This window comes from Lupinus angustifolius, chromosome LG18 (genome assembly GCF_001865875.1).
Source record: "Lupinus angustifolius cultivar Tanjil chromosome LG18, LupAngTanjil_v1.0, whole genome shotgun sequence".
In the NCBI taxonomy this organism is placed as follows: Eukaryota; Viridiplantae; Streptophyta; class Magnoliopsida; order Fabales; family Fabaceae; genus Lupinus; species Lupinus angustifolius.
The window spans coordinates 6129455-6184090 of record NC_032026.1 but is presented as its reverse complement, the minus strand read 5'-3'; the positions used below and the strand labels follow the sequence as shown (position 1 = coordinate 6184090).

Sequence of the window (54636 nt, the reverse complement as noted above, 5' to 3'; positions counted from 1 at the left end):
GAAAATATAATTAATAACAATATTAATAAAATCTTATAATTCGAAATCGTAAAATTCGCGGTGTTACAAACTCCACCTTCTCCAAGATATTAGGATCTTCATTTTCACTTGATGACTTTGTATGAGGTTTTAGCATTTCAGCTTCATTAAAAGTAACATCTCTACTAATAATGCACTTTCTTTTCTCTGGCCACCATAATTTATATCCTTCCACACCATCAGGAAATCCAAGAAAAATGCATTTCAATGCTCTTGCATCAAGTTTTCCTTCTTTGTTATGAGCATATATAGGACAACAAATATCCTAAAATTTTCATAATTTGCCGGAATACCCGACCACATCTCTTCTGGAGTTTTAAAACCAATGGTCGTTGATGGACATCTGTAGATCAAGTAACAAGCTATACTGATAGCTTCCGCCCAAAATTCTTTTGGCAATCCAACATTTGATAACATACATCTTGTCTTTTCAAGTAAGGTTATGTTCATTGGTTTTGCAAGTCTATTTTGTTGTGGAGTGTGCCGCACGGTATAATGTCTCACAATACTGTGATCCTTGCAAAAATTTCTGAATTCTTTGCTGTAGAATTCTAGACCATTGTCATATCTCAGTCTCTTGATCTTTCTCCCGGTTTGCTTTTCGATCAAGGTTTTCCACTGTTTGAACTTGACAAATGCTTCACTTTTGTGTTTCAAAATGAAGATCCACACCTTCCTTGAATAGTCATCAATGAATGTTAACATGTATCTGCTACCACCATGAGAAAGTACTTGGGAAGGATCCCACAAGTCAGAATGTACATAATCCAACGTGCCTCTTGTTCGATGAACTTTTTATTCGACATTGCTTCCCAAAAATGCAATGTTCACAGAAGTCTACCTTCCCGACTTGTTGACCACATAGCAATCCTTGCTTGGCCAACTCGGCTAGACCTCTTTCACTGACATGACCCATTCTTAAATGCCATAGTTTGGTGGCATCATAATCACTTGTTGATGAGACAGCAGCAACACCCGTGATTGTGTTTCCTTGTAGCATGTAGATACTATTCTCTTTCTTTCCTTTCATTACAACCATAGAGCCTTTAGATATTCTTATAGATCTACCTTCACCTTTGTAGCTATAACCTTTTGAACCCAATGTTCCCAAGGAAATCAGATTTTTCTTCAATTCTGGAACATGTCTTACATCTGTCAACGTCCTTACAATTCCGTCGAACATCTTGATTCTAATTGTGTCGATGCAGATGACCTTGTAGGAAGCATTATTTCCCAAAATGACTTTGCCCCCATATAAGGGTTGAATAGTGGAAAACCAATCCTTAATGAGACACATGTAATATGAGCATCCAGGATCAAGTATCCGTTCATCTTTTGAGTCGTGCTCTAAGACTATTAGTTCATCTGCACTGTCATAGCCATTTGCTACAGCTGCATCTCCATATTCATAAATATTTTCATTGCCTTTGCGCTATGGGCAATTCTTTCTTATATGTCCCTCCTTGTGACAGTGAAAATATTTATACTTTCTAGGTTTTACTTTAGACTTGGACCTAGATTTCCCTATTTCACCAAATTGATTTCGCCTTTCTGTTCTTCCTCTAGCAAAATGACTATCACCTGAGCCTTCAGATCTCGAATCTGATACTCTTTTCTTCATTTCTTTTGAGTGCAATGCCGCCTTTACTTCGTCCAAGGTCAGATATTCTCGACCATACATCATGGTGTCGATGAAGTGCTCATAAGAACTTGGAAGGGAACATAGTAGAAGAATTGATTGGTCTTCATCTTCCATTTTAACATCAATATTCTTTAGATCAAGAATGACTTTTTTAAATTCATCCAAATGATCTTTTATGGGTTTTCCTTCCTGCATTTGAAGAGTATATATTCTTTTCTTCAAATACAACATGTTGGTGACTGATTTCGTCATTTATAGGCTTTGCAGCTTCAACCATAATGAAGCAGTTGTAGTTTCATTTGACACTTCTCGTAGAACTTCATCTCTCAAGCACAACAAAATTGCACTATGTGCTTTTTCCAAGTTTTCATCATTCTCGTCCTCGATCAGACTCTGTGGTAACTTGTTTCTACCTACCAAGACTTTGCCCAAGCCTTGATGAACTAGTAGAGCTTTCATCTTCAATCGCCATAGGTTGAAATCATTTTCTCCATTAAATTTATCCAAATCAAATTTAGCACTCGCCATGATAACCGTATACCAGAACAGTATCGTGAACATACACCAGGAAAGTTTCCAAGAAAGAGAAGTGGGTTTTAACAGACATGCTTAAATACCAGGTCTTTCCTAAGACAGAACTTTCCTAGACATACACTTTCACACTATTATACTTTTCCAGTAACAAGAACAATTCTTTTATGGTGTGTAAGATTAGACAAGGTTGTGAACATAGAGCATACTAAGAATTTTCTTAGCATGAAAGAGCTCTACGAGCTCTGATACCAGTTTGTTGGAGCGAAAGACCTATGGAGAAAATATAATAGAGAAAATGACACCGAGAATTTAATGTGGTTCGACAATTTGCCTACGTCCACAGTTGAAGAGCAACAAGGATTAATCCACTATGATAAAAAGAGAACTACAAGTGTTTCACTCACTTCCCAAAAACTCAAGTACACCTAATTTCACTCTCACTCAAGTATTTCTCACACAATTAGAACATGAGAACAAGAAGAGAGAACATGCACTAAGCTAAGTATTTGGTATGTCTTACAATGGTATGGAACACTCCTATTTATAGCTAAATCTCTTGCAGATTATGTGGCTAAAGGGAAAAGTGCATTAATGTTGGTTTCACCATAGCCACTTCCTTTTACTTGGCTAGAAATTACGATGATCTTTAGCCACTTCTTTTTTGTTTGGCTCAAGAAAATATTTTCATCATCTTTTTCTTTTAGCCAATAATCAATACTTAATTATCTCAATATCACCCCACCATCATTCTCAAACAATCATACATCTCTTGCTTGACTTCGCAATTGGCCTTAAATCCATGAGCATAGTGCAATATGGGATTAAGGTAATAGTCTGTGGCATGCAAAGGCTGATGAAATTGATTGTCCCACCTTTCATCAATTATCTCTCGTAGAGGTATATAACTAAAGAATGTGAAAAATGAATTAGTTATGAAGTATACAGTTTAGTTATGCAAAAGTCAAGTAATATTAGTTGTCATGATAATTTACCTATTCAAGACACTATTGAAATCCTTTTGTGCGCTCTTCTTAGTTAAATTTATTGCTTTATAGATATAACTAAGAAGAGTCCACCAATTTGAGAACATTGATTAGAGGTAAAAGGCCCTTCAAGCAAGTTCTAGTATTCTTCCATAACATGTTATCCATGACCACATTCTCAACATTTTTCCCATCTCTTGTCATTACATATTGGCTTTCCTTCCATTCAATAGATGTGAACATTCTCCTCAATGTTCACTTGTTATCCAATAAGCAATCCAGTGTTAGATAAGATATTGCAAAATGAGTCATAGTCGGTCTCACCAAATCTTTTCCCTTGGTGATTTTTAGTAGTAGTGAGGAAATAAAAAAGTTCTACCATATATAAATTGTAATCTTCTTTTCTCTTGGTATTGTCTTTTTTTGAACTTGTGTCTTCTCAAAGTCCTCCAATATTAAGTCGATGCAATGATCAACACAAGGTGTGTGGTTGATTTGCAACATTCTCAATCAACATTTATATCACAACTTTTTAATTTACACCATTACCTGTCAAAATTTGGACCACATCTGCTTCACCAACCTCCTCCACAATATCATCCATCATTTAAAACTAACCCTATGTAATGTCTGGTTTTCCATACAACTGAGTATATAATAGTAGTACCCACATTTTTTATTTTAAAATGCAGTTAGAAAAATTAAAAATTAACGAAAACGGTATGAATAATTCTGACGATGGTTTCTACCTTTGACTCTTTTATAATGTCTGCAATTAATTCTCATAACATTCATTATTGTCTGAAACACACTCTTCGACAACTCAAGATGGAAGACAAAAACACAAAACAACGTCATTCATACAGTTACAGCCCAACACAATAGGGTTGTGACCTTCATTCGGCCCATCATGATTTCTTTTTGCCTATTTTTCTTTTAATAGTTGAAATTGTATGACAAATAAACATTTTCACTTTTTATTTTAAGATCAAGATACAATGCTTCGACATCACGGAAGACACTTCACTATTATTATCTGAAGACCAAAACAGTTGGTAGATTATTGGCTTTAAGTATGATTTTAAGGTTTTAATTCTTGTGGTCTATATTAAGAAAATTTCTTTTGATAAAAGTAAATTTTACTTTCATAATTTTTCCACCTTGAGTGGGATTAAATCTTATAAATTTTTTAATATTTTGCGACTTAATTTTTTAAATAAAAATAAATTAAAACAAGTTATTTGATTTTAATATCTAACAATTTGTTCACCAATAGAATGTGTCAAGAAAAAGGTGGCTCAAGAAATTAGAGATCAGATTGTATCCATTTTTTAATATTTAAATATATTAGCTGATAATGCTCTAAGACATATCCTCTTTACCTTTCATTTCTCACGGAAGCAAAGATGTAAATAATGTTGTAAATTAATTAGTATGATGTGAAGATAACATTTCTCTTCTCAAATGGGAAGGATATGGAGTTAAGGAATTTGAAAATGATTTTTTTATTGAATATTTACCTCATCACATAAAATGTTTAGTTTTTTTTTAGATAATCATATTTGAGCAAAAAAACATTCATAATATATAGGAGTAACTTTTTTAGTGAAATTTTCTCATCTATGAGACTCAAACCTTACATCTTAGGTCTCTTAAATGTAATGAAAATAAGATATAAATACACTTAATTTAATGGTATAATATATGCAAAGATTTTGACACCTTCTAACAATTTCAAATAATCAAGTTTTTATTGGTCAGCAAATATAATTCCAAGATGTAGAATGATTACATATTTATTACCAATTTAGATATGGATAGAATCAAAACTCTACTACGAACAGTGTCATTTATTACCCATTTAGACATGGATAGAATCAAAACTCTACTATGAACAGTGTCAATATATTAAAAAAAATGAAAGGCATGGGTAGTTTTAAAAAGAGAAGGAGAGCGTGCATGCAAGTGTAAGGTAAGGATGAGGCATTTAATGGCCACCATTCATCCAAGATAATAGTAACATTTATGAAAATATATGTAGATACCTCTTTGTTATTGCACACAAACCAAAGGAGAAAGAACAAAGAATAAGAGATTCTAATTCTCATGGCACTCAGAATGTGGGCTTCTTCCACTGCCAATGCACTCAAAATCTCTTCTGCTTCTAGAACTCATCTCTCATATGCCTCTTCTCTCTCCAGATGCTTCTCCACAGGTACATATATGTAATTCTGTATATTAATCATAGTTCACATTTTTTTTGTACTTTTCATTAATCTGAACCACTTGAATGTAATAATCCTGTTTTAAATTATGGTTGTGGTCATATTTACTTTATGGTCATCGCGAAACTGTAATATTTCAGTCATAATTACTATTGTAATTTAAAACACTAGTGGGAATAGAGGACTAATTCACTTGAATTGCTGTCTTTGCATGAATCTCAGTCTTGGATGGACTCAAATATGCAACTTCACATGAATGGGTCAAGCATGAAGGCACAGTGGCTACCATTGGTATCTCTGACCATGCCCAGGTTATACCTCTTCTCCATAACCCCATAATATATTCTTTCATTCTGCTAAATCTCATTACAGTATTAAATTTTATTCTGTTATTTGATGGTTACATCACTTACATGTGTATCTTTTAAGTTAAACTTGACAGCTGTGACAAAACATTATCTTATATACTAGAATTTAACTAGTTTGAGTTTATCTTCACTTACATTTTTATCTTTTAGTTATGTTTTTATTTGATCTACCTCACAAGTGAGTTCAACTAGCTAGCCTTTCCATTCAAAACATTGAACCTGTTGCAGGATCATCTAGGAGAGGTTGTGTTTGTGGATCTTCCAGAACCAAATGGACAAGCTGCAAAAGGTAGCAGCTTTGGAGCAGTGGAAAGTGTTAAAGCTACAAGTGATATCTACTCTCCAATCTCTGGAGAGATTGTTGAGGTTAACTCAAAGCTCACTGAAACTCCTGGCCTGGTAATCAATCCTGTCTCTGTGTGAGAAAATCTAACTTGCTCTTTAGCATTAATGAATATAAACAAATTCATATAAATTATATTCCACTAACTCAAAGTTAATGATATAAAGAAGTTTTGTAGATCATGCATTTATTATGCTTTAGGAAGTTAGGCATCTAAATGTGAGTATATAAATGGTGAATAGGCAAATGGATGGATTATAAGTAAATGGATAGAGTTATGAACCTTATGTTATATGGTTTTTTATCAAGATGAGGTGTCAAAGCTCATATGTTGTTTTTTTGCTTAGCCCGACCCCGAGTCCCTTGCTCTTGTGACCTCAACATATGAACATACAATGATTTCTCTGTTTGTTGGCTTAATGTAAGAATGTTTGGTCAAAGATTGATTAAATAGCAATCAATAAATATTGTTAAGTACAATGTTATACTATGCATGTTAGCCAGTGTAAAAGTGGTATGCAGATTCAGGTATGCGAAAAATCAGTATTACATACTTGAAACCTCGTTGTAACTTAGAAGGGGTGGGTAGTTTGATCTGTTTGCGAGTTGAGTTTTAGAGGGGAAAGGAAAGGTTTCAGGACTATGAAATACACTTGTGAGATAGATCTGAAGCCTTCTTTTTCCTTTCATTCCCCTTCAAAACTCAACTTGCAAATGAACCGAGCTAGTGCAAAATAGAAGAGTGAAGTTTTTAACCATCACATTCCTCTTTGCCTGCATCTTTAGCCAAAAAGCAGAAAATAGTTCTTGCTATTTGATTTAACATGGACTTTATGAAATTAAATGGTTGCATATTTTGTTATGGTACTACACTGTTAATTAATGTCTTGTGTTCTCAATAGCTGATTATCTATACTAATACTTTTTTCTCTACTTATCTGACTTCAAGATCAACACAAGCCCATATGAAGATGGATGGTTGATCAAAGTAAAGCCAAGCAATCCATCTGAACTAGATTCCTTGTTGAGTCCAAAGGAGTACACAAAACATTGTGATGAAGAAGATGCTTCACATTAACTGTTCTTCTTATGTTTGTGATTTCATCGTCTTTTGAACATTTTCTGTCAAGTTGGAAATAACTGTTTCCCTGATATTGCCTTTTTATGTGATTAACAAGTCATTTTCACTTTCACTTCAATTGCTTATTATATTATCTTGCATTAGACCATTTTTCTTGCCCACTACAGTTCTGAGTTCTGACTTGAAGGCTTGAACTCAGAAGCAATAATTGAAAGCTTGCTATTGGTTGAAAATAGCTTATAGAAAGCTTTTTGAGTTTGTGGAAAGAGTTTGTTCAAATTAGCTTATGAAAATAAGTCATAACTTTCTATAAGTTATTTTTAACTTATGTCAGTAAGCCATTGAAAGAAGCTTGTGAAATAAGTTTTTTTAGCTTATTACAAAATAATTTATTGAATAAACACTTCATTAAATTGTTTATCCAAACACCGGTAGTGTTATTTGAACAAGGGAGAAAGATCAAAGTAGCATGGGAAGTGAAAGTTTAGATTGGGTATGCTATGTTACACTGTATAGCAGAGTGTCCATGCATCACATGTTATCCAAGCCCTTCTTCAGCTTCATACATGCAATAACTTGAGTTGAAACAGGGTCCATATTTTAGGGTATATTGCTGGATTTTTTAAAGAAATATAAGGAGGGCTTATCCTTATTTTTAGCTCAATAAAATAGATATGCTCTATATATATATATTAAGTTTTCTAAAGTGAAGGCATAACTTGACAAATGATCATGCATACATTAAATAATCTTCTTATTATATTTTATGAACGTTTCGTAATTCACTTGATTTATCAATTAAAAATGAAATATTTCATTACCTCCTAACCTTACATACAAGTAGGTTTCATTCAAATATAGGTGCTTAAATAGCACAACTCCTTTTTGTTTTGGACACCTTATACACAATTGGTTGATTGAATAATGATACACCATCTTAACAATTTAGCAGCCATATGCAAACCAATAATTGATGAGAAAAGTACCTTTATTTGGAGGTTTTATCATTTAAAATTATTTTCACAAATTGTTATACACCTTATATCTTTATTGAAAAAGAGCCTCACAAATTGTTACTGTTGTATCATGGTATGACTTAAAATGACATTTACAAAAAAATCATCCTTACCTTGAAGGAGAGGTCTGATAAATACAACCACCATGAAAATGAGCACAAGATTTCAGCCTTAATAACACATGAAAATGTACTGCACTTTGAACTTTTATTCTGAATCACACATGAACTGAACAAAACTGTCATCAAGAAACATTACAACATATAACCACAACATGTGACAAGTGAAATTATTTACTTCAAGTTGCAGGATAGTTGATACGATGTAGTCACAACTTTGGCATAGCAAAAGCTGAGCAAGCACAATGTAGCTTAGACTCCCATTGAAGTTGATTTGACATTAAGAGATTCTGCATAAGAAATTGAAATTAGTTCAGACCGAAACTTGTCGTCCCCTTCAAGATTTGTCACTGCAACCACATCAGATGTCTTGGTCTCCAATGCAGAGTTTGAATCTAGAACCGTTTCTGGTGAGGCGTTAGAGATAGCAATAAGCGACTCACGAGCCAACTCCTTAGACTCTTGCTTGCTCAGAGATTTGTTATCCATATAACTTTATGCTTTTACCTGCAATTAAAACCCAAAATTCATTTGAGATCATCTAAAGATATTTCATGTTAAATATTAATGTTGTAAAAAAGTTTTATCAGGGTAGCTTATGAAAATAAGATATTTTAAATTATTTGAAAAAAGCTTATTGCATATTTGTTTAGGTAGGCAGTTCACATAAACAAGTCATTAGTTCATGTTTTTTAACTACATTAAAATACATACAGGTTAATTTGGCAGCATGTGTTTCACTCCTTCAACCTCATTACATTTATCATTCTTACAAAACAAAGAACAATACTAAGCCACAATATAACAAATATTGAAATATACTAGCAAATTTTGAATGATATATGGGCACTTCCATATATACCTCTTCCTTAGAGGAGCCATAAACAGCTAGTGCAAGGAAAAACTAACAAATTTTGTAAATCCAGTATTCCAAAAATATCTGTAATAATTTCACTTTATGATAAACTCATTGGACATCATATCAGCCAAATTTATTTTTCTAACCTAATTGATCTACCGTCTTCCAAAATATTCAGAGATTACCACATTTAACCAGGCACAGTAAAGCATATATTTGTACCTAAAAGCGAGCATCTTTAGATCAAACATGATTCAGTACAAAACCTCCCTGTTTTCTTTTACTCCTCATTTTAGAAATCTCACAATAACTTAGTCTCATTATGTGGGGTTAACTACATGGGTTGAACGACTATAATGCTCTATCACAAAACAAGTTCATCGATAAAGTATTCATCTCTAAATATTTCTTAATCATTTCGCCCATCGTTTCTATTGGCCTCCCTCCCTCTACCTCTACTTGTTGGGCCTTTTAACAGCCTCCTCCACACATCCTAAAACCAGCTAAGTCACGATTCTACCATCTTTTCTGCAATATGAATTACCCCAACTTTCTCCTATAATGCATTCATTCTTAATCCCCTATATTATTTCAGTGTGTCTACTCATCCAACACAACATTCTCATACATGCTACATTGAGTTCAGTTCAATACCCTCTCAAAGAATAAGGGTACCAGATAACCCTCAAAATTATTGAGGCTAGTTTATAATGGCACAAGTGGTTTTAAGTTACAGCTGCAATATTTCAGTTTTGATTGTCTCTTCAACTCCATTTTGATTGCAATTGCAGGTGCATCAATTACATTTTCCCATAGTTTGTCTCTAATTAAATTCCCATAAACGCCACAATGCAAGAAAATTATTTCATGATTGTCAACCAAAACTAACTTCTCTTACACCAAAAGTTTTTCAAGCAATTGATGTGAAATGCTAAACATCGCCCTCATGGTTCATCAAAAGTATATAAAAACATGAATCGGAAAGTAATACTTTTGAAATTCAAACCTTATATTATGTTTTTTCAAAGTTTTTCCCTATTTGGATTAGTTAGCAGTGTCCTAACTGAAACTATGCACAAAATCCTAACAAAACAGAATCTAACACTCCTATAAAATCGTATGTTTCAAGTTTACTAAAAACAGTAAATTCTAAAATGTTTTTTTTTTTTACAAAAAAAAAAAACTAAACATGATGTAGATAACGATCCTTACAAATAATTTTACCTCGTATCAATGAGTTTTGCAATTCTGGATAAAACACTCATCAAAACAATGCAGTTTATAAAAGATTTGGCTCGACGATAATTAAATAAACAAAAAAACCGACAACATATGCTGAATTCGTTTGCAGCAACAAACAAATCCCAAAGAAAACTTCGAACAATTTAGATTAAAATCAGTTAGAAAACAATATATTTGGGTCGTAACAAAAGAATCGGGTTGAAACAAAACAAACACTGAAACACCATCATCGTAGTCATACCTTGAAGTCTTGGAGCTTTTTCCAATGAAACTACGGTTTTGACACGAGGCTTTGGAAAATGAATAGAAAATTTCAGAAATTTCAAGAGATAAAGCTTCAATTCAAGTCAACACATGGTTTTCTAAAAGTGCTTATCTGGTTTTCTAAAAGAGCTTATCTGGTTTTCATCCTATTAATATTTCATTTTATATTTTACAATTATATGTTTTTTATACATATATCATATATGGTGATACCAAAATATTGATAGTTGTATTTATTAATTGAGTGTAATATTTATATACTGTTAATATAAAGACTTAGACATAATTTTACTTGTTCAAATAACAATTATGGTGAAATAGTGTCAGGAACAACAAACCTCTTTATAATAAATATATTTATTTTTCAAGTTCATTATTATGGGTAGTTTCTATAAAGGATCGGCCTAATGACAAATTCAATATTTGAACTTTCGATGAAGATGCTACATAGTTAATTTTCATCCTTCAGACACTACTAGTATAATAGGAGCATATGTCAGACGACGGAACCAATGTTTTTTTCAAAAGGCAGAGTCAAAGTATAGTGTCGAACAAGTAGGTGTAATTGTTGAGTTCTATGGTATTATTTGGATTAATTTTTCTTAAAGTCAATGATAATTAAATATAAATATTGAATCATACAATAACAATATATATAATTTATATATTGTCACTACTTATATTTTTTCTCTAGGTAAGTTCAATCTTCAGAAATTAATATTTGGATAATTTTCCTGTAAATAAATCTAGTGTCTATAATATTTTTTCCCCACCTTGTTGTATCTTATTTTAAGTTTATTTTGGAAGCTATCCTTGTCATGATATATACTTAAAGGAGTTTATCATAGTTTTAGTACTCAAATAAAAATAGGGGGAAAACTTGTCTAAAAGTCAATTTATTTTAAAATAAGTAAAGCTAAATTTATCTTTTTTAAATTAAAATGTAATATATCAAAATCTAGTTGTAAACACATAATATTTATAGATAAGGGATCTCAATGGATTTCGGTTGTTTAAAAAATAAACTTAAATATGTTTATATCTACTCACTAATAAACTTAAATATGTTTATATCCACTTATTTCCTAGCTATCAATTCTAGGGATATCTAATGGTTTATATCTACTCACTAATTCAAATCATTAGATGATTTCTCTAGAATTGAAAGCTAGAATGAGGAGTGAGCTTAAAAAACTTACTGTTGGAGTAAGTGGATATCTCCTCCTATAAAAATAGAAAAATTAAATTACTAAGTCTATGTATATTTATTTTGGTTTAAGTTTTTGTTATCAAGCAAGGTCTATTAAGTACTATATAGCAAATAGACAGATACGGGTGAGCACAATCTGACCCTACCTGCTCACATGGTACAGTCTGATTATGATCGAGTCCGAATAGGGTCAGGTCTCATTGGGTCTAGGGTCGAGTTTAGGTTTAAAAATTAGACCCGCTCAATATTTAGGGTAGGGATTACAATGGGTTTGGTTGGGTCCGGGTAGTGCATTACCAAACCCGCTCCGTTGCTTTATTTTTGGACACAGACCCGTGCCAGACCCATGCTGATACCCGCTGGGTCTACTACCTACAGGTCCTTGGGTACCCAGCGAATTTGCGGGTACCCACAAATTAAAAAACATTAAAAATAATTTTTGTAATTTGTGTAATTGTGTATTTGTTTACTACATTCTTATATGTTATTTAGGTAATCAACAAGAGAAAAATTATGAAAAATAATTTAAAGTTTTAAACATATTTTAAATTGACTATTTCAACATTGTGACGTAAAACTAATTTAATAAGAATTATTCAATCAACATAATATTAAATTACACATATCAATTAACATAACATAACATCACATCACTACTTAAGAATGTAGCATCACTGTTTAACAACATATCAATTATATTTACGAATTAACAATAAATATATATATATATATATAAATATATATATATATATAGGGATCTACATATTTCACATATTAGCCATCAATTCTAGGGAAATATGATGTTATAGATATACTTACTAATTCAAACCATTGAATTTTCCTAGAATGATGGCTAAGATATGAAGTAAATGGATCCCCTCCTATATATATGTGTGTGTGTATGTGTGTTTGTGTGTGTGTGAAGGAATAGCGGGTCTGGGTACCTCATTGCTCTGACCCAGACCTATCCAACAGCGGATCTTAAAATCTTGGGTCTCGTTATCTACGGGTCCAAAAATACGGACCTAGACCCGACCTGTTGCGGATATTTTTTTGCAGGTACCCACAAATCCAGGTACTCATTGACATCCCTAATTTAGGGTCAGGTAGGGACCAAGTATGACTTGGTCCGACCCTTTCTCATGATCACTCACTCATCATATTTGTATTTGTCTCTATTTAAATATGTACAAATTAATAACATTTTTTTGGTCGAAAATATTATTGATTTTCTAAATTTTTCATCATATATATGATTAAAAATATATATACATATATCATTTTATATATCAAATTACATATTCATAATAATAAATAATATTGAGAAGGCTTTATCTAAAATGAGTATGTATGACCTTTAGTCAGGTCTAGGGTCAGGTCGGGTTTAGAAGTTGACCCGATCGATATTTAGGGGTCGGGTTAGCTTCGGATCTAGAGTCAGGTCCGATTTTAAAAAATGACTCGTCCAACATTTAGGCCAAGTAAAGACAAGCCTTAACTCGTCCCAACCTGACCCATACTCACCCCTACTATACACATAATTGGGTGTCTCAGATGTTAACATAGTCCACCAACATGCAAAGCTTACCCAACCCAGACCAATTATCATACCAAAAGGATCATTCACCACCTAACTATAAGCTGAAATCACCCCTAAGCTCCTCAGTAGCCTTCACAATACTCTTCCATACCAGATGATGAAAATGGATTCAACACTGAAACTCCCATCTATTTGAAAAATAAAAGTTTTGGATTAGATCTAGAACTTTAGTATGTGTGGATAAATTCTGATGGCAGTTGTGAGAATCCAAATATATTCAAAATTATATCAGTTTTTATTTTTTATTTTTAGGCTTTTATCTCTTTGATTGGTGAAAAAATGAAATAAAATTATATCTACTAGTGAACATATCGTTGGATCGATTCATGAATGATGAAGTAATGAAAAAATAAAGTGAGTATAAAATCATACTTCGTTTGACGATGAAAGAAATTTGATATGTCTAATAAATATGAAAAAAATGTAGGAGAAATATTTTGTGAGTTTCAACACAAGCTTGATATATACATATTGATTTATCTATAATAATTCATGAAGTTTTGATTATATTTAAGTTTTTGCATATGCTTAATGCTTGCTTTAAGTTTGACCATCTTATTGCATGATTCTTGAATAGAATGCTTATTCTCTTACTTGCATAACGGAACAATTGATACATTTTCTAGACATAGACTTGTATTACTTGTCACCTCATGTATTTTAGTTTATTGGTATCTAGACATAGACTATTGGACATAGATATATGCTTAACTATTCATATAACTTATCTTTTTAATCTAGACTACTAGGCATAGATGTAGATTAATAAGGTGTTAGTATAGACCAAGACATCAATGGTTAATACAATCGAGGTGTGACATTTAACTCAACTTTGCATGCATGGACTACTAGACATAGAGGCATGTTATGTGGGTCATATATCTTAATTTTATGAGTAAAGTTGCTAGATATAGAACTTTGTTGCATAAGTTGCTAATTTGACTAAGACATTAGCTTTTAGCAATCTTGAGATCATTTGTGTGAAATACTCATTATTGAATGAATTTAGGTCAAGAATCAGGTGTGTATGAATAGTAAGTGTGAAGTTCAATCTCAACTGTCTTTCTCATTATATTACAATTTTGATTTATTTGTGTCACCAATCAAACAACTTCATTAAACAACCACTTAAAACAATAATTTCTAGTTGAATGGCTATAATCTAGCAAGTCCATGTGGATACGGCAATCCCTTACACTAAACTTGTTTTATGACACTGTTGGTAGTTTTTACTCCAATTTTCCGGTTAGCAACCACGTAGTATTCTTGTTGAGTGAATAAAAGCTGTTAATTTTTATATATTGGTTTATCCTTCATTAGTTGTTGAGAAAACCACTAATCTAGAATTAGGGAGAGTAGTGTTTTGAGTTAGTATTTTGTAAATACATAATTATCTTGAATATATTAACTATTTTTTTTATTTTTCGATCGCCTCAAAAGAACAACAGAAACATTTTGTTCTTTCTTCAACAATTTCATATCTTTAGTGGACCTCTCAGTAGGATTCGAACCTAGATGAAGTTTTGACCATCTATTAGAGAAAAAAGAATAATGTACTAGAGTAACCGATATTAAGATCATATAAAACAAAAAAACAAAGTTATAGTAAAAAGAAATTAATGATTACTATATTAGAATTGATTTGACTGATATGGAAAGTGTAATACTAAGTAAATGAATATCTTCCCATATGGAATAAAATTCTCTTTGAAAAGTAATTTTATTCCATTCTATAATGTTGTTTTCTTTGAAAAGTAGTTTTATTCATATTCAATATGATATATTTCTTTCTAAGCATTGAATTGTTACTACACTTAGTGATACTCAATAGAAGAGAAAAAATGGAGGTAAGTACTCGATAGTTATATGGATATAATATATATGCACTGATAGTGTAAAGATTTATATATTTCCATTCACCCTTCATGTGAATTACTTTTTTTGAAAAGTCAAAATGATTGAAAATGAATGATAGATGATATATTGAAAGTATAAAAAACTCCTATATTGTGAATATATATATATATTTTCTCAAATTCTATATACCTCTTTTAAATATTCTAATATATTATCTATATAACAAAAAAAGCTTATTGGCATGTCATCATAGACACATGTCAACATCTCCTTAATTTTTTTCCTCCAAAATACCCACATATTATTATAGTGAACTCTCACACACTATATTCATCTTCTACTATCTTAATATAAATATATGTGAGATTAGATTGTCCAAAGAAGAGTCTATTTTCATCAAATTAATCTTTCATCTCTCTACTCTTATTTCATTTCAATTTACTTCTTAATTTTCTTCTCTATTCTTATTTCAATTTAGTTCTTAATCTTCTCTTCTTAATGTCCATACAATGTAAGTAAGACAGAGATAATACACAACTCATAGGATGATAGAATTACTCACAAATGAGCATAAATTAACTCATATGGTGCTTACACTTAGTTTATATGATCTAAATGAGCTAAACTCTCTAAAAACTTAGGAAATAAGTATTACAATTCGATTGTATCAAGTGTATCCTTTATGGCTCGAGTTGAAAGTCTTTAAATATTGTTTGTATGATATCTGTTGTGCTCAGTCCACTGCCTTTGCACTGAGTGCAACTCTTCATCTAGCTAGGTACAACATTTCAGCACACCAGCATGTGTTGTGCGCACCTTCACAGATTTTGCGCTGAGCTTGGGTCTTCCTCTGCTTGGCATGATTCTGGCACTGAGTGTGGATCTCAGATGTCGTGTAATCCGCTCAGCATAATCCTTGCACTGAGCATGGTCAAGCTTTGTTTGGAAACTAAGATTTTCCGAGCATTTCTTTGGATTAAGCGTACAAAACACTCCAGAGATGATATTTGGCCATTTAAACAAGTTTTTATCATGTTTAAGTATAATTTCATATATTTGAATTGATTAAATAGTTAAAATACCATGACATGAATATATGTTATATGATTAATTTAGCACTTAATAGTAGTACATTCTAAATTTACTTTTATTTTCTCACTTTCACACACAAAGCACACTTAGATATTGCAGCTTTTTTTTTTATCTCTTCTTACTTCCTTTCTCGATAGGCTTCTATGCTAGCTTAGTCATTCTTCCATATATGCAGCTTGTTGACATGTCAAATTCCACAAGATGTTCAATAGTTCCAACACCTTCTATAATGATTTCTTCATATTTCTATAATGAATTTTCATCTCGTGTCATATTGTTAGAGTAATCATAATCAACAATCCAATCATCCTTGTGATTAATTGGTTTACCACATGTCATGGCAAGAACAATTTCCTTTGCTTTAGTAAAGTATGAAGTTGCTAACTCTTATGTTTTAGAAGAGTCTCTTGTTAATTTCTATTCTTCAATTGCAGCTGATTCTTCGAGGTTACGCTCTTCTTCACTTTCATTCTTGTAGCTGAAGGTAGCAACATCTCTTTCAGCCTTCTTGAACCAATAGTCTCTACAAAAATCACCTATTCTTCCATAATGATAACACTAGTCATTCTTCTTGTGATACTTATACTCTTTTGAAATATCTCTGTATTGGGGTTGTGTAGCTCCCCCTTGTTGTGGACCTCTTTCGTGTTGACATCTCCTCTGCCAACTTTGTACTCTCCTTGAGCATTCACCATTGCAATTAAACTTCGCAGGTGCTTTGTTTTCAATACATGATTCCCTTCTAGTACAGAGAACTTTATTTTCCTCATTAATAAAAACTTTAGACATTTGATTATCTAAAGCTTCTTGATTAACAAATATGCTCTCCAACTCCATCAAAGTAGGATCTTTGGCTCATTCTCGAACGACAATAATACCTTCATATTTTGAATTCACTCCAAAAATAATGATTTTCCTCTTCCTTGCTTTAGAAATCGCTCTTTCTGAAACTAGTTTTGCAATCTCATTGCATATAGATTTTACTTAAGTAAAGTGATGACTTACCTCCATGTCTCTTTGTTTGAGAGATATTAACTCGTTCTGTAGCAGCTGACAACATATACATTGTCTTGTTAGCTTTAAACTTCCACTCCCTTTTTTGTCTTCCTTGTATGTTGATGAGGTTGTCTCCATGCCACCAAGAACTCCCCAAATATCTTGGCCGAATAAATAAAATTTAATTCGAGAGCTTCACATGTCGTAGTTAATATTGTTGAGGTTCTCCATCATGCTCGACGAAGATGTGAGATCCGCCTTCATAATTGGTTAGAACCAAATATTCAACCAATACAACTTGGTCTTAGACCCAACTTCTATCATAGTCCCAGACTGTGTACTTTCAGAATCTACGTGTACCACTGTCTCTGATCACACAAGAGCGAACAAGCATAACCTGAACCACCTCCTCTTGATATCACTTATAAAATAAAATGTTTTATTCACTCAACAACAATACAAAGTGGTGCAAACACATGAAGCACACTTAGATATTCCTGCTTGTTTTTTTATCTCTTCTTAGAGACATTTATCACTTGGATTCCCAATACAGTATAGAGATCAATGTCCTCCAAAGAGAGAGAGAGAGAATTTGTCAAACAATAAATCTCTGGGTATGATGGAAGAAGCAAGATATATGCCAATAACATTCTCAGTCACTGCTGTAGTAAGGGCACAGGGAAGAAGCAAGGTATTACCATTACTAGTGCTAGCACATTGCCTAGTTATTTTTTTGGCCAACAATTCTGATATCACGAGACATTTGAAGCAGGAGGCTTGAATGACGATTACCATGTAATGCAGGTTCAAAAGATGGTAAACCAAGTAGTTGAACAATGTTGGCCATGAAAAGATATTCTAAGTTTAAACAAAAAAGGTTGCCAACCACAAATTGGTATCTACAACATAATTAAAGGGTTCAATTCCTAGGAACGACACTTATTAGGAGGGAAAACCACACACTCTAAAAGGGATTAGCTCCTTACCATAAGGTGAGATGATACCTTTGGTAGTACATAAAAAACTAACTTGTTATTGAAAAGAACTTATGTTTTCTAGCACTAAAAAAAGAAACTTTGACTACAAACAATTCACATTGTAAATATGATAAATGAGTTTTGTTCTGTATTTCTTTAAAATAAGTCAACTGCAAAAATATATATATAATATAAGCAGATCAATCCATAAGGCAGCCGAAAGAAAATAAATAAATATTAGCCTAATGGTATGTGGTGCCAAGCTCACTGTTGCAATTTAATGCAATACCCATAAATGAACTTGCTTTCATATGGAGAAAATTCATTCTAAATGACTCTTTGTATGGGAAAATCTATACTGTATTCTTCCTTGAAGACATATACCAGAATTCTTTTTCTTGCCTCCTAAACTAGCACCCTACATAATCCTATTCTAGCAAAGTACAAACTACAATAAAATAGCATATTTTCACAGCGCCACGATGCTAGTTTAGTGAGCAAAGAACTGCAATGTTTTAATTGCGCCAGCTGTTAGATCTCTTTGCTTCAAAGGCTGCCCCATCTTTAAGCATGTCCTGTGCATCAGTGTCCATTCCCAGCTTTGAGAGAGCAAGAGCCTGCAGGTAGAATGCAGTTGGCCAATCAGGTATGCATACCTGCCCTTGCATGGCGTCCCGTAACGCAAGCTCGGCCTGATCAGTCACCAAGTAGGAGAAGGCTCTCCTTGCAAAGACGGTAGCAGAAGGAACAGACATCATAACCACCAACTGTTCAGAGCAAAGAAATAAAGGACATTCAGATTATGTTCAATTTAGTCATAACTCAATCGGTAGTCAATGGATAGAAAGTAGAGGAAAAGTGTAAACTCGTGTTTGGTTAAACTACATTTTTGGTCCCTATACGAAAAAAAAAACTTTAATGCTTTAACTCACTCTCCATATGTACAACTATTTTCAAATTGGTCTTTGTTGTTTATTGTTGTTATAATACAGTTTCTTAAAGTTAAGAATTATAATGTATAAGAACCAAGGTGAAAAATGATTAGATTACCACATACATGGACCAAAAAAGTATGTTTAGTCCCTACGTGTGACAATCATTTTCAATTTGGTCCTATGAACTCCAACACGCAGTGCAAGGGCCAAATTGAAAATAATTGTACAGATGGGGATTGAATTATAAAAAATACATATGTGGCCCAAGTTGAAAACAAGCATTCGTTTAAGGATCATAGGTATCATACTTTAACCCCTTTTTGGGATGAAACAAGTGTTAGCATATTTGATAACAGGTTTTGATAACAAAATGTTTGGTGTATATGGAATCTGTACTTTGAGTTAAAGGGGTTAGAAAAAGCAATGTTTTTTCTTCTTCAAGAATCAGAGTATAAGATCCCTGTTATAGAAAATACTTTTCTGATTAAAACATGTTGTAGAAAATTTTGTATCGGAAACAAAGGCAAACCAAGAGCCTTTTCGCTTGTGATGGTAAGATTGCATATATTTACCCTCCCATACCCCACTAGGTGAGAGCCTCTTGAAACGGATTGCCCTTGTTTAAATAGAGGCCAACCATTGCAACACTACAAAAGAGTGCTAAATGCATCTTTCTTTATAAAACTATAAGTCTATAACCACATTGATATGGACCAATTGGCCAAAACCCTATAAAAAGTGAAACAGCTTTACCTTAGAATAATATTCAATAGCATCTTTGAATTCCTTGTCTCTAAAAGCAATATCACCAAACTTCTTTGTGTTCAAAATGTCTTGCACTTGTTGTGTCCACTCTTGGAATGAAAGCTGCAAACACATTCTTAATGAATAGAAAAGAGCAAGCACAGAAAAAGTTGGCAAAACAACCACAACTTAACAAGTTAGACTTACAGTTATAGACTTAGTTGCACCTTAAAAGTAAAACAATTGTGTACTTCAGAAACAGGTTTTTTCTATTAATGCAACTAAAGTGCAGCATGTTTAGAAATACACTAGCTACTAGTGTCCATAATGTTCATTCATATCAGTAACAAAGTCAGCAACAATCAATGTATGACATAGTAAAGGCCATTCTAAAAACTCATCTAAATTATAATCCCATGGTAGTATTGGCAATGACCAAACCCAAAACAGAGAATAACTTGAAGGCAGGTGAATAAGATGCTAGGAATTAATCTCGACAGATATTATAAAATCAGCTTATACACATTATATATCATCAAAATGAACCAACCTCATATCATATCAGAACATATCCTAATGAGAATATTGGTTTCTCAGTTGTAACTATTTATAGCAGCATTGTCGGCAAAAATATGGTGATTTTACGTACCTCATTTTCTGCACCTTCTTCATCTTTATAACCCGTTTTCAACAATATATCATGCACTGCAGTAAGATCCATCCTTGCACAAGCCTTTCCGAGAGGAGAAAGCATGGTTGGTAGCACATTTGTATTTTTAGTAAGGCCCATTAAGACCTTAGATGCTACCTGGAAAAAAGAGGGAAATTTTAAACATGATGAATGACGGTTAGCAAAGAAAAATAGAGGAAAACTACAAAATTAAGTTGAGCACAATAGAAATGGTATGAAAAAGGCAGCAAATGTACATTGCAGGTCAAAATTGAAAGCTAAAACAAAAACTAAAAACCTCTTTCTGCTTTTGAAGAGGTGCAACTTCAGAAAGAAGAAACTTGAAATCAGGTCGGTCCCTAGCCTCGAACTGGAGACATTTTGAAGCAAGATCAATTAACTTTGTAGCATCATCATTTGCATATTGCCCTTCTAGGGACGAATCCAACAACAACAACACATTCTTCCCTCTAATTAGGTCCAGAGCCTGAAGAACAAAATAAGTCTTAGTAATAACAGTTTTCATACCCTTGCATAGAGCATATTCAACATCACGTGATGTAACTACGCGGCATGAATAGGCATCTCTATATAAAGTCAAGTAATCAAAAGACTACAGATCACACTGCTATGGGAGTAACTCTATACAAGCATACATGTAGTGCAATTTCTTTTATCACTGGTATCACAATCAGGCAATAAGTAAATGTTTTTCATAGATTATACAGTTCATATAAAGCATTGAGCATTCAGGAAATGTAGGGTAATAAAAGATGCTAGTGTGCTTAATAAAACAGAATAAAGCATAAGACACATGCTTATACGGTTTCACAGACTGATGATAAAGTTTCGAAATGAATTTGATCAAAAACAGATATCTATATGAAGAAAGGTAACATACATGGCTTGGAGGAATATGCTTGCCGCTCAAAAGATCCAAAAGAACAGTTCCATAACTGAAGATAACACTCTCTGGGATTATCCTGCCTGCAGATGTTGAGTACCATATTACCATTAACAATCATGAGCAGAACTTCTGATATTTGATATAATAAGTAGATACTAAACCAAATATGTTATATTAGTAAGTAATATCGGTCCATAATTAGCAATTTCAGCTATCTATGAAAATATGTTTGGCAAGTATTATACCTGTTCGCAAAAATTCAGGTGGAGTATATGCCAAATTAGTACTGTAACTTTTTCCATCTCGACTATTTTTCATCAGCCCAAAACTTGATAAACGGGGATCACCATCCTGACATAATTGAATATGTTAGTTGCAAGCCATAATTGAGACATTTACTAATGAATGATATTCACAGCATTTAAAGCATTCTTAAAGTGAAAGCATATGAACTACAACAGCAATTATGGATTTGATCATCTATGATATGGAGAGGACAGTGACAGTGTCAGGTTCAAACAACCAAGCACAGAATTAGAGAAAGAATACAGGATAGATATGCATAAAAGGGAAAATGCAATAATGCAGAAAACACAATGAAATTTTTATGGTGACATAATATACAAAACAAATGACTGAGTTCATAATCATACCTCATCAAAAAGGACCCTATATGCATTCAGATCATGATATAATTTCCGGTTTAGCATGCTACAGTGACTGAGTGCCTCAGCAACATGGTATCCAACTCTAACACGCATTTCCCATGGTAACGGTTGCTTCTCCCCTATCACATAGAATTCATTATGTAAAACAAATGCAAATTGATTATCAAACTACCATTGACAAGTAAAACAGATACTATTTGGTTACTTGTTTCTTGTAAAGTGCTTGCTCTTCCTTTATAATTCTCTCATTTCTCATATCACTAAGTGTTTTTGTACAAGATTAAAAAGTAAGGAGATACAAAAATACAGCTTATAGTTTCTCTTTTCATAAAGATGGCAAAAGGGATTAATGTTGTATATGTACAGAGAGCCTAGCATTTGTCTCATATAATTAGAGGTTTTTGGAAGAGAAAACTGAAAGACTTTATGGTGATTTGCAATGTATGTAGTTACTTGGTGCTTATCGGTAAAGACTATAAAGCAAAACCTTAACTTAAGGGATTTTTTTTTTCTACCTCCACTTTGGGATAAAGGTTTCCGTGGTCTTTTTGTGGTGTTCCGTGTTCAGCTAATACTTCTCACATAAGGGTTTCCTTTTTGGATATGCAGAGATATCAGAGAGCTTTGTTTAACTAGGATGATATATTACCTATACCATCGACTCATAGTACTTGGATTTATCTTGTTTCTACCACCATTAGACTACTTATTTCCACAAGTCATAATATCTTCTATATTCAACAAAAAATATTAATATGCATTTGCGAAAGAACTTGGATTGGAACACAAAACAAAAGCCAGATAAGTTATAGCATGATGCTCGATGTCTTTTATAATTTATAGCATAAAGAATACTATTAATGAGCAAGGTATACTGCAACTGAGATAACTACTACACCATGCAAGGACAGATTTAACATAAATGGAGTTGTTCACTTAGGCTATGCTTGGTTCAGGTGGATATGGACAGGTGGAAATCCGAAACAACAATATATCTAGACTTTATCATGTTCAGACACGTTGCCTTTCTGCACTTTCTCATCTTCCAAGTGTCCATTTCTCTCCACCAAAATCTAGCCTCAAAACATTGAATGTTATAACTTACATGGCCAACAAAGAAAATAAAGGTATCACTTTTTTCTCATCAAAAGCATATTATTAGCATATGATCTTCACACAATGAAATCACAAATATGGTAAAAACTTAAGATTGGCAGCTCCGCCTTCCAAAAAATGAAGAGAACAAGAATTTACCAGCAAACCCAAGGATAATAACAAGAAAGACAAGTGAGGGTAAACAAATTAATTGAACTAAATAGCTTTAGTAATAGCAAATGAAGTTGAATAAGAGAAAATTGAGTATTACAATGAAAGAGATGCTTGGATAAAGTGTCATTTGGCATGTATTCAGCTACCAAGAGCCGTTCATCTCCTTCGGCACAACATCCGATCAGGTTCACCATTCTCTTGTGCCTCACTTTCCCAACTCCAGCTGCCTCTGCCTGATCAATCAAAAACAAAAACAAAAACTTGCATCTTAAATAAGGATTACCCAAAAGGAATTGGCCAAAAGGAAATGTGATAGTAAAGACTGAAAAATATTAAAGAGGGAGTTCAAAACTATATCTCCCACTAAAATCCCAACAACCTAAATGGCCTAAAAGAGAATCCAAATCAACATTCAGTGCACATTTCGTTAAACCATTTAATTATGCGATTATTCAACAAGCTTTTAGGAAATAAGCTAAAGCTTATAGAAATAAGTTGTTCTCAAAGGCCCAAGTTTCTCCAAGTGCCCTAAGAGTGTACTTCTAAAAACAACTAGATATTACTCATTTTCCTACTCCTTTTTCCATCAACTTTTCTGCAACCAGATTGAGGCCCCAAAAAAACAGCTTATTCCTCTCACCATGAACTGTTGAACATCAGGCCAAGACAGTTTCGAGAACCGTTTGACGGCAACTAACTGGTTGTTCTCGAGCTTCCCTTTGTAAACCACATTGGGAGCTTTCTCGCCACTCTCAGAGACAATGTTACTTCTGCTGAACTCATTTGTGGCCCTTCTCAGTTCATCCAGACTGTACTCTTTGAAAGCTGGAACCTTATTGTCTTGTTCAACAACACTATCCCCATTACCTACAAAAATCAAACACCAAATCACAACAAAACATAATAAAAAAGCAAACTTTCTCAATCCAACACAAAAGCAGGAGAAAAAGAATCAACCCCATTTGGCTTAAAAGTAATAGACTTTGACTAGCAAAGCTAGTTTATAAAAAACTTTTTGTAATAAACACAATCCACAATTTCCAAACAGAAAAAAAAACAAAGTGAAAATCCAAAAGGGGGTAAATAAGTTGCTTTCGTTATATGGGTATGAGAGGTGAAAGAGACATAAATGAAAAGGGTGGAATAATTAAAAAAGCAAACTTTCTCAAACCATCAATAAAACAAGAGCAAAAGAATCGACCCCATTTGCCTAAAATTGAAAAGAAATCACAAATTTTAACTAGCAAAGAAAATCACAACCCAACAATTCTTTTATTAAAAACGAAAACATAAAGTTCCACTCAACAATCAACATTATTGCAGTACAAACACAACTTCAAAACCAAACAAACAAACACACACACACACAACGTGGAAAACATAAGTTGAATTGATGAAATGGGTATGGAAAAAGGTGAGAGATTTAGCATGAAGAGTGAAAAGGGTACCTGGATCAGGTGTCTTAGAACCATGTAAGGAAATTGGAGGGTCTTCACGAGAGCGAAGAGTAGCATTTTTGGAGAAAAAGCAACCCATATATGATATGAAGAAAATGGTATAAGCTAAGATATGATATGAGTTATGAGATTGTAGTGAAGCATGAATGAATATGATTTCATCAAAATCACTGCTACAATGGCTTTGTATGTTAGTAAAATTAATGAATCTGTGTTGAATGTGAAAAAGGGATAGTGAAATTGAGATAGATGCACGTGATGCTGAACTCAGGTGGGACTAGTCAAACACTTTCCAATGCTACTTTTTATATTAAAACCTTAGAATTTAGGTTGTTGAATCAAATAAAATAAAAAAGTTCTCAGATAGAATGTAAAAATTTATACACAATCATTACATAATCTAATATTCACTTGAATGACTTTTTAAAAAAAATTAATAATGATCAAATATAAATAGTAAATGATGCATTGAGAGTATACAAAACTCGTACACTGTTATTGTAAACATTATTTTCTCTGCTGGATAATATTTAATTTCAGATTTCGAAAATCAGATTCTTATTAATTTGAGCTAAGCTAAGAAACACATTGATGATTGATAAATGATAAGATAAAGTACTTTAAAGTCTACTTTCTCTATTTACAATATTTAGTCTTGAAATACTATTTAAGCGGGTCAATATTTTCATTTTGTTAAAATGGTATTTTTGTAAAATAGTATTATTTAAATCAGTATACCAAAAACATCTACCATTTAAATAGTATTATTAAACTTTAAATATGTGGCTATGGTAAATGAAAAAATAGGGAATTTTTTCAACCAAAATTTTGCCTCCAAAAATCAATTACAAACTATTGCTATTTAAAAATAACAAATGTATTACATAAGTCTTAAATTAACCTTTAAGGTTGGATTCTTCGAATATACTTTTTATTCATTATATATTAATATAAACCATTAAATATGATAAACGATTAAAATTATTATATCCTGTTAATTATCGGAATTTGATATACGTTCATATATATATATATAAAATGATGTATGCACTGACAGTGTACAAGATTTATACACTATTATTGAGTCATACATCATATATATATATATATAATTTGTGAACCTTGCTATTAACTTAGTATCAAACATACAACAAGCAAACTCTTAATTTGATATGCGTCCTAGATGAGACTTCACTTCTTCTAATAATAAGATATTAGTCTAATGATGTAAGGTTCTACATAATCTTCATATATCGTATTTAGGGGTGACAAATGGATGAATTTGGATGTATTTGGATTTGGATGTTAATGAATAGATGGGAAGTCATTCATCAATCCATATAAATTCATTTAAACTATATTCTTAGTTATTCATATCCAATGAATTCCAATCCATCCAATTCACCCATGACTTCATTTTCATGGATTTGGATGGATGAATATCCAATCTATTTGATTTTTATTATTGGAACTAAAAATATTATTGAAGAAAATCACTATTTTAAAAATTAGTATATCAACTAAATATTTTTTAAAACCACCTTTTAGAAAAACACATCTAAAATCATTTATAAAACACTTTTAAAAATCAATTTTTTTAAAAAGCGATTTTTGAACTTTTATAGAATTTTTTTTTTATATATTCTACACGCATGTGCTATTTAAGGTTCTACATGTAAAGTTTTTTAAAAATACTTATAGAGTGTAATATTTATGGATTGTGAATGTAAAGATTTATGCGTAATCATTAAATCATTCATCATTCATTTGGATTACTTTTTTTTGAAGAGTACATTATGATTAAATATAAACGGTGGATGATGCACTGATTTTATATAAAACTCATGCATTCTTAGTGCATATATTTTTCTCATACTTATATATGTTTCTTAAGAATAAAATTTTAATATTAACTACATACACATGTCATATAATTGACATCAATTTAATAAAATATTAAAAGTGAGAGTGAGAATCATAGATGAATTTGTTTAAATTTAGTTTTCTTAAATATTAAATGAAATTCCAAAGCAAAGAAATTCATTTTTGAATTTTGGTATTTTGGATGGATTGGATATTCGTCCAAAAGGATATATCTATGAATATTCATTGAATATAATGGATGAATTTGAATCCATCCATTATCAATACTATCCATTGGATTATATCCATTTAAATTCATTAGTTTCAATGGATGAATATGGACGGATTTAATTTGGATGTAGTTGGATGGATTGTGGATTATGGATAATTTGTCACCTCTAACCGTATTAGGTTAAAGGTCAAATATTCAATTTGTAGAATTAACACTTTTTGAGTGGGACAATCACACATCCTAGGAAAATTAGTTTTTTGTTCATATTGTGAGAGTAGAGATGTCAAAATTATTCACAATCAATTCAAATAAAAAAAAATTAAATTAATCCATTTTAGCTAATGAATGTAAGTAGATATAATTCAATTGATAATTTTAGTAATGATTTTATTTGAATTTATCTATTATATTCGATGGATATCCATGAATATATTTGTTTGGATAGATATTCAATCCATCAAAAAATAAACATTCACAAACAATGTTTTTGCTTTTCAATTTTATTTTTTATCTCAACTTTTACATTCTTGTAGTGTTTTTCACTTTTACTCTGATTTTTTTATTAAATTGAGATCAATTATAAGATATGTGGATGTCATTAATATTAAAAGTATGTTCATAAATACATAGCATATAGAAATATTCATTAACAACTTTACATGTAAACCTTAAATATCGTATGCTTGTAGAATATTGCAACAAAAAAAATAAGTTTTTTTAAAAGTTCAAAAATCATTTTTGATTTAAAAGTATATCTTAAAAAAACAAAAAAACACTTTTTAAACTAATATTTAAAAGTGTCTTTTTCTATAAAAAAAATGATTTTTAAAAGTGTCTTTTTAAAAAAGGTGATTTTAGAAATGCTTTATGGAAACAATGGTTTTTAAAAGAATGATTTTCATCAAAAGTATTTTTAATTTCAACTTAAGAAATCAATTGGATTGGATATACATTCATCCAATCATTTAAAATGGATTTATGGATTGATTAAAATCTATTCATTAAGTTTAGATATAGATGAATTAAATAAATTAAAATATAATTTAAATGAATTTATATAGATTAATGGTTATCTTTTCATCTATCTATTAGGATCCAAACCCAAATTCATCTATATTCATCCATTTGTTACCCATAATTCACAAATCAGCTACAAACAATTATTAGTTGGTCCTAGATAACTTGTATTAATGACATATCAAGACCTTGGGTCAGGAGTGCAAGTTACAATAAATGTGGTGTTATTAAATTTGATTGGACTGTCTGATCTAACGTAGAATGGACACCCGATTGGTTCGAGTCGCTCATTTGATCGGCTATGAACCAAAACTGATATGGATTAAAATTGGATATTTTGCATATAAAACCGGCAACTTGGTCTATCTAACGAGTCTGGTCAACTAAATTAACTCATTTAAAAAAAACATCACAATGACATCTTGTGAGGAAAAAGAATATTGTACTTTCAACTTATATGTGTTTACGTTTGTCATTATCGGAAACTCGTTTATCATTTTTAGCTTATATTGTAATAAAATCTAATTTGTTTAATTAAGATTTAAACTTATTTATCTGTTTTTGACTTTTTGTTGTTGTAAGATCATAAAAATTATGTTATTTAATGACATTTTCAAGGTATTTGTAACACTTTATTATCGTGAAACTATTTTGTTTGTTATTTAATTAGCATTTATTTAATAATAATACTTTAAAATTGAAATATAAAATTATTAAATAATATTAGGTAGTATTATAGAAGTTTAAGAATTTTTGAAGGTATATTGATTTATTTGGTCTAATTAATAACATATTAATTTCATTATTGACTCAATAATTAAGCGAGTTAATGACTCATTCAACTATTCAAGTATAACATTGATACAGTTTTATATAACGAAACAAATATTAACTTTAAAAATATTATATGTCAGAAAAGAAATTGAGAGGGCAAGAATGACACCCTTCCTGACTTGCATCAATATTATTTTATTTAACTTTTTATTTATTATTATATAAAAAGATGTATACATTAATAATGTAAGAGTTTTTATATTATCACTGTCTTATTTATAGTTAAAATTTAATCATCATTAATTTTTAAATATAAGGAATATAATTCAATTATGGATAATGTACTGATTATATATAAATCTTTACCCTGACAATATATAGAATATTATTATTTGCATAAAGTAGGAAAATTACATGTTAGCTAGTACAAGACATCAAAAAGATACTTGGAAACAGATTACATCATTGCAAGATATTTAAGTTGAAGTGGTTTGTTCTGCACATTACTTGCTCCTTGTTTTAAGGGTACTGTGTCCACTTTCAGCTTCTTTTCACGTTTTGAGTGTTACATAGATTGTGCAATGCAAATAAATGGACCATCATAGCCAAATCCAGTTACAATGAATACATTAAAAAGCATAAAGTGAATGGGCCTTCCTTTCTATTATGTTATTATATCAACTTCAACAACAATGGTGAAAAGGGAGTGGAGACTCGAATTCCTCATTTGTTCAATCCAATTTGTTTTTATTTTTAAATAAAGTAATCAAATAGTCTTTGATAATTTATGTGAGAGACAATTTCATCATGAAAAAAGTCACTAAAATAATGTGTAAAGACATTTTTGATAGGTCAATTTGATTGAACAAAATTTCTTTTAGAAAATTAATTCTTAAAATGTAACTAGAATTCAAGAACTTGGAAACTATTTCATCATATATTGTTTTTAAGGGATCAATTATCTAATAATATTTATTAGATAATGATTAATAACATGTTTCACCTGCAGACATTGCAATCAACTTTAAATTGTTTACAATAACATTTTCTTGCATTTTCAAACCGAAGGAGATTAATATGGCAAAGGATAAAAAAAATTAAAAACCACAAATTGGATGGATTTTTTTTATGAGAATAAAATATTTTTGTAAAGTATCAGTGGCCTAGGAACACCTAGAAGGGGGTTGAATAGGTGTAGTGGTTATCAATCACCACTTCTTTCACCAAAACCCAATTCTGGAAATAGCCCAGTTAATCGATTAACACCTAGTCTTAATCGATTAACATATGCACATAACATAATGATCAAAGAGACAAATTGCACAGTTATTTAAAATTAATTGAACAAAGATAAAACATATATTATTAAGCACTATTAATAAGCATATGGCACTGAACAATTATACAAAATATCAGCTATTAAATCAAATTGAAACAGCAAAAAAAGTAAAGAAGATTTAAGGAGAGAATAGCATGCAAAGATGAATTTTTATCCTAGTTCGTTTGCGGTTCAATACAAACTACATTCAGGCTTGTCCTTCTGATCTTGAGAGATTTTCTTCTTCACAATATTGAATATATGTATGATCACACACGCCAATTCAATTTACAAAAACATAGGACACTTCTTTCTTGAAATCTAGAATACCTAAACTCTTGGTTTGACTCTACCTATCGCCTAAGAAAACCTTTCTCGCGAAACAGCCCCAGCCAAGATTCTTGTTCTCAAATCAAGACCTCCTAGTCTCGGTGAAGAATCCCAATCTCTATGGTGGTACGACACCAAGAGATCAATCCAAAATATACAAAAACAGATTAAAACAACAAGGTATTAGAAACACAATAATGCTTGAAATATTGAAAGTAAAATACCTTAAGACTAACCCACCCACAAATCACTCAAGCCATCAAGAACATGTGAGTTAATAAAAAACAATAATCAATTATATCTCTCTAACAATATTTACAAATAATGCATGAACATGTGAGCAAGATAAGGATGAACATAAGAATGTGAAAAACAATATATAAATCAAAAATCAATTAAGCATGGTAACTCTCTTCCTCACACATGCAACTCTCTTACAAAAAAACAGAATATAAAACGAAATATGCTCTCTAAAATCAATCCTATACAAAGGAATGTAATGCTACAGTTTTCTGGAAGTTGCCTCTATTTATACTAGGCAGTTTTTACAGTTGGACTCAATGCAAACAGTTAAACGGTTAAAATAGAAATAAGTTATAACACAAAACATACTTGTTAATCGATTAAGGCAACCCATTAATCGATTAACCCGTGCAACAGAATTGAAATAGAAAACAGTTGTAACAGAAACACCGATTTAACAGAAAAACAATTGAGTTAATCGATTAAGTCAACACGTTGATCGATTAACTAGCATATTAAAATACATGGTTCAAAAGGTAAACTTCTCATATATTATGCACAACTTCTATACATATTTTAGCAATTATATTATGCCTAATATGCACATATAACATGTATGATTAATGCATGAACATACATTTAACTAGATGATATGTCTCATGGAAATGATATGACAATTATGATGGTTTGAGAGACTTGCACCTAGGTTCACCTCACCTATACTCACTTACTACGGCACACATCCCAGACTACTTAGAATAATGACTCTATTTATATCCTAGTCTAGATATGACCAAATGAGCTTTAGGCATGTTGATTGTTGAGCCATCTTCAAGCTTTAATAGAACATTGTCTTCATCAAAACATAGGCAAAACATTGCTAGTGCCATCCTTGACACTTTGCACTTTCAATCTCCCCCTTTTTGATGATGACAAACACCACATCAAAACTATTCGAAACGTTTGATGAATTAGCTTGACGATGAGTTTCTATAATGGTTGTTAATGATTGTTATTCAAAGTTGTAGCGCCTTTGCTCCCCCTTAGGTAAGCAATTTTATTACGGAAGCTATATACAACAACCTGCAAAAGCTATTACAACCTGCAAAATATATTTAATACAACAAGCAACCTTTCTCCCTCTTTTGGCATTATCAAAAAGATACAAGTATTCAATTCTAGTCAAAAGTCGGAAGAGTTATTAGAGTTATGACAAACTGTAATTAATCACTTAATTTTGGGCAATTAATCAATCAACTAGCTGTAAGAAGCTTGAACAAATGCACATTTATACATCACTTGATCGATTAACAGCATGACTTAATCGATTAAATGGACAACAAACAACAACAAAACAGTTTTAATGGCATGAAAAGCTATGTTTACTCAAATTAAGCATGAAATGATTAAGCATTTGATATATTTGAGCAGTAAGCAACATGCATAAGCATTCAATATTGATACATACACCAAACATGATCAAGGTCCATGAAACATACGAGTATACTTATTTGCAACATAATTACCATTCAAGCATGATTAAGAAAATTTGAAATCATTATAAAGCATTGTCAAATTTAGATGATTTGACATCTTAATAGGTATATTTCAAAATTGCATTAAGTGTGTTGGTGCAGCGGAAGCGATCGTTGCGCAGCGTTGTCCATAAGCAATCAAATAATGTGCATAAAATAAATAGATGAGAAGAAACAAAAGAATTTGGTAACGAAGTTTGACCAATTGTGCCTACATCTTCGGAAGTGCTGAGTAGTTACAAAGATATTATTAGAGAATAAAGATTATAAGCCCTAACACACACCCATGGGCCCAAGTGCCCATGTCGTGTTTCTATTTGATGCTTATATCTGATGCACTTAATAACAATGGATGTCAGTCCAATATATATTATTGATACTCTACTTTATTTTAATACTAAACAATGTAAAACTAACACAATAACATATTTCAAACATGAATAATATTTATGATTTTTCTTGATGTTGATGAGTGTTCAAACAATCTTTAAATTGCATTTGTTAGAAGAAACAATTACTTATTCTATAAGCTAAGGAGTATTCAAACACAATTTAAGTTGTGTTTCTCATAATTACTTGTTCGATAAACATACATCCATGTTTATGGAGGAGGATTCTAACATGTTTCTTAAGGCAATTGTTGCATTTGTATGTTCATTATTTTCCCTAATATTCTAAATTCCAAATATATATTTTAAAAATCTCATTGAACTTATTTAATTTTATCCTTTATGCTTGCTTATTTCATTTTAGTTATTTTTAGTGGAGTGATGCGTTTCATAATAAGAATTATTGTTTTTATATGAAATGTAGAAAGCCATGAATTTAACATGTGGATCTAAGACTCTAATTTTTCTTCTCTGTCTTTGTTGTGGTTGAAAGCATATGATAGGGTGCCCATATGTCTTTTGACTTTTTACATTTTATGGTGAACACTGGTAAATTTATTAGCCACATGTGAAGGGATAGGGATTGAAAATAAGGCCATTCGAGTTGAATTTGAGTCTATATAAGTTCATTAGATTAGAATTGGCTCAATTCAAATTTGAAAGAGTTATTTTTCTATCTTAAACTTGACTTGATTTGAGTTTGCGAACTGATAGATTCGACTCATCAGCTTAAATTGGTTTAATTCACCGAGAGTTTATGAACAATTTCGTTGATCTCGTTAGCTCAATTAGTGCAGTTCGTCAACTCAAATAATAATTGTTTATTTAATAGGTATAATGTTAATATTTTCTATATGTGTATATAATTGAGTCAAATTAAGATCCTAACAAGTCAAATTACACTTAGTTCAAGTTTAACTAATTGATTATATGAGCTCGACTTTTAGCTCAAGTCAAACTCGTTTGCCTATAAATCAAGTTTATCGATTAAATAATAAGGTAATTTTCAAAGGAATTTCAAATTAATTTGAAACATTTCTGTCATAGAGAAGAGTAATATTCCTTATTAGGAAACAAAATTCATCCACCTTGGTGCTTGAATTTGATTGGAGGGATATTACTTATTTCCACTATTCAGGTAATTGGTATAAAGAAATCGTATACTGTTGTGTTTTTTATGCATTACAAAATTCAAATTGTATAGCAATGTTGTAAGGAGAAAAGAAAAAAAGAAGGAGAGTTGTTTCGAAAAGGTGATCTATTGCTTGATTTCTTACCTAATAAAGTTTGAAAATATAGATGTTTACAAACCATATTCTCACAGTATTTACTTAAAAAATATTATTTGTTGCAATTTTGTGAAATTTCTTTATTGTAAAAGGGTGATGTAAGGATTCTCAGTATTTTCATTTCATATTTTCTTAGGTTGTTGATGCTAAACATAAGACTTTTCTAAGATAATAAAATAGATTGATTGAATTTATACAAAATAATCACTCTTGTAAAAACATTACAACATAAGAATTTAGTTTGTAAATCAAGGATTTAATATGTATACTCTGACAATATAAATGTTTTTTACTCTATTAGTAAATTATCTATCATTTATATGTTAATCATTAATGACTTTTAAACAAAAGTAATACAAATTAATAGTGGATAATATATTGAAGTGTAAAAATCTTTATACTGACAGTGCTTAAATTTTAAACTCAAAGAATATACGAGTAGTGTCACAACCTTGGGAAGAAGGTACTATGCTAGAAGTGTTGGGAATGCTTGAAATATGTTATTGTATTAGTCTCACATTGTCTAATATTGAAATATAGTAGAGTAACCAATGATATATATTGGACTCAAGTCCATTGTTATAATGTGCACCAGATATAAGCACAAAATAGAAACACCTCATGGGTAGGTGGGCCCATGAGTGTGCTAGGGTTTGTAATCCTTATTCTCTAATAATATCTTGGTAGCCGCTTAGCGCTCCCGGGAATGTAAGCACAATTCGCTGAACCCCGTTAACAAATTCTCTTGTTTCTTCTCTTATATTTATTCTATGCCTTTATTTGATTGCTTATGGCCAACACTGCGCAACGATCGCTTCCGCTGCACCAACAATTGGTATCAGAGCTAATTGGTAATGACTCTTAACCCAGACGTCAGATAATGGCTAAAGAGGGTGAAGGCATGATGGCTAGACAAGGTGCATCAAAGGTAATGACAAAGATAGAGTAGATGAGTTGAAGGAGAATGAAACATGGTGGAACTGTGGTGTGGGTGTTGTATATGTTGATCCAGAATCCCAGAAATTCATGTACTGGATTAGGATCAAGGTGGAGATAGAGACTCATGGGTTGAGTTTGACTTAGAGACAGGTGATGACAATATCTCTCTAGATGTTGAGAGAATGTTCTCATTTAAGATGGGAAGTGGAATATCCTAATGACATGTCCGAGATGTCATAGTGAAGGATGTTAATTGTTAGCAGATGCACAAAAGCACAGAGGCACTGACTGACTTTTATATAGGGTGTAACATGGGCATTGGCTTTGATGGAAGTTGTAACACGAGCATTGATAGAGATGCAGGGGTGTAACATGGGCATTGGCTTGGATGCAAGGATGTGACATAAACATTAGTTAGCATTAACGCAGGGTGTGCGTTGTGGGTATACTCCTTATGGTGGAGTATGATAGTTCTTTTGAACTAGGATTGTCGGAATAGACAATGATGGTAGCGATTGAGGCTTTCCAAGGAAGCTCCAAGGTTCAGTTTGACTGAGTATTGAAGAGGACGATTGTTGGTGAACTTTTGTGTAGAAGTTCCAATATATCGAAAGACTTCCTAGCAATAGGTGGCTAGGTGGCGTGTTCCATTTGATGGTGGTACGGGAAGCTGCACTACAATTTTGGAGAGTTAGGCTCTTGATAACATCTTCAAGGATACTCGGAAGGTCTATGCTGTAGGGGAGTAGTTAAAGAGAATTAGACATTGAGGAAGGTAGAGTCGTATATTCGCTAAGGTGGAGAATCTTGTGTAGATTTCTTAAGGAGTGAGATATTCGTCTATTTCAATCAAGGTGGGGATTGTTGGGAATTCTTGAAATATGTTATTGTATTAGTCTCACATTGTCTAGTATTGAAATATAGTAGAGTAACCAATGATATATATTGGACTCAAGTCCCTTGTTATAATGTGCACCAGATATAAGCACCAAATAGAAACACCCATGGACAGGTGGGCCCATGGGTGTGCTAGGGTTTTTAATCCTTATTCTCTAATAATATCTTGGTAGCCGCTCAACACTCCCGGGGACATAGGCACAATTGGTCGAACCCCGTTAACAAATTTTCTTGTTTCTTCTCTTCTATTTATTCTATGCACATTATTTGATTGCTTGTGGCCAACGCCGTGCAACGATCGTTTCTGATGCACCAACAATTGTGCCTACATCATCGGGAGCGTTGAGCGGCTACCAATATATTATTAAAGAATAAGGATTACAAACCCTAGCACACCCATGGGCCCACCTGNACCTGCCCATGGGGTGTTTCTATTTGGTGCTTATATCTGGTGCACATTATAACAAGGGACTTGAGTCCAATATATAACATTGATATTCTACACTATTTTAATACTAGGCAATGTGGGACTTCATATCATAATATATTTCAAACAATCCCAACAATCTCCACCTTGATTGAAATAGACGAATATCTCGCTCCTTAGGAAATCTACACAAGAATCTCCACCTTAGCGAATATATGACTCAACCTTGCTCAATGTCTAATTCTATTAATCAACTCTTCCACATAAGAGTTTGCTCCCCTTCAGCATAGACGTTATGAGTATCCTTGACGATGTTACCAAGAGCCTAACTCTCCAAACCTGTAGTGCAGCTTCCCGTACCGCCATCAAATGGAACATGCTGCCTAACCACCTATTGCTAGGAAGTCTTTCGATATATTGGAACTTCTACACAAAAGTTCACCAACAATCGTCCTCTTCAATACTCAGTCAAACTAAACCTTGGAGCTTCCTTGGAAAGCATCAACAGCTACCACCATTGTCTACTCCGACAATTCTAGTTCAAAAGAACTATCATACTCCACCATAAGGAGTATACCCACAGCACACACCATGCGTCAATGCTAACTAATGTCTGTGTCACATCCTTGCATCCAAGCCAATGCCCATGTCACACCTCTGCATCTCTACCAATGCTCGTATTACAACTTGCATCAAAGCCAATATCCATGTCACACCTCTGCATCAAAGTCAGCCATCACCCTTGTGCTTTTGTGGATATGCTAACAATTAATATCTTTCACTATGATGTCTCACACGCACCATTATGATATTCTCTTTCTCATCTCTAATGAGAACATTCTCTCAACATCTAGAGAGATATTGTCAACATCTAACTCAATGCCTCTGTCTCCATCTCCACCTTGATCCTAACCCAATACATGAACTTATGGGGTTTTGGATCAACACATACATCGCTCACACTACAGTTCTGCCATGTTTCCTTCTCCTTCAACTCATCTACTCTATCTTTGCCATTACCTTTGACGCACCTTGTCTAGCCATCACGCATTCACCCTCTTTAGCCATTATCTGGTGTATAGGTTAAGAGCCATCTACCAATTGGCTATGATACCAATTTTTGGTGCAGCGGAAGCGATCGTTGTGCAGCGTTGGCCACAAGCAATCAAATAATGTGCATAGAATAAATAGAAGAGAAGAAACAAGAAAATTTGTTAACGGGGTTCGACCAATTGTGCCTATGTCCCCGGGAGTGTTGAGCGGCTACCAAGATATTATTAGAGAATAAGGATTAAAAACCCTAGCACACCCATGGGCCCACCTGTCCATGGGTGTTTCTATTTGGTGCTTATATCTGGTGCACATTATAACAAGGGACTTGAGTCCAATATATAACATTGATATTATACACTATTTTAATATTAGGCAATGTGAGACTTCATATCATAATATATTTCAAACAATCCCAACAAGAAGAAGGTATAAGAAAAAGAAGATTAATGGATGAACCAATGGTAGAAAGAAAACATATATCTACATCTATAAGTTTTTCGTATTCCCAAGGATATTCCATCACCTTATGGATAATGAACTAATTCTTTTCGAGATATGCGTTTGTTCCTCCCAACAAATATCGCTCTAATGAATTGAACATTTAACATTGCTCAGATCTAGCAAAACCTTATACAACTAGACTCATGCTTTATTGATTCATAAAGAAATTAATAAATTACACTAACACCCCCTGAGTTTTAGTGAAATTACACAAACCACCAAATTCACTTTTTACATATACAAAAAACCCTTAATTTATATACGCACATTACACTGACTACCTATGCATAAGAAATAATTGGGATATTTTAAACAAAAAAGGTTTATAAATGTAATTAAGTTAAACAAAATATGGTATATTGTGAAAACAAATCCAAATAGTATATGAGGCAATACATTTTCATTATTTTTTGTTCATTACAATAAACTATAAGGGTGATTTAAACGATATCTCCTTAGAATTTCTTATAAATGAAAACTCCATGAATGCACTATTTGTTTGATAGATGGAAGAAAGGAAAGAAGAAGATATTGAAGATATGCAAAAGAGAAAGTTGAAATTTTATTATATTGATTATGAAAGCTCAATGATACAACAATATATATAGGCTAACTCTTAACAATCCTCAAACTAACTATAACAAACTAATGTGAAAAAGGAAGATAAAAAAAATATAAAGCAATAACATCACTAATGTATAAAAACGAGTTGCTTGATAATGAAGAAACAATTGACTCAAGCGTTGACTTTGGATATGTCCCACAAGACATTGAGCTATTGATTCCCTAATCATGCTTGGTCCAGGAAGCGATTTGGTTACACCTGCCAATGTGGCCAAATTCATGATTGAGCATGTCTTCTCCGTGATGCTCCAAGGATGTACCTTTGCATTGAGAAACAGAAACCATGTTCAAGTCATTCTGATGCACCAAGGCAGCTAGCTATCTTGACTAAGAAGTCTGCATCATATTGCATTGACTTGGCTGAGATGACCAAGCTTCCAACTGAGGCTGCTACCCTATGATGCAATGGCTTGACCAAGGAAGCTGAATCTGCAACTGGATCATCATGCATCAACCTACAAGAAATTGGCTTATGAGAATGAATCAAGTTTAACATCCCCCCACAAGTTGGAGTGTGTATATCATACAACCCTAGCTTGGATAGATTATTTGAAAAGATGCCAGTGGATTGGGCTTTTGTGAAAAAAGACTGCAACTTGATCACAACTAGCAACGGGCAAGAGATGTACCACACCATTCAAGACCTTTCCTCTAATGGATGACAATGCATCTCTATGTGCTTAGTCCTTTCATGAAACACATGATTAGATGTTATGTGAAGGGCAAACTGATTATCTCAATATAAAACAATAAGACCAACATGGCTTAATTGCAAACCATCAAGAAGATATAGGAGCCATTGGCCCTCACAACTAATAAGAGCTAAAGCTCTGTACTATGCTTTAGTAGAGGACCTTGAGACAGTTCTTTGTCTCTTACTTTTCCAAGAAATCAAGGATTCTCCAAGAAAAAATAAAAAAGCATTGTCCGATCTTCTTGTGTCAAGACAAGAAGCTCAGCCAGAGTCACTGAACCCTTTTAAAGAAATGGTGGTTTTAGCATGATAAAAAAGGCTTTTTCCTAGAGCAACCATGATGTACTTCAATATTTTTATAGCAACCTTAAAATGGTCAATAGTAGAGGCTACCAAAAATTGGCTCGATTGCCCAATAAAGAAGGATATGTCAGGCCTTGTATGAGTAAGGTAGACCAACTTACCAATCAGTCTTCTATAGGAAGTTACATCAGGATATAGTGCACCAGAAGCACTATGTAGCTTAGCATTATTATCCATGGGAGTAGAAGATGATTTACCAACAAGCAGACCTGATTCCTGGAGCATGTCATGGGCATACTTCCTTTGATAGAGGCTTATGCCATCCGTGTTTCTTACTACTTCAATTCATAGAAAGTACTTAAGAGTCCCAAGGTCCTTTATGTTAAATTTTCTGTCAAGTAAAACCTTTATACATTCTATTTCATCAAGGTTGTCTCCTACAATTACAAGGTCATCCACATATACAAGAATCATAGTATAACCGTTGGCATTTATTTTTGTAAAAATGGAGTAGTCTTCTTTAGACTGAGCATAACCATATTGAACTAGAACATTAATGAGTTTGGCATTCCATTACCTACTTGCATATTTTAGACCATATAAAGATTTTTCCAATTTACAAACAAGAGAGGAATTGGGTATGTCAAGGTCAGGTGGAGGTTTTATGTATACCTTTTCAATCAAATCACCATTTAAAAATGTTGTATTAACATCTAAAACTGGTAAAGGTGCCAATTCCTCATATAAGCAAGTACAATAATGGTTCTAATAGTGGTCATTTTAATGACAAGGCTAAAAGTATCAAGATAGTCAATTCTTATAGTTTGAGTGTATCCTTTTGCCACTAGCCTAGCCTTACATCTTTCTATACTCCCATCAACATCATGTTTTACCTTGAAAACCCATTTATAACCTATGGCATTCTTATCACTAGGTCGTTTAGTCAAAACCCAAGCATTTTTTTTCTCAAGAGCCTTTAACTCAATGTTAATAACATCAATGTAATGTTGATGTTGAATAGCTTCAGCGTAGCTGTTAGGTTCTGTATTGGAACTTATGGCTAAGGTTTATTTTCTATGGTTAGAAGATAATCTCTCATAGGACATGAATTTGGACAGGGGGGGTACTTAACAACTTTCTTACTTCTATTGGAGGCATTTATCCCTAAACAACAATGGTAATCTTTTAAATAGTTGGGAACATTCCTTTGTCTAGAGAATCTTCTTAAGTCACTATTGGTATTGTTGTTATAATCAAAAGATTCATCATGCTAATTCAAGTGATAGTTTTCGGTACCTAAATTTGGATTATCATCACCTTCTATCCTAGGTGCTTCATTAGGACAACTAGACTCATGACCTATACTATGATCAAGATAGTGATCCTTGATATTAAAGGGGGATGTAGGTAGGGATATATCAATGTCTTCTTTAACTAAATTCTTATTGTCATCAAAAGGAAAAACAGTTTCATAAAAACTAGCATTTCTAGATAAGAAAATTTCTTTATTCATGTAATCGAACATTATGTACCCTTTTATACCATGCTTAAAGCCAAGAAAAACACACTTTCTAGCTCTAGATTAAGCTTCTTTCTATTGTTAGTTAGAGTAGAGGCAAAACATAAGCATCCAAATACTTTAAGATTCAAAAGGTTTGGCTCAAGATTATCAAGAATTTCATAAGGCGATTTCTTATCAAGAAAAAATGATGGGTGTCTATTGATCAAATAGATAGCATGAGCAACACCATAATTCCAAAAGCATTTTGGTAATGAGGATTGATACATAAGAGCTCTAGTTACTCCTAGTATGTGTTGTGCTTTCTCTCAACAATTCCATTTTTGTTGAGGGTTCTCTACACAACTTTTTTGATGAATAATCCCTTTGGAACTATAGAATTTCTCTAATCTAAACTCAGGTTCATTTTCTGACCTTATGGCTTTTATTTTGATGTCAAATTGGTTTTCAGCCATATTAACAAAAGATTGAACAAGCATAGAGGTCTCATATTTAGCTTTCATAAAGAACAACCAAGTGTGTCTAGACTTATCATCTATTATGGTAAGGAAATATCTATGTCCTAGGATATATGAGATAGAAATATGACCCCATATGTTCATGTGAATAAGATCAAAGATATGAGCAGACTTATTAGTACTGTCATGGAAATATAACTTTCTTTGCTTAACATAATGACAAATATCATAAGGCTCAGTACTGACTTTAGTATCTATGAAAGAAAAAATCTTATTCAAGATGGCAAGTTTGACATTGGAGGGATGACCAAGTCTTTTATGCCACAAATCATGACTGCCATAATTGCTAGTTTTAGTTTTCCCAACATTATTAACTAAATTATTGAAACTATAAGGTAAATTTTTAGCACTAATGATGTATAACCCCCTTTTTGCATCATCTGCACTAATCATCGTCAATGTGGACTCTTCTTGCATCACACATTTGAAGTTGATGAAAGTTAACTTGTAGTTAAGGACAAAGGTTAATCTCGAAACATAAATTAGATTAAAGGTGAAGTTAGGAATATAGAGCATATTTCTTAAACATAAGTCATTGGAAAAGAAAATGGTTCCTGCAATGTTACTCCTAACTTCATTTCCATTAGGGAGTCTAATTTGAATAAGATCAATTTTCTTGAAGGAATGGAATTCTGATAAACAAAAGCAAACATAACCAATTGCTCCTTTATCAAGAACCTAGTCCTTTGATCCAATACCACAGGCCGTTATTTGAGGGTTACCTTGACTTAGAGAATCCATATAGGTAACTTGATTCACTTGGTGAATGGCTGGTGTCGTGCCCCGATTTTTGCTCACACGACATTCTTAGAGTCGCCACTAAATTTTATGGTAAAAAATGTAGAAAAACTATTTAGTCCAATCACGTTGGGCTTTGGATTTTTAATATCCAAATTTTGGAGTTGGTTATAGAGTAGGGAAGGTATTAGCACCATACCCGTCCGATTTAAGCGATAACCTTCACTAAATTATATGGCTTATATTATACTTTTAAAATTATTTGGTTATTTAATTGATTATTAAGAATCAAAATTTTACTTATTTATTATTGTGCTTGACAAGATGAAACCTGACTCCTACATATTCCTATTAGGGAATCAATGCTACATAGTTCTTTGGTTGAAAAGTGATTGTTGGTTGAGTGTTTTAATTAAGGAAAGAAGCGGTGTAACGCGGCCGTCCAAAGGACGAGTTGAGAAAAAGAAGCCCTTAGAGGCGACCTTTCCTCCATCCTTTATATGGTTGGAAAATTTTATTTCTTACTAAAAGTATTTGTTTTTTTTTTCGAATTTACTTATGAAAATTGATTATTAATTTCATTAAAACAGATTTTTTATCGATTTTAGGATTTAATCGATGGAAAAGAAAGTGGTGTAGGGCAACCCTTCGAAGATGAATTGAGGAAAAGAGGCCATCAAATGCGACCATTCCTCCATCTTTGATTAATTTTTAAAATTCGTATATTTAATAAATAATTTCATGTAGTTTTATTAATAATTCTTTATTTGTAGTAAAATACTTCAATTATTTTTGTCATTGATAGTTTTAATTAATTTATGAAAATAAGGAAATTTAATTAATTGACAAAACAATGTTGTTGGTTATGTTAAAAGGATTTTCTTATTTTTTATTTATTCCATAAAAATATTATTTATTTAATTTTTTATTATTGTGATTAGAGCGATGTTTGATATTATAAAAAAATTATATTTTTTTTTGTTTTTGTACATAATTATGGTTTTATTATATGCCAATAATAGGATTGAACAAAAAATATCAGAGTAAAAAGAAGAAACCTGACTATGTATATATGGTGGACAATAGACCGACCACGTGTCAGATTTATATTGCCCTGAGAAAAGGAAGTGTTGACTGAGAACATGTGTTACAGCTGATTGTCTGTGTCAGAAGTCAATGTTGATGTCTGCAGAGGAAGATCAATCCGATAGTGTGAAGGACGAGAGGACGAGACTTACGCTAGGCTCAACTGCACCTGATCACGCGGAAAATATCACTTCTATCCTCTCTCTTTGCATAGTTTTTTAGGTAAGTGATGTATTTATCTTCCCTCTTTTTTCTCTCTACCTTTTTTTGCTTTTTGCAAGATCGTATTTTAGAGATTTCTTGTGTCCTTCTTCACTAGAGAATGTGCACTATTTATAATGTCAACATTATATCTTTTTTAAATCATTGGTAAATCATATTTACCTAAACTTTGGCTAGGATTAAAGTCTAAAATATGAGAGGATTTCTCCTCTATTGATGCACAAAGTCATCTTTTATTTACCCAAGCTTGTTATTTTATGAAATAGATGGTGTGTATGGATTTTATATCTTTCATGATTTTCAACACATGTAAGAATGACAACTTATAATTTCAAATTCTCATCTTTATTATATAAATTCGAATTTGCGTTTAATATTAAAAATAACAAATTTGAATTAAATATTTTTGGGTGCAAGGACATTGAAAAGTATATCGTGATTAATAAATTTTTTAAAGAGCCTAAATTTCATTTTAATACTCCTAGTGAGTAAAAATAATTATTCGGCCCCAAATATAATTATTCAAAGTCTTTTTTCTTAGATTAAATATTTAATCAACTCTATACCATATATTATTGCATCATTGAAGGAAATGTGAAAATAAACATTTAAAATCTTATACAAATCACAAAAGATATTTAATACCCAATCTCAATATTATTTTTTGATACAATTGTAATCCTTACCTTACTCATATTGGGACGCAATCAATTTGATATGATTTGTGTTTTTCATAATGAAATCTATGATTTTTTTGTTTGAATCCTTAAAGATTTACTTACTATCAAGGTGATTCATGCAACTTAATCAAATTGATATGATATGATTCAAATTACATGTTTTCAAATCTTTAATTTATCTGATAATCCAACATTGATAAAATCAAATATTTTATTCATTGATTTTTTATTTTTCTTTACTTATTATTATTATTATTTTTAGAAAATATTTTTTTTGCTATTTCTTTTAAGAATTCAATTGTTTTTTATTTAAAAGAGTTTTGGGCTTTTTCCGGACCAGACAAAAAACGGGTGTTTATAGCTGGCCTCTTTACTTTTTGCTTACCTAATAGCATGCAAATCGAGGTTTGAGAGATATCATGGTAAGTAACCAGTAATGAAATGAACGCTATTTTGTCTAGGCTGAGAAAGAACCTTTGAGAGAGTACCGAATTTTGATGAAGCATATTGATGGGTGTGAAATTATGCTACATTTATATTGCATTTAACTTGCATTTTAGGACATAATTAGAACTATGATTATTTTTAGATTTTATTACTCTTTGTTCGGGTTGAGTGGGTGTTTTTAGCTATGTTGTTGTGTAGTTTGGATGGATTGAAGCAAAAAAGAGTAGAGATTGAGTGCAGGAAGATGAAATTCGGTGTTGAGGCTATGCGAAGATCAACTGAAGGCCCAAAAGAAGTCGCCTTGGTGTCTGGATAGAAGATAAACAATTTGAAGTGAAGGCACCACATACACCCATAGTTGTAGATGTTATATTCTATTACTATTTTTTAGATTTGTTTTGTTGGGGTTAGCCCAATATTGTGTAATTAGGATAAATGAAGGTTCTCTCTCAAGGATAAAACACTTTTTACATTACAATTCTCTAATTTTGAATTTGGTATTCTTTTCTCCATTATGAGTGAGTAATTCCTTTGTTTCTAGGATTGGAGCTATGCCCTTTTACATTCAATAAACACATTTTCTTATTTCTATTTCATTGAGTATTGTGATTTGAATCATTAAAGTGAGTTTTATTCGTGTGAGTTGTATGACCATGAAATTACACCTCTTAGATACATTGAGGAAGGACCGAGAGGTGAACCCAACTATCCGACCATTCAGTTATTCAAACTAGATCTAACTCCCGAGAGTAGTCTTAGGATTCTCGGAAGTTTTGGAAATCACCTTGAGTTGCTACAATGTGATTGGATAGAAAGATCCAAGTAAAGGATTCAATTGATAATCATACCACAAGAGTAGGTGCGACTTCAATTGAGTACACGTGTCAGAGCTTGAGAGAAGATGACACATATCAAAGAGCAATTCACCCTCACAACTTAAAGTTCATGAAAATGAGCAAAATAAAGATGTGCGAGTGTAAAGGCGGTAACCCTTATCCTGAGAACTCTTCCTAAATTAGATTTCAATCATTTTTAATATTTTCATAATTATTCTTGTCAACTATTCAATTGTTCTAAATTTAATTTTATTCCTTATTTGAGTTAAGTATAAATTAATTATTATAATTAAAAGAATTTTCCAGTCCTCGTGGGATCAATATTTTATTACTTGACGACATAATCGTGCACTTGCAGGTTGTCGGGGATTGTGTCAAAATTCTTTAATTCTCAATTAAATCATTACTTCACTCTAGTGTATTACGCGTTTTACTTTTTCTTTGTACCTTTGCAGGTTGTCCATTTGGTTTATGCAAAGTTCGAATTACTACTTATAGCCATAAAAGATTTTTTGTAGAAGAAGAAGTCAACAATGGGAAAGAGTAAGAGAAGGACGTGCACATGTATAAATAAAGGCTGAACGAGATGAAAAACCACTTCGCGACTATGTAGCCATTAATGCTCGTAGTTCACGTCCTAGAATAGTCCGACCAACCATTGAGAAAGATAATTTTTCTTTGTCATTTGCTCTGATCCAAATGGTGATGTAAAACCAATTTGGAGGAAGAGCCCATGAAAATCTGAATGCCTATATTAATTAGTTCTTGGAATTATGTGGGACTGTAAGGATCCATGGAGTTTCTGAAGATACATTCGTCTCTGCATGTTTTCATATTCCCTAAGAGATAGAGCTAAGACGTGGATAAGAAATCAAAATGCTGAAATTCAAGCAACATAGAGAACTTTGGAAGAGGCTTTTCTCAAAATATACTTTCCTCCTTCTAAAACTATGCACTATAGCCACCTCATCTAAAACTTCAGTCAAAAGGATGGGGAGTCAATTGTTGAGGCTTGGGAAAAATTAAATGAGCTGACTGAAGCTTGCCGTCATCATGATATTCTAGCTTGGATGCTAGTCCATAACTTCTACAATGGGCTAGACTATCCATCACAATAATTGATGGACTCTTCAACAGGTGGTGCCTTCATGTGCAAATGAATTGATGTTGCTTCAAAGATCATAGATAATGTGATTTCCAATCATCACTAATGGAGGAATGAGTGGAGACATCATCCAAAGAGAAACTATGGCACACAACATTTAGGAAATCAAATGGAAAAGATAATTTCCAAGCTGAAAAATCTTTCTCAAAGGTTTCGAAAGCTAGAAAAAAACCATGTTAATGCTATTGGGTCTACTACAACATGTGAAGGGTGTGGAGCCAACGGTCATGAGTGGTGTGAATACAAACAATTCAGGGAACCTGTAAATGGAGCTTGGGTCAATGGTCAACCTAAATCATGCAATTATTATGACTACAAGGAGAGGAGCAGACAACAATTCAACCCACCATACAGGCAGAACAATCCCAACCTTTCTTGGAGGAGCAACAACATTCTAAATCATCAACATCAGGATGAGCAAGGTAATAGGAAATCTCCAACACAGTTTCCATATGTACAATCTTCTCCTATTGATCCCACTTTGATAACAATAATGAAAGGTCAAGAAAAATTACTTGTTAACCTTAATAAATTTTAAGAGGATCAAATAATGATTAATAACAATGTTATAAATATGTTAAATGATTTGAATTCTAACGTATAAAATCTGACCATTCATGGAAAAATGTCAGAAACACAGATTGCCCAATAAGCTAGCATCTTTAATAGGCAAACATGGATGTTTCCAGGACAACTAGAGAAAAATCCACATAATGAACATGTAAGGCTATTCGATTAAGGAGTGGGAAGGAACTCAAAGATGTTCCTTGAACTGAGAATGATACACAAGTGGAAGAAAAATATGCTGAGACGCAACTCCCTGAAGGGGAACAAAAATTTGAGAAGGTGCTATGTATGTAGCTTCACCACTTTCTATACCACCAATTCCTTTTCCCTAGAGATTTGAAAAAGGGTAAGTTAGAAAATAAATATGGGAAATTCTTAGATATCTTTAAAAAATTATATATCGAATTACCCTTCACTAAGGCACTGTAGGAGATGTCCGCGTACTTGAAATTTCTTAAGGGTATTATATCTAAAAAGATAAGACTAGAGGATTATGATACAATTGCTCTAATTGAGAAGTGCAACGCTTTAATTCAAAATAAATTTCCTTCTAAACTAAAAGGTCATGGTAGTTTCTCTATCCCATGCTTAATTAGTAACACTAATTTTGACCGTTCTTTATGTGACTTGGGGAAAGTGTGAGCCTCATGCCCTTATCCGTGTGTAAAATATTGGACGTGGGTGAACTAAAACCCACTACTATATCACTTCAATTAGCGGATAGGTTAGTTAAATTTCCTATAGGCATCTTGGAGGTTGTTCCTATCAAAGTTGAGAAAATTTTCATTCCAACAGGTTTTGTAATACTATTGATGGAAGAAGATACACAAATTCCAATCATACTAGGTAGACGATTTTTGGCTACCTCTTGTGCTATAATTGATGTTAAAAATGGAAAATTTTCCCTAAGCATATGGGGTTGAAAATGATATTTCTAAATCTGTTAAACAATATTCTTTTGAGGACTCATATTACTGGGTTGATATGCTTTTGGATTGAAGCATGCTGGTAGATTACATTTTGAATTTTGATGAGGAAGTGGCTGAGGGTAGTGAGTCTATAAATGCAAGCTCAACACTCCCCTACAACCCACATGAGGAGAGCTTGATTATCCTATCTAAATTTAATAATTGGGAAAAAGGGAAATCACATAAAACGAAAGTAAAAACACTCCCTCCACCCTTGAGTATGAATTCATGGGATCTTGCATGATACGCAAGGATCAAGCGTCAAGCTAATGGCGTTAAACGAGCGTTTCATGGGAGGCAACCTATGTTGGAGGTATATTTTTTTAATTCATTAATTTTAATATTTTAGTGCCTCCCTGAGTTTAGAGCCTTTGTAGGAGATGTATATAGTGTTGGCCAGAAAAATAATCATAAACTCTAAAAAAAAATTAAACATTACATGGAAAAGTGCTAACATGGAAATGCCTATTAGTTGTCCTGATCAAATAGGGTATTCGCACCTGGTGCATCTAGGACATATGGGCCATTTGGGACCGTTTCCCCTTCTTTTGTAGGTACTTCCGTTGCACCAAATGAAGCCGTCCACTTATAGTTGACACATAAGTCAGAACACTTCCTACCTAAGTCGTAATTTGTAAGACTAAGATGGCAACTAAGAGGGGGTGAATTAGTTGTCTTAAATCTATGACATATTTTTCTGCAATTTACAGAGTTAGTAGCAGCGGAAAAGTTATACAGAAAAATATTAAGTAAATTTAAGGAGATAAAGGAGAAGAGAGTACTCAGAGTTTTTTATATTGGTTCACCGTCTTATCCACCGAAGGTTACATTCAGTACTTTTGCAGCACAAGAGGTTTTTTCACTAGATATTAAGAGTAGTAATTACAAATTCTCACCCCGAGACTTCCTTGTATCTTACTCACTCTCTTATACCTATGTCATTCTTTGGAAAGAAACCTTTCCAAGTGACTTTATCCCATTTCTTATCACACCCTTGTGAAAGAAAGTATTTCAACAATTTGAATGAAGAAAACTTTAACAATGGCAAAGATTGCCTTTACAAGATTTGAACACTATGATCTCTTACAATCCGTTAACTCTTTATATGCTTAGTAATAATGCTCAGAAGGTTTGGAAAAATTTGAAACCACACTTAAAGCAACTTAAGAAAATTTAATTTGAAAGTTAAGAACAAGTTGCAGAAAAAGTGTTTCAGAAAATTTAGATTGTGTATATGAGTTGTTGTTGTGAATTCTGAGTTTCAATGCCTTTAAATAGGCTTTGCGATCAGCCATAACACCTCTATGAAAAGGTAGGAATTAATTGGAATGAAACCATTTCGTTTGAGGTGAAAGTTGTGCAGTTTGAATCTGAAAATCTGGTGTAACAACTCTCAATAATCGATTACAGCATCGACGTAATTGATTATCCAAACATTCTATACAACTGAGTAATTGATTATCACACTATGTAGTCGGTTACTCAAAGGATGTAATGAATTACTCAAACATTCTGTCCAACTGAGTATTTGATTACCCTAGTGTGTAGTCGGTTACTCAAATATACTACAACCTTGTAATCGGTTACTCAAAGGGAGTAATTGATTACCATGTTCAGATTTTGTTTGATAACTCGTTTCTTACTCATGTAAGCTGTTACTTAGTTCTGGTAACCTATTACTTAGTTTTGGTAATATGTTACTTAGTCATATTAACCTGTTACTTAGTCACATTAACCTGTTACTTAGATCTAGTAACCTCTTAAACAATATTTTGAAAATTGTTTTCATTTATACTTGTAGTTTTCAATTTTCTTTTAAAATACTTTTTGAGCATTACTACTAATTGTATATTATAGAGTATAAGGATAGAAGTATATATAGACTTAGACTCTAAATTCTTTGAAGATTTATCTTCATTGTCTTCGTAAGTATTCTTCCTTTTCTGCTTTATGTGATGTTGGTGTCTTCATCAAAACCGTGTCAAGGTCAGGAGCAAGATCTTCTTAACAATCTCCCCTTTTTTGATGATGACAAACCAATATCTGCTTGACAATATAGTTTTCTGAGAGTAGCATACTTTGTGATATTTTGTACATTGAATTGAGTATGCTTCCCCTATTTTGTATGCCCCCCCCCCTTTGATTTGGAGTTATGTGCCTGAAAGAATTTTAAACAGTAAATACACTCTCTGAACTTTTCTCCCCCTTTTGACTTCAACAAAAAGAAGAAAAACCAAGAGTCCAACACACATACGATATGTATATAGAAAATACAAATTAAACATAGCATAAGAGATAACTAAAAGATGTTCATACATTTTTCAAAATAAACCAGAAAAACAACAAAAACAGATTGTCAACAATCAAGCAATCATTACAAAGAGAAGTCCTAGACAACAAATATTTTAAGACTCAGACTCAATGTTATCATCATCAAGGTCCATACTATTGATCTTATAGGAAAAACATAGAAATTCAAATTGGTCTTGTTGATTCTGAGCATCAAGAGCATTCATCCGATTAAAGATGTAGCCTCGAAGTGAGAATAATTGGTCAATGATCATCTGATTGGTAGGCATGGCAGTAGATGAAGATGACTCATCATGAATTTCAGAAGGTTGATGTTCAGAAGGCTTAGCAAAGACATTTGTAGTTGGATCAGCAGGTGTAGCCTGTCTATCACTTTGATGCTTAAAGATTCTATCAATTGGATCTCGAAAGAAACCCATTTTGTGGATCACATCCACATCGATCTTACAATCGCATGCATCAAGTGTGATTTTGGACTCACCAATAGTGGATACACTAAAATTCTCAAGTATGTTGATTATGAAGATTGCATAAGGCAAGGGGTTGTGAGTTTCTCGCACAAACCACATTTGTCTCATTACTGTCAAAGCCCAATTGATATTAAGGTTATGCTTAAGAGCGTACATCAATTGTAGTTCCATGTCATTAATTTGAGAATGATTTGAAAATTTTGGAAGAATGACATATATAAGAAAGTAATGAAGCAAACGATCTTCGAGATTGAGATTTCCTACAGGAAGGATATCTATACTCTTTATAGTTTCACCTAAAGCCTATTGCTTATGCATTTCGATTTCTTTTTTAGAGAATCTACACATAGAGTAGTAGAACTCGTTTCTATCATAATTATCCCATTCACATGTAAGACCAAAATCTTTTATGCTACCTTGAGAGGGTATATTACAACATATTGAACTGAAGGTTTTAACATATAAAACTATTTCTTTTCCTTTCACAGAGGATGTTAAATGATTTTTCCTATAGTTAAAATTGCATTAAAATACTTTAACAAGTTCAGGATAATAGACATTTGATTCGTCACAAAAATCAAAAAGATCTTGTTGCCTACATAGAATAGGGAAATGGAAATCTTCAAACTCAAAGTTACGATATTACCATACTTAGGAGCAAAGATTGAGCATCCAAGAAAATGATATGAGAAGACTTTGCATTGTTCATCATTGGTGAGAAGTCATGCCAATTCTAGAGGATTAGCCTCAAAAGATGAAGTACCTTGCTTCTTTTGAGACAAACCGGTACGTTGCTTCTTAGTCCTTGATGATAAAGCCATGTATTGAAGTTTTGAAATATTAGGTTTTGAGTGTTTGAGAGATTTGGGGATTTTTTATTTTGGCCACTAAACACGAAATTTATGGAATCGAAGTATTTAGAATTGAAAATGTGATATGATGCCTTGTAATCGATTATTTACCCAAAATAATCGATTACATACCCCAAAAATTGAAAATTTTAAACAAAATTAAGCAAATTTTAAGTGCAACTAGGCATAAGATAAACACATTGAAGCAATCATATAATCATATATAAGCATTTAAGACAAGTAAGTTTCATCAAGTATGCCTAATTTTCGTCTACTTTTATAGAAAGGTTCCTTTGCCAAAGGTTTAGTAAATATATATGCTAGTTGGTCATGAGTATTAACAAATTCCATAATCACATCTTTCTTTTGGACATGGTCCCTAAGGAAGTGATGTCTTATATCTATGTGTTTGGTTCTAGAATGCATTACTGGATTCTTTGTGAGATTTATAGCATTAGTAATGTCACATTTTAGGGGAATGTATCCTAAGTCTAAGCCATAATCTCATAATTGTTGTTTAAGCGACAACACTTGGGCACAAAACTACCTCCTGCTATGTATTCTGCTTCAGAAGTACTTAGGGCAACACATGCTTGTTTCTTGCATGACCATGAGACCAGTGCATTTCCTAATATATGACAAGTACCACTTGTGCTTTTTCTCTCAATTTTGCATCCAGCAAAATCTGAATATGAATATCCTACCAAATCATATATACTTCCTTTTGGATACCATAATCCAACATCAGTTGTGCCTTTTAGATATTTCATGATTCTTTTGATAGCAACAAAATGTGATTCTTTTGGTTTTGATTGATACCATGCATACAAACAGAAACTAAACATTATATCAGGTTCAGTGGCAGTTAGATAAAGTAGGAAACCAATCATACCTCGATACTCTGATATGTCAATGCATTTTCCAGCTTCATATGTATCAATGTATGTTCCAGAACCCATAGGAGTGACAATTGGCTTGCAGTCATCCATTTCAAATCTTTTAAGCAAGTCTCTGCAGTATTTGGATTGACATACAAAAATACCATCCTCGAGTGGTTTGATTTGAAATCCAAGGAAATAATTTAACTTTCCCATCATGGACATTTTAAACTCCCCTTGCATCATTTTTCCAAAATCACTACACAAATTCTCATTAGTAGAACCAAAAATGATATCATCTACATATATTGGAACAAGAAGAGTATGATAATTTATTTTCTTAATAAAAAATGTAGTGTCAGCCTTTCCTTTGGTAAAACCTTTTTCAAGTATAAATTTTTCTAGAGATCATACTAAGCGCGTAGAGCTTGCTTTAAGCCATAGAGAGTTTTCTTAAGTTTATATACATGAGAAGGATATTTGTAGTCTTCAAAACCTGGAGGTTGTTCGACAAACACTTCTTCTTGTATATACCATTAAGAAAGGCACTCTTTAAGTCCATTTGATATAGCTGAAAATTTAAAGAGCAAGCATATGCAAGTAATAACTGAATAGCTTCAAGTCTAGCAACAGGAGCAAAGGTTTCATCAAAATTTATTCCTTCTTCCTGATTGTAGCCTTGTGCTACCAGTCTAGCTTTATTTCTAACAATAATTCCATTTTTATCTTATTTATTATGGAATACCCAACGAGTTCCTATAACATGCCTATTATTCGGTATTGGAACAAGTTCTCAAACTTCATTTCTCTCAAACTAGTTTAACTCTTCCTACATAGCAAGAATCCAATGTTCATCCTAGATTGCATCATCAATCTTGGAAGGTTCTATTTGAGAAACGAAGACCATGTTTAAACAAGCATCGTTTAGCTTTAAATGGGTAGTGACACCCTTACTTATGTCGCCAATGATGATGTCAATAGGATGATCTTGATGAGTTCTCCATTCCTTGGGTAAGTCGGAATGAATATGCTCTTCTTGAGAAGATAGAGTATCATTTATTTTCAAATGCTCAATGTTGATTGTTGTATTGGTAAAAGACTCTTTTAAAGGGGAACTTGGTAAGTCATCTTCATCAAGAGTTAACTCATCCTTTATTATAGGATTAGTTTCATCAAAAGATACATGAACATATTCTTCCATGACCAAAGTTCTTTTATTGAAAATTCTGTAACCTTTACTCGTAATAGAGAAGCCTATGAAGAGTCCTTCATCAGCTTTTACATCAAACTTGCCTATGTCGTCTTTACCATTATATAAAACAAAATATTTACAACCAAATACATGCAAATCATAAATGTTTGGGTTTCTACCTTTAAAGAGTTCATAAGGGGTTTTCTTGAGAATTGATCTTATAAGAACTCTATTTGAAAGATAACATGCTGCACTAACTGCATCAGCCCAAAAGTATTTTGGGAGATTAGTTTCATTCAACATTGTACGAGCAAGTTCTTCTAAGGACCAATTCTTTCTCTCTACAAATTATCCCTCATGATCACTTCTTATAGCAGCGATTTTCAGTGATTTTTCATTTTGAACTCTTTTAGGATATTTGTTAAAGGCATTGAATGCCTCATTCTTATGAACTAAGAATAGAGTCCAAGTATATCTTGAATAACCGTCTACTATGACAAGAGCATAGTAGTTATCATCATAACTTTTGGTCCTTGAGGGGCCAAATGAGTCAATGAGTAGTAATTGCAATGGTCTATCGGAAGAAACCATATGTTTAGGTTTGAAAGAAGTTTTTGTTTGTTTACCCATTTGACAAGCACTATATAGTTTGTCTTTAAAAAAC

At 32.5% G+C, this 54636-nt stretch overlaps 3 protein-coding genes across 3 annotated transcripts; 1 reads left to right on the top strand and 2 right to left on the bottom strand.

Annotated features, from left to right (window-relative positions):
• On the top strand, positions 5187–7333 carry LOC109333502 (glycine cleavage system H protein, mitochondrial-like). The gene is made up of 4 exons (XM_019569017.1): positions 5187–5413; positions 5646–5734; positions 6020–6190; positions 7084–7333. The coding sequence occupies exons 1-4, from the start codon at positions 5305–5307 to the stop codon at positions 7210–7212; spliced, it is 498 nt and encodes a 165-aa protein (XP_019424562.1). The 5' UTR covers positions 5187–5304; the 3' UTR covers positions 7213–7333.
• On the bottom strand, positions 8384–8857 carry LOC109332350. Its single transcript, XM_019567304.1, has one exon. The coding sequence runs from the start codon at positions 8837–8839 to the stop codon at positions 8603–8605; it is 237 nt and encodes a 78-aa protein (XP_019422849.1). The 5' UTR covers positions 8840–8857; the 3' UTR covers positions 8384–8602.
• Positions 18734–25383, bottom strand: LOC109333392 (probable serine/threonine-protein kinase At4g35230). The gene is made up of 10 exons (XM_019568865.1): positions 25089–25383; positions 24281–24507; positions 23738–23873; positions 22357–22490; positions 21949–22054; positions 21698–21783; positions 21095–21283; positions 20776–20934; positions 20136–20249; positions 18734–19214 (listed from the first exon to the last, which is right to left on the bottom strand). Exons 1-10 carry the CDS (start codon positions 25174–25176, stop codon positions 18963–18965), a joined length of 1491 nt encoding a protein of 496 aa, XP_019424410.1. The 5' UTR covers positions 25177–25383; the 3' UTR covers positions 18734–18962.

Bases quoted from the DNA above. Each gene is read 5' to 3' on its own strand.
- LOC109333502 (XM_019569017.1), top strand. From the start codon at position 5,305: ATGGCACTCAGAATGTGGGCTTCTTCCACTGCCAATGCACTCAAAATC. The intron at 5,414-5,645 runs GTACATATATGT...CATGAATCTCAG, and splicing joins CTCCAGATGCTTCTCCACAG to TCTTGGATGGACTCAAATAT. The intron at 6,191-7,083 runs GTAATCAATCCT...TCTGACTTCAAG, and splicing joins TCACTGAAACTCCTGGCCTG to ATCAACACAAGCCCATATGA.
- LOC109333392 (XM_019568865.1), bottom strand. From the start codon at position 25,176: ATGGGTTGCTTTTTCTCCAAAAATGCTACTCTTCGCTCTCGTGAAGAC. The intron at 21,784-21,948 runs GTATAATACTTG...CAACATCTGCAG, and splicing joins ACCTGAATTTTTGCGAACAG to GCAGGATAATCCCAGAGAGT. The intron at 20,935-21,094 runs GTTTTTAGTTTT...TCTTTTTTCCAG, and splicing joins CTCTTCAAAAGCAGAAAGAG to GTAGCATCTAAGGTCTTAAT.
- LOC109332350 (XM_019567304.1), bottom strand. From the start codon at position 8,839: ATGGATAACAAATCTCTGAGCAAGCAAGAGTCTAAGGAGTTGGCTCGT.